Here is a 72,089-nt window from a genome sequence, read left to right on the forward strand (position 1 = left end):
AGCTTACTCTGTTAAGATAAGGCTTCTCCCGGCATCCTTTTCTTATGAAGGCTGTAGAATTTAAAACTCTCTAAAAGTATCATGTGTAGGCATTAAGGCAATTAAAGGATCGGGGTTGGAGGGGGAAGCACTAATAAAAGAATAAAATAGCCAATGCCACTAAACGGTATGGGTAAATTACAGTCAGCAGGTGGAGAGAAGAGTGTGTGTGTGTGTGTGTGTGTGTATGAGAGAGAGAGAGAGAGAGAGAGAGATTTTAGATGTGAAATGTGAGAAGGGGGAGTCCGCTTAGTACGTACGTGGAGTCCCTAGATTGCTTATTTATTTATTTATAGGGGAAGACGTGGTGAGATTGCTAGCCTACCCCTAGCTAGCTTGCTTTTGCGTCCAGGCAATTTTAATTAACAACAAATATAATTGAGAATAAGAACTAACCATCAGTATAAAAGCAAGTCCATGTGTTGCTCCCAAGGCACTTTAATTTGTGGATCATATTATCGATCACTTCATCCATCTTTAAGTTCTCAGCGCAGAGAGAGAGAGAGAGAGAGAGAGTTGGGGTAGTAGTAGTAGTAGTAGAAGATGGAGAGTAGTAAAATAGAGATGATGTATGATAAAGCAAAGCCATTTTTGGGAGTGATATTTCTGCAGTTTGGGTATTCAGGGATGGCCATAATTGGTAAGTTCGCTCTTAATCAGGGAATGAGCCATTACACCTTGGTCGTCTATCGCCATGCTCTTGCCGCTGCTGTCATTGCTCCCTTTGCCTTCTTTCTGGATAGGTCTCTCTCTCTCTCTCTCTCTCTCTCTCTCTCTCTCTCTCTCTCTCTCTCTCTATATATATATATATATATATATATATATGTTAAAGATATGAGTCGTGATGACACAAACTCATGTGACAGCAGCTAACTGAATTTCGCAACCTGGGTAGATACTGTCACGTAAGTCAATATCATCATAGCTTGTGTCGTCCAGATTTTTTTAAAGATAAAATTAATTTTATACTTGAAACTTTTGTTAATAAGCTTAAGTTTTAGGTAGATAAATCCTTGATAATATTTCACATTATGTTCCATCAATATTTAGACATCATATAGTTGATTGAACTTACTTATAATAAATTCTCTTCTAGTGTTAACACACTAACGTAATATAATAACTAAAATGAATAGGGGGAGAAGAGTAGTTAAGTAGCTATTATATTCTTTTTCTTTTTTTCCTGTTCTTACATACGGTAAAGTTTATAATAAAAATAACAGACTCTGATTACTTAAATTACGTGATTGTGCAGGAAAGTGAGACCACCTATGACCATCTCTACCTTCATCAAGATATTGTTGCTCGGCTTATTAGAGTAATTATGTTATTATTTTTTGACATTGCTTATTGGAGTAATTACATATTAACATCTGTGAAATATAACTTTAACAATTTTACAAAATTAATTAATTATTTTTTTGCTTAATTATCAACTAATGGTAGTGTTAAACTTAACCAAGCTACTTGTTTAATAAACTACAACACAAGCACAAACTCTAGTTTGTAAGCTTGTGTGTATGTATACAAATCATATATATACCAATAAACAGGTCATTTGCCTAAATACATGAAACTTCAACTGGATTTAACTAAACTTAAATGACTTTACATACCCTACTACTTATTTTTCTCACACATAAACACAAATAAAATAATATATACAACATGTGTATTAACTCTCAACCATTCATATTATACATATAGAAATCAGAAACCAACCAAGTATTAATTTTCAATCTCCATATGTATAATGCAGGCCGGTTATTGACCAAAATTTGTACTATATGGGGATGAAGAATACAACAGCAACGTTCACAGCTGCAATGTGCAATATTCTTCCCGCTATAACTTTCATAATGGCCTGGATTTGCAGGTATATTATATTAATTGATTCTCTAATATTATACGTATATGTGTATGTACATAACAAAAATTTTAAAAGCATCATATCTTGGATGTGCTCCGATTAGGCCTAATATATATGTATATATATATATATATATATATATATATATATATATATATATATATATATATATATATACATATATATTGAAATTATGCGAATGTAAGGTTCACCTTTGTGCGTGTCTATTTGGAACATCGCCCAAAATGCATCTTCCAAGAACGAAGGGTTAATTTTGTAATAAGAGATGGGATGGGAATAATAATTGCAGACTGGAGAAGGTGAATCTTAGGAAGCTGCACAGTCAGGCAAAGGTGGTGGGAACCATAGCGACGGTGGGGGGAGCTATGTTCATGACGCTGATGAGAGGACCTGTCCTTGACTTGCCATGGACTAGCTCTTCCCACCACCATCAATCTTCCTCAGCTAATTCCACAGTTCATGATCAGCAAAATCCCATCAAGGGTGCTCTTATGATATCCACTGGCTGCATCTGCTGGGCCTGTTTCTTCATTCTCCAGGTAAATCTCATCATTTGTATTAATAAAATGTATTACATATTCGTTTTGAGAGGAATTTTAGCAACAGTACTAATTAACAGTTCAGCCCGCTCGCAATTCCATTCCAACCTCAACTTCTTTCAACAGATTGATTGAAAGGGCACTGAATCGAATTCTAAGTATGGTAAATTTTTTTCAATATATAGGCAATTACGCTGAAGGCATATCCGGCGCAGCTGTCCCTCTCGGCCTGGATATGTTCAGCAGGCATGGTGGAGGGCGCGATACTCGCCCTTGTCATGGAGAGGGGCAATGCTTCCATCTGGGTCTTAAAATGGGATGCCACACTACTAGCTGTTCTTTACGGAGTAAAGTTTCCTTCTCCATTTCTCTTACTCCAAACAAACTATTTGGATCTAAAATAAAAGTCTCAAGCTCAAACTATCAGAGTACTTCTCCCTAGAAACAAATTGTTGTATCTGCTACAATTGCTTTACTTACGGAAATTATGACGGTGTTTGGACGCAGGGAATAATCAATTCCGGGGTTGGTTATTTTATTCAAGGAGCGGTGATGAAGGAAAGGGGCCCTGTTTTTGTGACATCTTTCAATCCTTTGTGCATGGTCATTGTTGCGATTATGGGCTCCTTCATTTTATCTGAGCAGATGTACTTAGGAAGGTAAAAGACATCAGGAGAATTCAATTTTTTAACTAATTGTAACGTTGAGGAAAGAGATTTTGAAGTGTAAGAACTAGGTAGCTAGAAGTATTTGTTACAGCTAGCGTGTTGTGGATTTACTAATTAACAGTGGTGGTGAATTTAATTCTCGTATAGGATTATAGGAGCAATCATCATAGTTTCGGGGCTGTATCTAGTGGTTTGGGGCAAGAGCAAGGATCAATCCCCACCTAAATCCAACGGGGATCAGAGGTTGCCGGATCAGCAACCGATGGCTGTCAAGAACAACAGTACAGGGAATACTAGTCCTGGTTTCGTCGCAGTCGAAATTGCGAAAGAAATGCCCAGCAATGAACCCATTTGAAGGCACTTAAGGGAAGGAAGAAATGCCGCAGATTAAGCAAATATTTCTACTGTTTGGAAGCTCCAGTTTTGTATTGCGTATGGACTAATTTCAAGTAGAATTTGAAATGGAATTCTCATTAATATGTTCTGTTTGTTTGTTTGTTTGTTTGTTTGTTTGTTTGTTAAGAAGTCATAGGGGCAGCACTTACATAGTGCCTTGTGAGTCAAGTTAGCATAAGGCAGTAGTGGTTGAGCACTAATTAATCTGTGTTTTTGCAGACGTCAATGTGGGACGCTCATTCCCCTTTCCATGTGCTAGTTTCTTCCAAAAAGAATTATAACCAAATTACATTTCCATGTGTTTCTTCCGTAACAAAAAAATTGTAGGCAGATTGGCATTTGACTTGGTTCATACCCCCCACCGCGCAAAAAAAAAAAAAGAGTAATGGCTCTGAAGTCATATTATTCCTACCTGAGATGTTTTTTTAAGAAGCAGGACATGCATATGCTTGTGCCCTATTGGATTTGGGCGGTCTTATCTTGCATATAAGAGTACGAAATTTAAATCATAAATTTATATTTATGTAGGTTTAGAATAATCCTATGTTTGGAGAGGTATTGGATTAGAATTTGTATTGAATTTGGATAAAATATAATACAAAATTATATAGAAATTAGTTTAAATCTACTCAAATTCAAATCTAAAGTCCGAAATACATGCTACTAAATACAGTATAAATATAATCTAAAATTATACTAAATTTAATGCAAATTCAAATTTGAAATCTTAATACATACTCTCAAACACTTAACTCTATATGGTTCGTATATTTATTTATAGAAAATACTCTAGGGTCTACAGCATCAAATGATTAGCCTACCACATACAAGCAATAATCACTCTTGATTTTATATGAATCACAACCGTAACATAGTATTGGGTGTGAAAATTTTGGCCTAATAAGTCAGCAAATATAATATTATTTATTTACTTTTTACTGTAAATTCATCAGCTATTTTAAAGATAGAGTAAGATAATTTCTTACCATGAATATCTACTTAAATAAAAAATTTAATTTTTATAAGTAAAGATTGGCAACTTGTCTCAAAAGTCAGCATATCTTTTTTCTACTTTTTGCTATAAGGTAATTATGTGAAGGCTTAGTCACTCATTAATGAAAAAGACAAAGGGCAAATCTGCCATCTGCCACCGTAAAATATAGTGATTAGCATCATAATGGAGAAACACATCACAATGATGATTTAATTGATTCTAAAAAGTTCATAATTAAGATGCCAAAAAAGAGACGCCCACGAACATACATTAAGACGATGTGTTAAAAACCCACCACAGCTACCATCCTCATGATGGACGTTCCATGCCTTTCATGAGACAAATTAATTATAACCCATTTTTAAGGCATTGAGAAGGAGCCCAAAAACCTTTAGCACCAGGAAGATGCTTTAGTGATGAAATAACAAATGTTGTGGGTGTAGGTAGGCAGCAACCAAAACCTATTGAAGAATTGTGGAACCCTATTACGAGATCAGTCAAGCCATCGCGAGTCTAGCTTGTTGAGAGCATTATGTTTGCCTGTGACCACTTGTTTCGTGCGTGAGTGATGAGTTTTCATTATGTAAATATTAGTGTAGGTTTATTTTCTACTAATAGTTTCCATGTATGCCAAATAAGACAGTATGACTCCTTGGTTACTTTGATGTTTCCTAGTATTAGGATGAGAATTGCATGTAAAGCTCTTTAGGGGAGGGTGAGTATTCATCAATCTTGTAAAACTCACTAACTATTCTCAACTTGTTTAGGCTACTTGCCTCCCTTACTAAACACACAATGTCAACGGAGGTGTTGTTAATGAATTGTGTGGCTTCAATGTTTACTGCTTGCTTGTCATTGCTTTCATAATTGCTTATACTTCTGATGTTATTTGATTGAATGCTAATGAAAATGTTTCATGGATGAAATGTGGTAAAAGATTGGTTGGCTAGTTACGCAAGATTGTTTTAGCTAGTGTCGTACAATCCTTTCACAAATGTGTGAAAATAGTCGGCCCGTAACACCTTGTATCAAAGCTCAGTGAATTGCTATATGAATTCAATTGCCTTCATTGTAGGATTGGGAAAGCTTTGGTAAGTGATCATGGCACCAACCAATGCTGAGAGAATCAGCGTGCTGGAAGCACAGGCTGAGACAACAACCAACAATGTGGCTACAAAGGTGGCCCAACTGAGGGAACTTGTTGATGAAGTGATGGGATCACTAAAGCATCAAACAAGTTTAATAGGTGAAATGTCAGAGGACTTTCACCATACAGTGGAAACTTTGCAATCGCGAATAGTTGATCTGGATGCAAGTGGGTATAAAGGAAGAAGGAAGTTGTAACATAATCTCATTTTCATAAATCTGTCATATCATATCTCTATATAAAACTATTATTTCATAACTCAGCGCAAAGCCGTCTAAACTCGGCATAAAGTCGTCTAAACTCGGCAGACAGTCATCTGAATTATCATTTCATTATTCCACATTATTCATAACATTTTCTAAAATCAGTATGAAATCATAATTGTTATGCATCATCATAGAATATTCTAACATGCTTATTTATACCATAAAAATAACCTTACTCATGCCACATAATTTGAGTGATAATTTATATATATATATATATATATATATATATATATATATATTGCTAAGAATTAAACTTATCATCATCTTCTAGGATTTACTTAACTCAAAATACCCAATTTTCCAAAAACATACATATAATAATTGTAACGACCCGAAGAATAATGGTATTTAAATAAGGGGAAATGGGAACAGGAAATAGAAGGAGGCAGTCGACTTCATCGACAACGTTGCATTTTGGGAAGGATAAACCCGAGAAATTTTTTGAACTCCTCGTCAACGAATACAGGGGACTCGTTGACGAGGGTATAATAGGAAATCGTCGACAGGGATAGGATTTGTCGACGAAAATTCTATAGGACTCGTTGACGAGGTGACGTGCCTCGTCAACGAGGAAATGCCGAGAGGGGTTGTGGGGCAGTCTGAATTTTGTCGACAAGGAGTGGGTTTCTTTGACGAAATTATTGAAGGACTCGTCAACGAGATGACGTGGCTCGTCAACGAATCCAGCCCTATAAATAGTGAAAAACTCAGATTTTTTTATGGAAAATCAACGCATAAACCCTCTCTCTCTTTCTCTCTCTCTCTCTCTCTCATCCTTCGGTCCTTTCTCCTTCTTTCTCCTATTTTGGGTCGGATTCTGCCGGTTAGACGATCTGAAGCCACCAGGACACTCCTGGGAAAGTTTTCTGCAAGTTTGTCGGAGCGGATCATCGGTGGGGCTGAGTTGGAAACCATCCCAAATCCAGGGTAAGACTTTCTACTCAGTATTTGGTTAATTAACAGTTGTAGGAAGTGATATACATGTAAAAATACTGAACTTTAGTTTTGAGAAATTCTATTTTCAAGGTGTTTAACAGGGAACCCTACGGGTGCGGGACAGATTTTCTTAGGGGCTTTTCAAGAATCAGGTAAGGGGATAAACTAAGCTAGTTCCTTTTAAGAAAATGTATGTATATATATAGCATTTGATTTCAGGAAAGTAAATATGTCCATTTATATGATTTATATTTGAGAAAACACTGTTGAAAATGATGGTATGTTGAATATATGAAAAACCTGTTCAGTGTGGCATGAGTAGAAATTGTTATGAAATACTGTTTTCTGGAAATGTGATTAATATATAGATTTTTATAATGGAAAATCGGCGTACAGACCGAGATTTTTATATATAAGTTTGCCGGCGTACGGGTCGAGCTATGTGTATGATTTTCCAGCGTACGGGTTGTGCCATGGATATGATTTGTCAGCGTACGAGTTGTGCTATGTGTATGATTTTCCAATGTACGGGCCGAGCTAAGGAAATGATTTGCCAGCGTACGGGCTATGCTATGATATGATTTGCTGGCGTACGGGCCGAGCTATGATAAAATGTGTAATACTGGCGTATGGGCCGATGATTTTCATGATATACGTATATATGCAAAATGATATAATTGATTTGATAATTAATGATATGAAATATTCATGTATCACAGTTTTAGTATATGTTATATGATATCAGAACTTGATTGGCTTGGTCTAGACTAGCACTTGTACGGTACCGTTACTATGTGTTCATGGTCTTCGTGATCATGATATTTGTGTTAACGCCGCTGTACAGAGTGGTGTGAGATTGGATGGTCGATATGGTTTTAAGAAGTGTGTGAGCGCCCCTAATGTACGGACCAAGTTAGGCAGACCCATCAGACTTACAGACTATACTTTTGACTTGGTAGTGATCGGCCAACTGTTGGCCTAATAAGGCTTACAATTCTTATTTTGATGATAACAAATCAAATGATATATTTAATATGTTTCAAGTAAAAGTGTTCAGGAAAATAACAGAGCTCAAGTGTATAAGAAAGTTCATGGATTACAAAGAGCATGAAGAATGAAGTCATATTGTGAAAACCTCAAAGAAAAGAATGCAACTACAAAGATGGTGGAAGTACAAGTTTTGAAGACTAGATTATACTTTTAAGGATATTCTTAAATGTAAGTACTTCAAAGTAAATCTTAAGTATAAAGAAATTTGAAGCTCATAAAAATTCAAAAATATGTTTTTATATATATACTCTAAAGAATATTTCTTAAATCCATAAAAAGGAAGGGTTTAAGAAAAGAAATTTTTTTGAAATAATGAAGTTTTTAAACATATTTATTTCAAAATATTTGAAAAATCAAAAATATTTTTTTAAACACATATACTCTAAAAAGTATTTTTTTTAATAAATAAAAAGGGCTTAAAAAGAGAAGATTTTTAAAACCATGTTTTTAAACATATTTATTTCAAAATATTTGGAAATGAATTTTAGGAATCTTTGGGAGTAATGGATGATTTCAAAAAACTCTATAAATAGTTCTAATCTCAAACATTTTAAATTAGAGAAAAGAAAGTACAAAGAAAGAGAGAAAGAACTTTGATGAAATATTCAAAAGAATTTTGAAATTGAGAAATCCTCTAAAGTTTCCAGATCAAGTGCTTTTCAACAACTTTTCTGATCTAGAGATATTCAAAGGCTTTTAGATCAAAGTAAGTTTTTTTTTTAAAGGTTTTAGATCAACTAATCTTCAAGTTTTCAAAATTTTGTTTTCAAAGGATCTGAAATTCTTTTAAGATAAACTCTCTAATTTGAAATCGATTTACATTCTGAAATTAAGTTTTCCAACGATTAATTTTTATGTTCTTTGGAAAATTATTTGACAATCCATACCAAGTAATTGAGCTTGAAATTTCTTATATTTAAATTACTTTGAGGTATAAAGTGAGCTGATTGGTATATTAATTCACTCTATTGTGAGAGTTCTCTTTTGTACACATATTCCTTCGTTATCTTTCTTAAACGATTCTGAGTTGTTGAATCGTTGAACCAAATAAGGGGTTGTTATTTGGAGAGGCGGGCTCTAGCCTAATTGAAGGAGTGCATTGTAAGTTGGTATTGTTCCACCAGGTAAAGGAACTGAGATAGTGAAATCCTTTGGTGTTTTTGCTAAAGGCGAGGACGTAGGCTGTGTTGAAGCCGAACCTCGTAAAAACTCTTGTCTCCTTCTCTCTACTTTAATTTACATACTTTATTCGCTTTTGTTATAAAATTTATGAGTGCAGGTTGCAGGATTTAAATTAAGTTCTTGATCAATAGAAAGTACGTTTTGATTAATCTTTTGCGGAAACCCAAAAGGGGAGTACGTTGATTAATTTGCGGAAATCTTAATCAAGTAAAGTGAATAATCAAAGGCTATAGAGAAAGCAACGGAAGCCTAAATGTTATTGATTGATTGATTACATTGATTGAATTATTATTTTAAATTCCAGTTTTCTTAATTGTTGTTATATATTGTATTTTGCTGGGTTATTAAAATTAGAAAACTTAAAAATCAAATTAAATTAAAATATTTCCAATTCACCCCCCCCCCTATTGGGAAGCTATTCTTCATTTCACCAACCATTGTCAGGTCTCGCCTTCGGACCATACAACCCAGTCATGTGGGGGTAATACATAACAACAGCCAGCTAACCTACCAAGAATGTTTTTTGTATTATTATTATATGAGATGAAATATGTTTATGAAAATGCAATATGTTCTGCCATGTTTTGATGATATATATGTTTTCCCATATTTGACAAAACAGTTACTGAATATGTTCTGTATAGTATATGTATAACACGGAATACTCATGTTGTCACACACTGGTATTAGTTTATTTCCCTTACTGAGAGGTGTTTCACCCCAAAATTTTATAAATATTTCAAGAGCCCCTAATAGGAGAGCGGGAAAGCCCCGCTGATCTAGTACGGTAGATCTGCCCTTCCAGAAGAGTAAGTATTTTGATAGGGTCGGTTGTATTTTGTGGAAATGACCTTAAGACATCTTTTTGGTTTGAGTGTTGTGTATATATACATAGTGATTGTAGTAACTCTGGTATTGTGATGTATGGTATAATGAGATGTATATGATTGTATGTTTCCTGCTGCTTAGGCTTCTACTATATGTTCTGATACATCCCTAGTACCCACGGGTCCAGGTGGGCTATGATCTGCCAAGCTTTGTGATTTTGTATTTATTGTAAAAAAAAATATATGGAAATTAAGCAAGTCGTCACAATAATAATTATTCTCATGCCTAATTATTTTGAAAAACCATACATATAATACTTCGGTAATCATTTACTTCTTTTTAATCGGTTGAATTTCTAAAAATACTTAACATAATCTATTCCCCTTACCTTATTCCTGGAGTGGTGCCTAGGATGCCTAAACAGCAACTCCACTCCGGTTGAACTACAGAGGATCAAAATTGGGATCCTGAAATGGTGTTTATCTACTAATTTGAATGAAGATTTGAGAGAAATTGAGGAGAGAGAGAGTGAGTGAGTGAGTGTCACAGCCCTAGAGACAGAGAGAGAGAGGGAGAGAGAGAGAGGAGAGAGAGAGAGAGAGAGAGAGAGAGAGAGTTTCTTAAAAAAATGACTTAAAACCTATTTACAAGTTGGTAACCCTGGCCAGAATCGTTGACGGTTTTCCTAAAACCTTCAATGATTTGGTGTTTAATCAAACCGTTTTACTACATATTTACCTTTAATGACCCTCGGTAAATCAAAACTATCAACGGTTTTCCTAAGCTTGCTAAAATCGTCGATGATTTTCCTGAGACTCTCTCAAACCGTCGACAATTTGGTCTTGCACCAAACCAAATTTCTCTTTTTATTACTATTTTTTATTATTACTATTTTTTGGGTCTTTACAATACATGTCCAAGTCGCTTACAAATAAGTTGTATCTTAAGTAAAAGCTTTATTGGCTTAAGATGGTGGAGGGTTCGGACGTAACTCAGCACATCAACACTTTCAATCAAATCATTAGTGATCTGAAGCGCATTGATGTGAAGTTCAAGGAAGAGGATAAAACATTGATGCTACTGAATTCCCTACCAACATCTCCTACATACGAAAACCTAGTTACGACGCTGACTTAAGGAAAAGAAACCCTGGAGTTGGGGTTCCACCAAAGGAAGAAGGCCAGCAATGAGGGTTCACATGTTGAAGGGCTCGTGACGAAGCTGAATCAAGATCGTGGGAGGAGTGATATTTGGGGTGGATCAAGCAGCCATAAGGCTCAGTCCAACTCCAGGAAGAAGAAGGACGTGCGGTGTTTTTAAATGTGGGAAAATAGGGCGCATAAAATCCAAGTGTTTAGAGAGGAGGAAGGGAGTTGCTGAAAGCAAAGAAGGTTCATCAACAACAGTGAATATAGTTGAAGAAGGAGACTTTGGGAGTAGTGACAGTGATAAGCTCTCGGTTTCATCGGGGTTGGATGAGTTCGCAGATTCTTGGATTTTGGACTCGGCATGTTCATATCATATGGCGCCCAATAAGGATTGGTTCACTACGTACATATTAGTTAGTTCTTGTTCCATTCTGATGAGGCGTTGTTGCATGCAAAGTGATCGGGATAAGGAATATCATAATTAGAATGTACGATGGTATGGTGAGGACATTGTGTGATGTTAGGCACATACCAAAGTTAAGGAAGAATCTGATTTCGTTAGGCACCTTGGATTGTAACAGGTTCAATTACAAGTACGAAGGTGGGGTAATGAAGGTGAGTAAGAAAGTTCTGACCTTGATGAAGGGGAAGAGAGTGTCGAGTAATATATATATACACTGTTAGGTACCACAGTTATAGGTGGAGCTACAGCTGAACTGTGATGCCCCGATTTTCGTACAATCTTTTTTTTTTTTCATAAACAATAATACGTAAATAATTTACACGTCATCAATAACATTTACAAATTGGCCACGTCAACAACCTTACTAACATTCGCACGACCCAACCAGCATTGGGTATCGGGTAAAAAGTCATTTATTTCATTATTACAACCTAGTAGCGGAAGACAATGTATTTATATCATTCAGAATACAATATCCAAAGTATCCACATACACACATATACATCATTATCACAAATCCAAAAACTACTCAACTCTAGAGGAAATTACACCCCCCCTAATCCAAAAACTCACCCTGTGTGTCAGGATCCCAGGTCCCTATGATCACGGAGCTCTACCTCCTAGTCTATCCCCGCTCCCTAAAAAATTTAGATAATTTGGGTGAGACACATCTCAGTAAGACGGAATAAATTATTTACAGTGTGCGGCCATATGAGTTCAGTTGTAATACACTTTACTTTTTAAACCATCGTCTCATCTGAGAAAATACACTGATATATACATTTTTATAATCATATAGATATACAACACAAGCTTTTATAAGCTTTAAAATTATTTTTTAAATTCAATAATTTTCAACACATATTTACCACGAAGTTCCTGAGAATAGGGAAGGTCGCCCATACATGTGACGACCTGCTTAATTTCCATATTTTTTTTTTATGAAATTAATATCACAAATCCCAGCTCAGTAGATCATAATACATTTGGACCCGTGGGTACCAGGGATAAATCAAAACACAACACAGAAACCTAAGCAGCAGGAAACATATAATCACAATATTGTAATTACAAAACATCCATCACATTACTACAAATACCAGAGTCACTACGTCCACTGTATTTCAGTATATACATCCCAAAAGAAACAAAATCTAGGGACACTTCCCTCAAAAATCCACTGTCCCTACTAAAACTTACCCTTAAAAAAGGGCAGACAACAGCTCTAGTTCAACAAGGCTTTTTCCGCTCTCCTATCTGGGGCTCTTGATTTTATGAATTTCAGTATTATGGTTATACGAACTTCAATATCATGATCTTACGGATTTCAGTACCATGATTTTATGATATTTTAGTACCATGATTTTATGAATCTCAGTACCATGATTATACAAATTCTAGTATTACGAATATGCAGTTTCATGTTATGATTATTCAGATTTCAGTATGTTATGCAGCATCATGGTTATTTCAATACTTCAGAATCATGGTAAATCAGTTAGTTATGTATAGAAATATATTATATGATATCAGACCCTGTTGGACTTGCAGTTACAGAGCACGGTACCGTTGCTATAGATACTATGTTACTTTACGAGTGCAACCACCTATTCAGATATACGTGGTAAAGTCGACCACCTAGGCCCTTGAAGAGGTTAGGCTCCCCATCCAGATATGGGTTGAGGTGGGTAGGTCAACTGACGGAGTTTAGTGATTTATTCTTACTTGACCAGTTAGGGTAAATCCAGCCTATGGGCAGCACAACCTCGTCATGAGGGGCATATCATGACACAGATAGTCACAGGGAACAGTTTCAGTTATTATTACTTACGTATTGATTTACAGAAACGGGGATCCTACTATATACACTAGAAGTATTTTGAATTATAACCATAATACTGATATGTCAAGCAATAGGGAAAAAAGGGTGGTGTACTTTATTATTTGTGATGTACTTTTGTACTCAGTTATTCATGTTTATATGAAACAGATTTCATGATATATATAGTAACTCATTTGCCACACACTAGTAATAGCATATTTCTTCTTACTGAGCGTTGGCTCATCCCAATGTTGAAATATTTTTTAGGTGATCCAGGTAGGCGAGCAGATCAGGCTCACAAATAGAGAGGCGTCTGTAGTGCCCTGTCAAAGAGTGAGTATCATTTTTGGGAGCATTTTTGTATATCCCAGTATAGTTGAGGGAATTATTGAAAAACAGTTATATGTGTATATTTTGGGAAACACAGTAGTACTCTGGTATTGATTTTGAATTATATATAATGGTTATGTTTGTATGATTTTGCTTCCTGCTGTTTAGGTTAATATCATGGTATCAGAGTATGTTATTTGCTATTAGGGAAAAAAAATCAATTTAATAAGCAGGTCGTTACAATAACTGTTTTGTCAAATCTGGGAAAACATATATATATATATATATATATATATATCAAATCATGGTAGAACATATTGCATTTTCATAAACATATCTCATCTCATATAATAATAATAACATAAAAACATACCTGGTAGGTTAGCTGGCTGTTGTCATGTAGTACCTCCACATGACTGGGTTGTGTGGCCCAAAGGCGGGACCTGACAATGGTTGGCCGACCACTACCAAGTCAAAAGTACAGTCTGTAAGTATGATGGGTCTACCTGACCTAGTCTGTACACTAAGGGCGATCACACACTTCTTAAAAACCACATCGACCATCCAATCTTACACCACTTCGTGCAACGGCGTTAACACAAATATCATGATCACGAAGATCATGAACACATAGCAAGGGTACCATACAAGTGCTAGCCTAGACCAAGCCAACCAAGTTCTGATACCATATAACATATATTGAAACTATGATACATGGATATTTCATATCATTAATTTTCACATCAATCATATCATTTTGCATATATACGTATATTATGAAAATCATCGGCCCGTACGCCGGTATTACACATTTTATCATAGCTCGGCCCATACGCCGGCAAATCATAGCACAGCTCATACACTGGCAAATCACATCATAGCACGACCCGTACGCCAACAAACATATCATAGCACAGCCCGTACGCTGGCAAATCACATCATAGCACGACCTGTACGCCGGCAAACATATCATACCACAGCCTGTACGCTGGCAAATCACATCATAACACAGCTCATACACTGGCAAATCACATCATAGCATGACTCATACGTCGGCAAACATATATAAAAATCTCAGCCCGTACGCCGGTTTTCCCATTATAAAAAACCATATCATAATCCCATTCCAGAAAACAGTATTTCATAACATTTTATACTCATGCAACACTAACAGATTTTTCGCATATTCATCATACCATCATTTTAACAGTATTTTTCCAAATATAAATCATATATATATATATATATATATATATATATATATATATAAACATACTTACTTTCTAGAAATCAAATGCTATATATATACATACATTTTCTTAAAAAGAACTAACTTAATTTATCCTCTTACCTGGCTACTGAGAAAACCCCCAAAATATTTTAGTCTAACACCCGTAGGATTTCCTGACCAATACCCTGAAAATGAAAACTCCCAGTATTAAACTTCAGTATTTTCACTTGTATATCATTTCCTATAACTATTGTAAGACAAAATTTGGCTTTAAAAGTCTTACCTCAACTCAGGAATGATTTCCAACTTACTTTCACCAACGATCCGCTCCGGCAGATTTGGAAAGAACTTCTCTAGGAGCGTCGTGGTGGCTTCAAACTGTTGATTCGGTGTAAATTTAGCCCGAAATCGAAGAGAGAGAGAGAGAGAGAGAGAGAGAGAGAGAGAGAGAGAACTGAAGGGGAGAGAGAGAGAGAGGAGAGAGTTAACTTAATAATGAAGATAAAATCCAGATTTTGATATTTATAGAATAGAGGATTCGTCGACGAGCCACGTCATTCGTCGACGAATCCTTTAATAAATTCGTCGATGAAATTCAGTCCTTGTCGATGAAATTTAGTCCTCATCGACGATTCAGTCGGCTCAAACCTCTTCCGGTATTTCTTCGTCAACAAATCCCCTGTATTCATTGACGAATTTTCTTATGCCCTCATCGACGAATCCCCTGTATTCATCAATGAGGGTATAAGAGAATTCGCTGTATTCATCGACGAATTCTTTATTAATCCCCTTGGTTATTCCTTTCAAAGTACAATGTCGTCGATGAACGCGAAGCATACCTCCTCCTTCTGTTACTGTTTTCCATTTCCCTTCCTCTTTATTATTTAAATTCCATTTTATTCGGGTCGTTACAATACATGTAGCTTCCCTCTGCCCTAACACGTTATGCGGTCAGGAATGGCTACATCTGATACCTATCAGGGCACTCACCTTACTCAGTAAGCCCTCAGGCGGAGAGTTTCACTTCGCCTCAATTATTTATTTTATAAAACACACACTCTTTCATTTCTCATAATCATTTCCCATTTTAACTCATTACATATATATGTATACATAAATTCAGATTTATGTACTTTACATAATACATTAGATCACATAATTCTCATTTTCAACATAGTCACGGTTTCCATACTCAGCATACCTCCCCAACGACATCAGTAGGAATCTCACACATACACACAGTCTCCATACTGAGCATACCTCCCCAACGGCATCAGTAGGGACTTCACATACACACATAGTCTCCATACTGAGCATACCTCCCCAACAGCATCAGTAGGGACTTCACACACAATTTTCATACTGAGCATACCTCCCCAACGGCATTAGTAAGAACTTCACACACAATTTCCATACTGAACATACCTCCCCAACGGCATCAGTAGGAACTTCATAACACAATTTCCATACTAAGCATACCTCCCCAACGGCATCAGTAGGAACTTCATAACACAATGAACTTCATAACACAATTTCCATACTGAGCATACCTCCCCAACGGCATCAGTAGGAACTTCATACACACAATTTCCCTACTGAGCATACCTCCCCAACGGCATCAGTAGGAAAGGAATACCACCCACCCACGATTATTGTGTGGTATTGACATATCATCAATCATATTTCAAGTATATTTCAATTCAGTACATTGTAAATATTCTCATCATTTTCTATGCACTTTTATTATCTCATAATAATATATATCATATTTCACATATTTCCACATTTCTCAAAATACTCATATCAGTAATTTGTACAAACTCATTTTTCATGCAAATAATTTCCACTCGCGTATAAATATCACATCAATCATTCTCGTTTCAATATTTTCTCAGAAAATAGACATCATTATATTCCACATTTTATAATATAAGTCACATACCACACAGTTTTCATTTAATATTTTAACAATTTAATATTACTCACATGCCACACAATTTATCTAATATTTATATCTTAATCATATTTAGGGAAAATGTCATATGCTCATTTTCACATATTAATTTAAACAGTAATTCTAAAAATACTGTTATAATTTATTCCCCTTACCTGGCTTACTGAGAGTCTCATTAACACCCAGATCCTACGCCCTTGGCGCCTGATATTTAACTCCTACAATTTGCATTTTCTCCAAATTAATTAATCTATTTCTCCAAAATAATACTCATCTAAACTTCCTTAGGCTCCATATACCTCAAATTAATATTTAAACTTACATTTAACAACCCCACTTAATTTTCTAAATTTTACCTGCGAGTCCCAAAATTACACCCGCGGCGCTCGCCCGGGCACTAAATTTCAGAAATCCTACTTTAACCCCAGATGCTCAATATTTTAGAATTTATAAATTAATACTAATTAATTAAAAATAAACCCCTTAATAACCCCTCGTACCCCAAATTTGGGGTTTTGCCCACGTCGACCCCACGAGAATTCTGTCCTGTTAGACCTGTAAAGAATCATCCCTAAATTCTCGTGGTAGTGTTCGTTCATCGATTGAACTTATATTTTGTAAGAAATTAAAGAAAAAGGAGAAACTGGCTTACCCCAGGAGATACGTCTACGCCGCTCCTACCACTGATCCGCTCCAGTAGAATTGACGACAGCGGAGAATGGAGTCCAGCGGTATCTTCCGATTTTCGATCGGACGAAAATCGGCCACTAAATCGAGGAGAGAGAGAGAGAGAGAGAGAGAGAGAGAGAGAGAGAGAGAGAGAGAGTGTGTGTGTGTGTGTGTGTGTGTATGTGTCTGTGCGTGCAGGAAGAAGAAAATAAAAGAAGAAGAAGAAGAAGAAGAATGAATGAATGAAATCTTGAAGCTAGAAGCTTCAGGATATGATATAATAATAATAATAATAATAATAATAATAATAATAATAATATATTTAATTAATAATAATATATTTAATTAATAAAAATAAAAATAAATTTTAATTAATTTTTTTTCTTTTCTTTTTTTTAAAATCTGATTAATTAATTAATTAATTTATTATTATTATTATTATTATTATTATTTTGGAATCACTCCACTAATCTTCTATATCCCTTTTTGGGGTTATTACACGAAGAGTCTGAGTCTAACAGTACTTTTTTATGGCATATGCATCTAGGGCATACGGGTGAGTGTGGGATGAAGGAACTTCACAAGAGGAATCTTCTGGAGGGGGTAAAATCATGTAAGCTAGAGTTCTACAAGTACTACATGCTTAGGAAGCAGAACCGGGTTCACTTCATGGCAGTCATGCACAAGACAGAGGGAGTACTAGACTACATTCATTCGGACATTTGGGGACCGGTGAAAGTGACATCACGAGGGGTACATGTGTGTTTTATGAATTTTATCAACGACTACTCATGAAAGGTCTGGGTTTACTTCATGCGTCACAAGTCAGAGATGTTTGCCAAGTTTAAATTGTGAAAAGATGATGTGGAAAACCAGTCTGCGAGAAAGACCAAATTCCTCAAGATAGACAATGGGACTAAGTACACAAACTTGGGATTCAAAGAGTTCTGCGAGCAATAGGGCATAAGGAGACATTTTAGTGTACGCCAGACACCACAGCAAAATGGTGCGGCGGAGATGATGAACCGAACCTTGGCTGAAAAGGCTCGGTGCCTCAAGTTGTAGGTTAGGCTCGCCATGAATTTCTGGGCCGAGGCGATTAGTATGGTGTGTTTCTCGGTAAAGAGATCTTCAAGGGCATCACAAAATGGGAATATTTCTGAGGTGTGGATAGGAGAAAATATAGACTACTTTGGACTTTGAGTATTTGGGTTTCCGGCCTATGCGCACATCCCTGGTGAGGAGAGATCTAAGCTTGAGGCGAAGTTTAGATGGTGCATCTTTCTAGGTAATCAAAAAGGCGTGAAAGGGTTCAAGCTATGAGATCTAGTGGCAAATAAGGTGGTAATCAGTAGGGACGTGGTTTTCGATGAGAAAGTCATGTTGTGGCGTACTTAGGAAGAAATAGAGAAATAGATACCAAAAAATCGCAGTAGCAACGAGCATGTGATTCAGGTGGAGTTGGAGACTCAGAGTAGACATGCAAGGAGTCTTAGGTGAAGAGATTAGCCAACAGTGTAGGTGGAGTCAGAAACTCAGGGTGGAAATGACACAGGGAGTTCTAGCTCAAATTACTAATAGCTGCATCGTGGCATAGCTATAAACAAACCCAAACGCGTCGTTAAGCCACCCCCCCCCCCAAATTACTATTTTGACGATCTGGTGTCTTATGCGCTTATCACCAGGAGCAAGGATCCCACTACCTTTCAGTAGGTCGTTCACAGCCAGGAGAAGGGTAGTTGGATAAGTGCTATGGTGAAGGAGATGGAGTCGTTGCATAAGAACCAGACGTGGGACTTAGTGGAACTTCCAGCTAGGAAGCAAGCACTTGGATGCAAGTGGGTATAAAGGAAGAAGGAAGTAGTTTCAAAAATGAAAAGAAAGAAGTACAAGACTCGCTTGGTAGATAAGGATACTCATAAAGGAAGGGAGTAGATTAAGATGAAATTTTCTTCCCTATGGTCATACACACTTCCATAAGAGTAGTGTTGGGACTGGTGGCGCAACATGATATGCATCTCAAGCAAATGGACATAAAGACGGCGTTTCTCTATGCTGATCTGAATGAGCTGATTTATATGACACATCTAGAAGGGTTTAGCTAATCTAGATAGAAGCACTTAGTCTACAAACTAAAGAAATCATTATAAGGGCTAAAGCAGTCTCCGAGGCAATGGTACAAAAGGTTTGACGCCTATATGACCCATATTGGCTACAGAAGGTGTTAGTACGATTGCTGCGTATGTGTGAGAAAACTTGTGGATAGGTCTCTCATATTTCTTTTGTATGTTGACGATATGTTGATTGCTACTAAAAACATGACCGAGGTGAATCAGTTAAAGACTCTGTTGGGAAAAGAGTTTGACATGAAATTCTTAGGTGCAACCAAGAGGGTATTTGGCATGGAGATTCGTAGGGACAGAGCTGCAAGGAAACTGTTATCTTAGGGGGTGCTATGTGAAGAAGGTGCTGGAGAGGTTTAGCATGGCTGATGCTAAGATGGTGAGCACAACTTTGGTGATTCTTTTTAGGTTGTCTACAGCCCAATGCCCAATGACATACAAGGAGGTTCGTGATATGTCGACGGTCCCTTTGTGCTAGCACAGTGGGGTGTCTGATGTATGTCATGGTGTGTATGAGACCGAACCTGACACATGTTGTCAGCATGATGAGCAAATTCTTCTTGAATCTGGGTCAACAGCACTAGGATGCTGTGAAATGGATTCTCAGGTACTTATAGGGTACGACTGGATATGACATAGTGTTCAGTGCACAACAGAGTGATCTGTCGATAGTAGGGTACGTGGATGTTGACTATGCAGGAGACCTGAATCACAAGAGGTCTACCACAGGGTACGTATTTACGCTTGTGGGGAGACCTATTTATTAGAGGTTTATGGTATAGTCATTTGTAGCTTTGTCTACTACTGAGTTGGAGTAAATGGCAGTGGCTAAGGCTACCAAGGAAGCGTTGTGGCTTATGGGGTTGGTCGGAGAGCTGGGTGTCCAGTAAGGTGGAGTTCGACTACAGTGTGATAATCAAAGTGTCATTTACTTGGTGAAGAATCAAGTGTACCATGCGAGGACGAAGCACATTGATCTGCGGTATCACAGGGTCAAGGAACTAATTGCTTCCAGGGAACATCTTCTTGAGAAGGTTCATACGTTTGACAATGCGGCTGATATACGTTTGACGAAGCCGATCAGAATGGACAAGTTCAAGCATTGCTTGGACTTGATCAATGTCTCCAAGTTCTAGACGGGAGACAAACCCAATCTACTGTCCCGGGTGGTGCAGCAGTTATGCTTTTGAATTTCCTAAGTGGTGAATATTTGCTAAGGTGGAGATTGATAGGGATATGGCTCATATTTTGAGCGGAAGCACATGCGCCGAGGAAAGCTATGTGAAGTGAGGAGCAAGAGCATAAGAGGAGGCTGCAGGTAGAGGGATCATCGTCAAGGGTTTGGGCTCTAACCGTCAACGGTTTCATACAAAATGCAGAGGTGTTTCTTATTACTGAATGTTTGTTTCTTGAGTATATTTCATCATCAAGTGATTGCATTAGTGGTTGTTGATTCTTTTGTGTGTGATTGTGTGCTTCCGCTGTGTATCCCTGACAAAGAACAACACAGTACTATCCAAATTCTGGGAAAGTGTCTCACTGGACTTCATCACCAACCTACCTAGAGTTGGAGATGCAAGGTTGTGGTTATAGATAGGTTTTCAGAGTATGGTACGTTCATAGCCGTACCAAAATACTGTTCGAAAGAGGAGACAACACAATTGTTCTTTAAGAAAATTGTGAAATATTGGGGTGTTCCCAAGACACTGTTAGTGACCGAGACTCAAGATTCACCGGCAAATTCTAGAAAATACTTTTCAGAATCCTCAGTTCACAATGTGAATTCTCTTCAAGTTTCCATTGACAGACAGACAGACGGAGAGATTCAATAGGCTACTAGAAGAGTACTTGCATCATTTCGTCAATGACAACCAGAAGAATTGGGTGCAACTACTTGATCTGGCTTAGTTCTATTTCAATGCCCAAAGGAGCTCAATAACCAATAAAAGCCCTTTTGAGCTTGTTACTGGCCAACAGTCGCTATTACCCCACATAGTGGATGAGCCGTATAGAGGAAAGAGTCTCAAGGCGTACATCTTCACCATAGAATGGAGACATGATGCAGAGATTGCTCGAGCCTATCAGGAGAAAGCTTCTAAGCAGATAAAGAAGTAGGTAGATCAAGGGGGAAGACCGCAGCACTTCAACTGGATGAAAGTGCATCATATGTTTCACGTCAACTGCCTTAAGTCGTTCAACGCCAACACCAACGATTCGAGCAAAAGTCAGTAAAACAGAGCAGAGTTCAAGACAGTGCAACCTAACAGACGTGAAGTTGAAGATATCATTGCAGACAGAGTTTATATCCTCAAGGAAGAAGCGGCAAGAGTTCTTCGTGAAGTGTAAAGGCCTTCGTGATGAAGAAATTGACTGGATTTCTATGGAATATATGCAATCGTTCGTGGAAAAAGTTGAAGTGTACCTAGCATCAAATTCTACGAGGACGTCAACCGCATAAGTGGGGGAAGCGTCACGAGCCTAACTTGTTCAAGGCATTATGCTTGCCTGTGACCGCTTGTCTCGTGCGTGGGGGATGGGTTTCCATTATGTAAATACTAGTGTAGGTTTATTTCCTACTAGTAGTTTCTATGTATGCCAAATAAGGCAACATGACTCATCGGTTACTTTAATGTTTCCTAGTACCAAGATGAGAATTGCATGTAAAGCTTTTTAGGGGAGGATGAGTGCTCAACAATCTTGTCAAACTCACTAGCTATTGTCAAAGTGTTTAGTCTACTTGCCTCCCTCACTAAATACACAATGTCAACGGAGGTGTTATTAATGAATTGCGTTGCTTCAATGTTTACTATTTGCTTGCCACTACTTTCATAATTGTCTACTGCTTCCGATGTTATTTGATTGAATGTTAATGAAAGTGTTTCTTGGATGAATTGTGGTAAACAATCGGTTGGCTAGTTAAGAAAGAGTGTTTTAACTAACGTCACACGGTCCTTTCACAAAAATGTGAAAATAGTCAACCCGTAACACTAAGCATGGAGGATTCTAGACACCCATTTTTTGTTTTGTTATATTCTATTTTATATTATTTGGATTTTGGTAGAAAGTTATGCTTCAAGTTCAACCTTTTCATTACTAATTTAAACAATGTTTCTCTTGTGGATTTAATCCTTAAAGGGGATATTGCAAGGGATAATAGGTGATCAGTGTAGTTGGTGCATTATCTACTTCAACTCAAGACTCAAATGGGCCTATTCGAGTTCAAGCTACCTCCCGACTCAAGTTCCTTTTTTTTTTTTTTGACATGCTAGCTTAGGAGTTAACAATTTTATATTTATGAGTAATATGTTATATTGTACATAATATGTATATACGTTATAAACAGTTCCCCTGTGATTGGTTTGCCGAGTTTGAATTCAAAGAAATCAACAGCACAAAAAAAGGGATAAGGTTGTCTACGCTCCGACAACCCTCTCCAAACTCGCGCAATATAATAAATCCATGGTTGCCATGGAAAATTGCTTCTTATTCTTCCTTCATGTTGAGCCCCGCAGCTAGACCTAACTCTAGCTCCAAATATATGAGTTTATATCTTTTGAAGCTCGTTTGATGTGTTACTAGACCAACAAGACGTCAGCCTGTGGTGGGAATCAGAGCTCGAGAAATTGGAGCTAGCAAACATCCTCCCAAACAACCATTCCACGTACAACTCCCCTAGCACCGATGAATACATTGGGTCGGCAGCTATGAAAGAACAGAGAAGGGTGCGGAATGACAAATAAATAGAGGGAAGTGGTCTTGGCCCCTTTTTCATCATGAGCCAGTGGATGCCGAGGCTTCTTTTTCTAAAACTCAAAGAATGAGTGCCAACGCACTTTTTGCAATACCATCCTAAAAAATAAAAACATACCTTCCTAAAAAATGAGTCCACAAAAAATGATTTACCCAAACACGTTTCCCATGTGTTTCTCACATATTGCGTCTTCTAAAGTAGAGAAACTCTCCCAAATGCTAATATTTATTCTTTTTTTTTCCTTTTTCTTTTTCTTTTTCTTTTTTTTATATTCAAGCAACAAGCAATGCAACTGGGGCCAATGCCTGTTCCTCGGTCAGGCTTAGCACCACTCAACCAAGTCAGCGGGTTAGCCATTTTCTGTCTCCCACTCCAAACTAAGCAACAAACACCCTCGTCCGCTCGCTCACTCTTTATTTTCTGATGAGTAGAGGTGATCTCAAACCTCAATGGCTGGGGAGTAGGAATTCAAACCAACGACAGTTTCCTTTTCCCTCCTCCCTCCACTCTCTGTTGCGTTCTCTATAAAGGCTGTCTCAATCCTTTTCTGGACAGCAGCAAAGGAAGAATGAAAAAAATATAAAGGTAATAATAATAATAACAAAAGCTCCAGTGTGAAACGAAGGTACACCACGGCAGTTTGCTTTATCTTCAGCCCAGGTCGCCTTAATTAAGTTCCACGCGAGATACAACGTTGCCCAGCTTGGGAGTTCTGCCATTTCATGGAGCGCTGGTTCTCTCTCCTCAATTTGCCATACCCACTAAATTTTTTAATGCTCAGAAAGGCCTCTCTTGAGGCTGTCCTTTGAAATCTTTTAGTTTGTCGTTTGTTTTTCATGGCTTATGATGCAACAGTGAGCCTTTTATTTCCTTAGTAAAAGGGAAAAAAAAAGAGAAAACTCATAGCACAGAAACTATACAGGCCTCAGATAAAATCTTAATATTCCATTAGTGCAGCATCCCCAAGGGGATGAACAATCAAAAGCTGTGATGAAACAGTCTGGTCTCTCTGCAGGCACACACCAGCCCCGGCATACTGCCTCACCACTCAAAGAAGGCGGCACCTTAACCTTCTTCAACCCAAAAATTAGGATTTTTGCACACACAAGTCATGTACTTCTAAAAATTCCAAAAACCTGAAGTACATTTCAGATCTCATGTGAAAAAAAACATTAAAATTGAAAGCACTACAATAACCATAAGCATCTGTTTGTTTGACCATTCAACCTAGAATTCCAAACTGGGTGCTTAATTTACCAATAATAACTTTTTTATGCTATGCACATGTCAGGCACTACTAACCTACCCCCACACATTTGGAGGAGGCAGACTTCTTATTTCAGGATGGCATGACCACTTCATCTTTTCCATAGATACGCTGAAGTTCGCGGGTTGCAGCTTGATACGACGCTGAGACAACAGGAGATAAAAAAAAAAAAAACACTAAGAACTAAGATATTAAATTTATATTAGACTGACCGTACACAGATAGCAATGTCATTCTCGTTTATATCTTAAATCATATCTGTAAGCCAACTGAAAAAAAAATCTCAATTACCTTTCCATACACGGAAATTCTTCTGATTGATGGGTGATCCCGTTACACTTTGAATTGCTTCAAACAGCATTTCCTGAGGAGTGCTCTTCAACTCTTGGACTACAGCATATATGGTCTTACCATTCTCAAAATAAATGTGATTATTCGGGTGTTTGGTCTTGCATCCAGCATGACGCTCAAACTCATAAGCATTGAGAGACTGCACAAGGAATTTAAATCATTGGTTATATCATGAAATTCAGCGCAAAAATTCCTTACTAAAGCTCTGTGTGTGTGTGTGTGTGCACGCGTATATGTAGTAAAGTAAGTCCCTAACCTTGGAAAGATTGCACTCCGTGCAACCACACAAATACCCAGTCCCCTTTATAATTCCTCGAAGATTTTTCTGCCACAACATACAGCATAAGAACAAGGAAAAACAGTTGTCCAGAGAAATCTGCAAAGGCATTCCCATTAGTAAGATAATTAAAACCAAAGTAAGACTTACCTCCCGTGACCAGGAAACATATTTTACAGAAACTCCATCAAGCATACCAGTTGATAGCAAGCTTTTGACATTAGAAGGGAAATTGTTTGGGGGAACCTTCTTAGGTGTCTTTGGCTCCTTATGCTTGGTAGCACTGTCAGCTCTGGGCACAGCTACTGGAGCCTTGCTAACAATTGGATCAGCATTTGACTGAACCATATCTTGCTGGCTCAGTCCTTCTGAAGCTTGACCTGAGGACTGACTGACGACTAAATCATAGTGAGTGATGGCCTTGCCAGAGGGATTTGTTTCAGGTTCATCCTGAAAGCCTCCAAAAGATATGGTATGGCCCTCGCCCTTATTGTAATTCTGACCCATGGACAGAATGTTGGGATCTCCCTTGTCATATGCAGAACCAATTGAAACAACATTGCTCTCTCCCTTGCCATATGCTGGACCCATTGATATGATATTATTATCCATCTTAGTATAGGTTGAACCCATTGAAATGAAATTTTCATTATTTTTGTGAAAGGTGGGGCCAATGGAAATAAAATTCTCATGTCCTTTGTCATAAGCATGACCCATTGATATCATATTTCCATCACCCTTTTCATATGGTTGACTCATTGATATAAAATTGCCATCTCCCTTGTCAAAGGGCTGAGCCATTGATAGGATATTCTCCGCTCCCTTGTTAAAAGTATGACCAATTGATATGAAATTACCATCTCCCTTAAAGGTATGACCCATAGAAATGAAATTGTCATCCGCCTTGCTGAAGCTGGGGGCCATTGAAATGCCATTATCATCCCCATTATTATAAGTCGGGCCCAACGCAATTGTGTTATTATCCCTCTTATCATAAGAGGTTCCCATGGAAATTCCACTGCTATCTCCCCTATTATATGCATGTCCCATCGATACAGACATGCCACTGTCAGAATCCCTCACTTGATTGACCTTAACTTTCCTGAATCCACCATAGTTGAGACAATTAACAGGATCCTCAACAGCATGAGACATAGATAAAGCAACTGAAGAATCATTCCCAAATTGATTCTCATAACCCTTTCTTCCCATATTCATGTTTCCAGCAGATGGAATGCTCTGATCTAGAATACTGAAAGTCCTCCCGGTCTCAGATCCAAACAAGCGATCAGTGAAAGGCCCTGAGGGTGACTGAAAACTAGGAGTGTGTTCCCAAAGAGAGGCATTCATATTTGATATCCCTGAAATTGGCCGGCTGTTAATGGCTTCTAATGCTTGCTTCTTGTTGCAAAAAAGTTCTGGTTCATTAGCACTCATAAGCCACTGATGACCACGCTTTGGTTCAATTCTAGATGGATTATCATAGCCCATCTCTCCATCAGTCAAACACCCAGCATCCCTTGGCATCCAAATGCTTTTATTCTGAAAAGACTGCCAAAAGCAATTACTTTAACAAATATCCTGATTGGGTAGCAGATATCACAACATTAGATAACACGGGTTGCAGATGCCCCAAATGATGCAAATATCCCCACTTGTGTACGCATATATACAAAATGACACACACAGACATGCGGGAGAGTATACAATGATGATTGCAAGGCAGAAAGATCAATCACCACACAAATGACAAATGCACGTCAAACGCAATTTTACATATATATATAAATATATATATATACACACACATATGTATCTGAAAAAAATCTAATTGGCACTCCAGAGATTCAATCATAAAGGAAAATCGGAAAAGGAGATCTCGCCTCAAATCCAAAAATAAAAACAACCTGTTTCATGATTCCTCAAAGCCTTCAAACTTTCAGAGAAGCTCACACCAGCTGACTAACAAGAGCTATCACCAAGAAACAACACGTAAACCTAATTGATCGTGCATCAGATTCACAAAGACTCCACACTGTCCCACCAGAGGTTCTCTTCAAACAACCATACACGACAATGTTCCAGTGTTTTTAGACCATGACTAAATATAAACTTTGGAAAGAGAACAATTGAGAATATCTTTGGCTAAAGTTGGTATTGAGAGGGCCAGCTCCTTGCCTCGGTCTCATAGTAAATAGCAATGATGCTGTAATTATTACATTCCGTCTAATGTCAGCATCTCTGCCTAAATCAGTAAGGTCGTACCCTGAGCATAAATTCTCAAACTAGCTTTTAGATATTTACCAATCCAATGCACAAATGACCTGACAGAACTTCATTTTATAAGGAACAGATAATGAACTTTCCTGTCCTGGCTGCCAAACCATTGAGGTCAAATTCAAATCACTACAAAAGTTTCTACAAAATGTTCATGAAAACTGAAATACCTCCACTTTCCCTGTATGCATAATTGCTGGATTAAAATAATTCAATAGTTAATATCAGAATGAATTGACAATAACCATCAAGTTTTTGGTCTAAAATCTAAGCCAAACAAATTCGTTACTTCAGAATAGAATCACACACGTGCCTGGAGTAAAAAAAAAAATATTCCCAGAATAACCTACCAAGCACATTTCCATCAATCATACAAGTCCCTCAATTGACCCCACATGCTAAAAAATATAATTCCATTAAATTGAAGATCCACTAGAAAGATGCCCAGTTGGTACAGATATATGTGTGGGCACTAGGAGTACAATGCAATTTGTCAATAATTTCTTCTGTGCTGAATAACAGTAAAAAGCACAAAAAAGGTTTGCATGTCCAAGCTTTAGCTGTAGTACTGGAAGAGTATGCATAGCTTTGGGACTAACAAATCGAAGAGAAAAGCTACATATGTATCCCTTTAAAAATCCCCAGCACCAAAGAAAAGAAAGTGTAATTCATATGAGATATTCCTAAAGCTATTCAAAGGTCCTCCCTTGAAATTTAGTAAATACAGCAAACCACAATGCGCACTGTCTAAATTCCAGATTCACTTTGTGATTAGCTAAGGTGTGCCTACAACATATTTTTAAAAGAGATCCCCAATTTGATCTCCAATTCCAGCAGCGCTCGCAACAGGTTTCTTGTCGTTAATAACATTGCCATGTTTCTTATGATTATCCACTGAGCTGATCATTGGGACTATATCCCAAATAATTCACCTTGGTTATAATATGCTTACAAATGTATCATACTGAATCACCCTAGAATTCTAATGCCATTACATCATCACTAAAAAACTTTTGAAAACTAACTGATATATTAAAACTGCCATCATTTATAGATATAGTAATTGACAGCAATGCTTATAATTTAGTTCCTGAATTTCTTATTTACATTTTAAAAGTGCATCATAAATTCAAATTCAACTATAGAAATATTGAGGCTTGCTATTTGCACAGGAATACATCATTTTAAACATCAAAAATAGATTTTACTAGAAAATATGTCCATACACAAAGATGTCTTCTCTTAAACTGGAAAGAAGTAAAAGCACCAACCTTCATATGCTAGTTACAAGCAATCAATGCATTATTTCATTCTCACTACTATTCTCAATTAAAATCCTATTTAATTTGATTCAACCACATCAATCCACAGCAGCTATTTAAGGAGTAAGTGACATAAGGATGGCAACAGGAGAAAACCGGGGGGGTTTTACCTCTACACCCACCCCCCCCCCCCCCCAAAAAAAAAAAAAAAAAATCCCTATGAAGGAAAATTATCCGCATCCTAACCCATTTCCACATGGGGAAAATGACCCCATTCTCCTCAAATATAATCTATAAGGTCAAAAAAATAGGAGTATATTACACCAATAGTCCCCAAGGCCCAAACTATACCCATGTTTCATACTCATCTCCAAACTTCAAATTGTCTTCCATCAGTCCCAAACTTCAAAGATGGTTTCGATTTTGTCCCACCAATAGTACAAATTTTGGGTTTTCGATGGAATTCGATGCAAACAGTCACCGCATCCAACTAAATTCTACACATAATCCCCAAGACTAGGTTTCATGCTCATCCTAAAACTATTAACTAAGTTTCATTCACTTAAGGGTCAAGTGTGAAAGTCCGTCAATAGTTGGGGGACTTCTAGTGCAATACTTCAGAGTTTCATCCAAAATCCCCTATTGAGACTAATAGTGGAATGAAGCTAAAAAACCGCTTCGAAATTTTGAGCTAATGGTGAGAAAAAATTGTAGTTTGCAAACAAGTATGAAACATGGATCATAATTTGGAGATTATTGGTACAAAATTAATTTTATTTCACTAATGAAGTGACATTGCATGAAGTATATTTTTTACCAATAGAAGCTATATTGAGGCTAATAGATCCAAAAATTACAAGCTTACTTATCAATCAAAAAAATTAACGTATTTAGTATCACACATCATATTTATCGATATATCTAATATATTAATAAAATTCATATATACGAAATAAACTAATAAAAATGAGGTGGGGTGGCATGAAGAGTTTCATCACCATAAACACCCCACCCCATTCACAATTATTCCCTAAAGATTGCCCCACTAAGGGATGAGCCATGTGAGCATTTAGGAAACTATGGCACATGGCCATTCCCACCCACATATATACTAGAGTTTTGCTATGTATTTACATCATACGACAAATTATAAACTACATTTAACATATAAGTACAAACATACCCTTGCTACTTAGCAGTGTTTTCCTTCTTTTTTTTCCATTAATATTTGTTCAAACTATAACCAAAAGCAATGACGCAGAGGCAAATATGGAATCAACGGCCAAAAAGAATTTTCAAAAAGATGCACCAACACCCAGATGACAGCTCAGAGATAGTGTTTGAGTTTCAATGTTGATCACATTACTATGTTCCACAATAACTCTGAATTGACAATTCAATTTGGCATCAGCTGACACATAGTACCAAATAATAATGCTCAATAAACCAGACAATTGTCATGAAATCAGTAATCAAACATGAAAGAGGAAATTGTTTTTTATATATTAAAATAAATTTATTAAGATGACGAATTTACAAGGGGAATTTGTGTAAAACAGATTTATCACCTTTCCTTCTATCACCATTTTTTTTCCTTTACTTCTTGTTCTTTTTGGGAGGGGGGCGCTGTTAGGTCAAATATTCATTCCTCTAAAAAAAAATTCATATAGTAAGTTTCGGTCCTTTATTTTTTTTCCTGAATCCTGACAATCTTATCATCGATTTTTCTTTTCATGTTATGAGAGAAACCAACTCTAATCTCGCAACGGACAAAAACAATTTAAAGCATTAATTACAATGCAATGAATTGGCAAATGGATAGCCCAAATATAGCAACTAGTGAGAGAGAATTGAGTCCAGCATCAAATAAGAATGCCAAAAGACAAATTCATTTATGCAAATGAAAGCTGACTGATCTTGAGATAAAAGAAGTCTCAATTCCATATTAGTAAATGATATCTAAGGCTGAAAATTTTGACTGGAGATTTTCAAAATAAGCAAGATTTGAATGGCAATGACAGCCTACCAAAATCTTAAACAAACACTCAGTCATGTGTCTTGAGATCATTTTAGCTTCCCTACCAATGGGCAAGCTCAATCTGCGGGGGCATGCTCAATTTTTTTTTATGCAAACAAACATTAGGTTTTCACTTTGTCTAAATGAATAACATGAGTCTTCTAGAGTCATCATAAACCTCAAAATAAGGATAACAAATCATTCAAGATATGTCCATTTAGAACAGGCCCATTATACATGCCCAGTTGATTCTTGAGCATTTAGTCTAAACAGCAATTTTCTACTTGTTTTTGTTGTTGGAAATGATAATGTTCCTATTTTAGCAAAACAGTCGTGAAAACTGTGAGCAACTCAACCCCAGCTTGTTTAATTCCACAAGCTCATTATATAAACAAAACAAATCAATTGAGATGTCAAACTAGAACCATGCACAAGTATAAATATTTCAATTGAAACCAAAAGGTTGCAAGGCAATCAAAAAACAGCATTCCCTTTGCAACTAAGCCTTTTGATGACTGATTAGATTGGACATGAAATGGACCATGGAAGAAGGTGTGTCCAATGAATGAATGATTCAATCCACTCCCACTCGCTCAGGTTTTTCTATTGAAGAAGTTTCCCTCCATGCGGACATGAAATGTGCCATGGAAGAAAATGTTTCCAATGAATGAATGATTCAATCCACTCCCACTCACTCAGGTTTTTCTTGAAGAAGTTCCCCTCCACACGCACACACACATGCAAACACCCCTTCAAGTGGATGTTGAGCACAAATTTGCTCAACAACCAGCAGAAACTCAAAAGTCCACTACCCAGTTTGACTTGCCCAAGCATGAGTGTATCCAAGTATCTTTGCCCCAAAATAAATGTTGGTTTCCTTAACTTCAACATTTAAATTTTTCCTTGCCACTTCCCAATATGCACGACCCCACTATCAACCATTATTAACTCCCAAGTCCCACAGTAAAAAGCAACTCAGCAGATCAACCATTGGTTAAAAATAGATATTCACAGTACTAAAACTATCTTAAAGCATATTGCATGGTTATTGGACCCACATCATCTCTCTTACAGCTATCCATAAAAGTATGAATAACGACAAGTTCTAGCACGGATTGGCTTAATAACCCAAAGAAAACAAAAAGGCTTCAGATTACCTTGAAACACATCGACATTCTCAACCAGCAAGAAGTTTTGACTGTGGATTTAAGACCGTTTCACCTCAAAATTACCAAAAATTGTTAGCATCCAAACAGTGGGACCCAATCTAGATAAATTATGGTCTAACATGCTAAATAAATTGTCCATGGTATTTCCTTTTCCTTCCTTTTTTGATTGACTGTAACAAGCATTCAACGTTTCTCTATTTTGAACTTGACACAGCTCTTTCCAATAAATATAAGGTTACAAAACTACCCAACCCCCAGGCTTATGAGGAGCAGAGTAAAAAAATTTTATCTAACAGTTGTCCAATTTAGAGCCATAAAGAAATGTATATTTTATCAAAAAGGGCCGTGAATATAAATCCAAATAGCAAGCATCTCAGATCATATGACGTAGATGGAATGTCCACATTTCATAATCTGACGGGTAGCTTCACAGTGAGCTCCAAATCATCCTTATTTATTTGTTACTTAGATCATACAAGAGTTCCATGGAAACAAGAAAATGTCGGGGCGAAGAAAGGAGCACGAATGACCCTACACAAGTTTAAAGCCAGCAATATTTTATGCAATTCCTCTTGTTTCGCACTACAGCGATTCACTTTTCAAGATATAATGGTTTAGATACTCATAAAATCCCAATGAATTCATGCATCTTGAGCATATTGACAGTTCACATACAACATGGCCATTGGCTCAAGCCAAATTACTCTATCTAAACTAAGATTAGTATAATAAAACTGAATGTAGCTTATAATTGTCATTTTCCCATTCAAAATAAAGTTTACGCTTTATTCAAGTAGGCCCCAATGACCCGATAGAAAAATACCTTAATTGAATGCAAAAGAAATTCAGGTGGGTGACAATACACAAAGCCCAGTGCAATGACAATCCTCATCAAGCCCACAGATATGATCCACGAATGGCCTCTATCTTGAAGAAGTTTTAGGTAAGCCTGGTCAAATAATTAAGTCGAGTCCAAAAATTGCCCAACTCATTTATTAGATAACCCACCCCAGCCAGCTGAGTTAAGCACACATTTAAAAAACAAAAAATTGAAAAAACACAGACTAAGTTATAAAGTATTAGTACTGCATGAGATGAGATGATTCAAGATCAAGATGCTTTCTAAGGTCAAAGCTAAGTTCCAAACTGTCTTACTTGTATACCGCATTGACTTCATTTGAATTAAAGCGAACATTTCGACTTGTTCAAAATAAATTTTTCACATTTAAAGATGAAAACCACACGTAAAGGTTTCACTTTAAAGACAGGAGAAGAGGGTTAAAAAACCAAAAAAACAGCAGTACGACAGTATAAGTGCACAAAACTTTTTACCAAAAAAGAGAATAATTTGTTTACTCAATCAACAATTTCAAGACCATTTTTGTCTCTTAATAACCCTAGCAAATTTTGACAAGTGCAACAAAAGAGCTCATACAAGCATGCTCTGCCTCCCTTTCCCATTTAAATGTTAGGAATCCAGCAGTAGCACTCCCCTAATCCTCTGCCACTGTTCCAGAGATGAACCACAGTTCCTTCATCCTCATCCCCACACATCTAGAGTTCTATTAACCTTTATCAGAGCTGACGGTACCTTCCAAGATATCTTGTGCCAACATATTCACATGATAAGCTAGTCCTCATAAGGTATAAAGTTCATCAGAAAAAGAACCATAAAATTTTTTTAAAAAAAAAGCACTCTGATCATATTAATATCCTTGTGTATATCTTCCACCACAACCTGAAGACTGAAGCCATGATATCATCCATTATCACATTTGTCTCAAGCAGTCAGTACGAAATCAAACATCCAAAATAAATAAATAAATAAATAAATAAAAATAAGAACAACAAAATCAGCACGAGGAACGCGCTTCAGTGCTGTTTTCCCTTTTTAAGAACTGAAATGAGCGCAATTTCTGTTTTTTTTTTTTTTTTTAAATCAGGAGAAGTGTTTCAGGAGTGCTAAATTAAAACAAAAAAACAAAAACATCAACAACATTTGCATGGAGAAGCAAAAATTTTAGTTCTGAGCTCTACCATTTTCGGCTACTACTACACTTCAGGGAAGACCCACTGAATCAGCTCACTCAGTGACGATCAAAATCGTCTCCGCACGATCTCCGACCTCTTTCAACACTCAGAAAACCACAGTAACCTTTCCTACACAATTCAACCCACGCAATCCATCGATGAAGATCGAGTATACCACATCCAAGAGCACAACGCCGAGCTCAAACCGCTGCAAATAACAAGAAAACCTAGGTCGTCAAATCAACATCTCAACAATCAACACGATCGAACTCTGGTCACACCCGGCATGCATTGAAGGATCTGACAGATACATAAGAACAGTATCAGAGAGAGAGAGAGAGAGAGAGAGAGAGAGATACGAAGCTCAGACGATCGATCCAAAACGAAACCTGAAACCAACGAAAGCGAGGAGGACAAAAACGGGGACCAAACCCTAAAAATCGAGACGAATGAGAGGGTTTCGAAAAGTGTACCTTCGCCGCCGGTTAACCAGATAAACGCCGGTGAGATATTCCGGTGCGCGCGTGCCGGAGAGGAAGGGAGGCGCAGCTTTTTGTTGAACCAAAAAGGCAGAAAGGGACTGGTGGGAGGGAGGATCCCTTTGATGTGTGAAACTTTGGGTTGCTTTTTCCCAGTGTGGCGAGAGCTATAAGGTACAACTCGGTACTCTTACCATATATGGTATCCACATCTGGATAGTACGCGTGGCGCAGGAATTGATCTGAGCTCTTGGTTAGATCAATGCTGGGGACAATCCCTGATGCTGGATTTCAGGGCGGCGAATCTCGGCCGTCGAAAAGGATTACAGACCGGGAAGGTTCTTAAATGCGATAATGCAAAAGGTCAAAATATCGTATACATGGCAAATGTGCCACGTGTCCAATTTTGACGGGGTTGGGGGCAGCGCTTGTGTCTTCCTGAGGCGCAACCAACAAAAGTGATCCACTGGTTGCGTTTCTCAGAACGGAACCTGCAACCCTGACGTGGCAGTCATCTATTGTTCATCTCTGGTTGAGCGCGTGACGTGGACCAATGAATTGCGGGGTTCACGGAGCGTCCCCAGCACCCGAACGCCAAATTAAGATGCCAGCGAAGGCCATATTAATAAAACTCAGAGCGGGGAATGGATTAACGGAGGTGTGATCCGGGGCGTGCATCTTGTGATTAGGGAGGGATTTGATCTGTGGATGCCTCATCTACGGTTGATACAGGAGCAAGCGTGAGAAGTATAATGGAGCGGCAGTTCAGAGGATTTAAACCAAGAAAATAGGAATGTGAAAGGTGTACATCAGTGACTAAGAAAATTAAGCATATCATAGTCATAAATGCGTAGGCACTGACATTGGGTGTGGTATGTCTAATGGCTAAGCAGGGAGGAGAAGAGTGAAGCGCCCGGCTAACTCTTCCCATGCAAGAGCTGGCCTTTCATATTCAATTATTCCCTTTTATTTGAGTATTAAAATACAGGCTTAATTTTCAAAATATTTTATAAATTTTTCTAAAAATTTGGGCTCCGTTTTTATAGTTATTGTTAATTTTGAAAAATATTTTTAGTTTTAATTTTTTTTTAAATTGTAGAAATTTTACTTTATTTTTTACTTTTTTCCAAGCTAACATTAAAAGGGGAGAAAATAAAAAGTTTATTTGAATGTATAAAAAATATATTTTATTTTTGTTTCTAAATTTTCAAACAATTAGAAAGATGACAACTTGCTTTTCAATTTTTCGAAATTTATGTAAGGTAATATAATAATGAATTTTTGGGTTTGAATTTGAAATTATGTGAATTTAGAAGAAATTTTATATATAATCCGCGCTAATTAAAGTCTAACATCCAAATCTCATGCTCTCTTTTGCAAAGTAAAAGTTAGACATCTAGAAAAATAAGAGAAAAATTTCAATTTTTTTATATAAAAATTTAAAATATTCAAAAGGTTAGGTAATAATTTCGTAATTATTTAAAAAATTAAAAATAAAAATGAAACTATTTTCACAAGAAAATATTATCGAAACTACTTTTTATTGTTCATTTATTTCACAAAAATGTTATAAAAATGAAATTTTGGTTATTTTTTTAAAAAAAAAATAAAAAAAAAATATTTTTGAAAAGTATAGTATCACTTTAAATCTGAGATATTTATACTTATTTTTGTAATTTACTATCAATTAGTTAATTACAACATCAAAAAATTGGGTGTCTTATCATTTTCTTACCCTTAACACTAGTAAAATAGCATTTTTATTGGCCATGAGATCAATCCGGAAGATGAAGTTTGTACCTTTTTTGAGAAAATTATTCGGTTTTTTATACTCAAAAAGAAATTCATTTATGATGATTGAGTTTGCATTTTTTTTTTTTTTTTGAGTGATTTGCATAGTTTTTGAATATTCAAACAATATATATGTGTTATTTAGTCTTAAGAATGGCAATTTTTAAAAAAATTATTTGATTGCTTGAAAAAGGTTAGTGTATTTTATCTTTAAAATAAGGTTTAATTTTAAAAAATTTAGCAGATTGAACTTTTCACTTTAATTAATGGTAAAAATACATTTAAATTCAAATTTTGACAATTTCAAAAAGTAATAAATCCATTCAATTGTTTTAAAATTTTATCCTGCTGAAGTTTATGCACTCTTGTCTTACCAAAAATAAATAAAGAAAGAAAGAAAGAACTTTATTATACACTCCACATAAATCAATATATGGGTGTGTGCGCGTTGTGTTGCTAATTTATGTTGATGTTGTATTTTCGCAAATAAATACCAGGTTGGTTCATAGCTATATATCATTACGATCAATTGTTGTTTGTATGTGTCAGATTAATTTATTAATATAATTGCTTAATATATGCGTATTTTAATAGTAAGGCTAAAACATATTAACACTCTTAATTTTTCTAAAAATAACAATTCACCTCTTCTATTTTTGAAACCTACTAAAAAAATCCTTGAAACGGTTTGAAAATAAAACTTGTCGTCAAAGTGGACAATTATGTCTAATACATAAACGACATTATTTTTGCAAGAGCCTTATTTAAGTGTTTCAATAAAATTTTTTAGAAAAAAAAAAATTAGTTAATGTGAGTAAAAAATCACCTGGTGCTTCACAATAACTCCAACTTATTTAACAAGAGATATTGATCGGGTTCTTTTACTGATATAACCTCTCTAGTTACCTCCCATAAGGATATAGAAAATGTTGAACACTTTCATTGATATGGACATGTCCTATATATAGGACTTGTACAAGATTTAGTCGTTACAGATTCAAACGTATTTAAATACCAAATCAAGAATATCATAAACTATCAAATGCAAACAAATATTCAAGTACTACAACTAAATAATCCAATGTTATCATAGACTATCAGATATCAACTAATCTTCAACTGTAAGGATTCTTGGCAATTCAGCAACCGGCAGAATCGTCGACAATTTTCTCTTAGAAAACTTTTTGTCTGAAACCGTCGAAGCAACTGTCGAAGACTATATAGAAACCGTCGAAGGTTAGTTGGAAAATTATACAATTTCCTTTATATAGGGCACATAACCACATATTGGTGTAACGCCCCGACTAGCCACGTGGAGCCTGGGATGCTACTTTAGTAATATATGTATTCCTAATACCATATTCATCACATAAAAGTAGCGGAAACAAATTAAAAATCAGCCAAAACATTACCAGAGTTCTAATCTACGATTATACATAGAAATCTCCAAATACTCATATTACAAACTCAAAATAGAAGACAAAAACTAACTTCGTCCATACAAACCATGTACATAAACTAGACAACTAAGCTCAACCCCTTTACCCTACTAAGCACGATCCCTGAGATTTACTATGAAAGTAAATGACATGGGTGGCCGAGACCTTTCAGTAAGACGATTAAGTTAAATCAGGGTGTGTAGCTTGTGACCAACATGAGTTTTAGTAGCAGTAGAAAACATACATTTCTCCATTTAACCAAAAATAGCATTTGTAAATTGTACTCACACCTATACAATTGAAAATACACATTTATTCCCATAGTATAAACCAGTTCAATGAATAGATAACCTCATTTACATAAATTCACGTATATACGTAGAAAACACCCCTTGGGACAAACGACATGATTAACCCCCATGACGGGTTGTGCGGCCCGAAAGTTGGACTTAACCTGAGTGATCAACCTAAATAAAGTCAAAGTAACCATATGCAAGTACATCTGCAGGCATCTGCCAACCCAGCTGCAAGTCCGATTGTCTTACCACTTCCTGGTCCGGACCCCAGGGAAGGTACAACAACACTTCGCAGGCCAACCGGCTGAAACCACCTACACTTCCACTACAGTGTGGTTGCTCCTGGCCAAATAACTCACTAGCAACGGTATTGTACTCACAATACAACCGGTCCTCAGGGTTCTTAAACCATATTATGCAATTTGAAATAATAAAAACTTAGTAGATTCTTTTTCAGCACTAAATACAAAACCCTGTCATATCACAAACTGACATTTAGTCCGTCAAAAAACACTGGCTCTTAGCCGTCATGTAAAACATGGCATACAGTCGTCTATCAACACCCATATTTCACTATCAGTAGGTTCAAAATTTCACGAATATATCTCACAATCATCATTCAGGTTCAGTTATGAAATAAACCATGATAGTAGATTATTCTCATGGACACACGATGTTAGTATTAAACATAATCAGAAAAACAACCAAGAAAAAATGCCTATAATATAATTATCTAGTTTGTATGGGAAAGCCAGGGTATGATCACCTCCACGTTCTAGTTATATAAAACATGCTTATATACATATATACATATAGGTTTTTACATAAAAATATGAAGATGATCATCCCTCACCCTTTGACTCTTTCCCAAAACACGGATACGACTATAAAACCAAGCTTTCCACCGTATGATATACCTAATATTTATAAAGTCCATTTTTGAACAGCTAGATTTCGAAACACCAACTGAAATAATGAATATACATACATATAACGTAGTTTAATTGGTTTAGTTTCAATAAAAACTTGACATAACTTAATTCCCTTACTTGTTTCTGAAAATAAGCCGATTACATTCTGAAAACGAAAACCCTAACTTTCCGAACTCACACGCCAAAAGTGACTTGGCAAGCCAAGAGAGGAGAGAAAAATGATTGGAGACCGATGATGGACTCCGAGTGATCTTAGAGAGAGAGAGCCACGTGAGAGAGTGAAAGTAGAGAGAGAGAGTCTTAAAAACCTAATTTAGAGAGAGAGAGAAATGTTGAATTATGAAAAATATACCTTGCTTACTACTTAAGTAAGCCTACCTAGAGGAAAATTGTCGATGGTTTTCTTAGGGTTTCTGAAATCATCGACGATTTGGGGTCTTGTCAAACCGATTTTCTCTTTTTCCTTTCTTTTCCTTTATTTCTCTCTTCTTTTATTTATTTTTTTCTTTTGGGTTCGGGTGTTCGGGTCCCTATAATTGGCATTAAACCTTTATGCGGTGATAAAGCTGTTAACGTCTATAAATAGGTAAAAGGTACTTCTTTAGGAATCTCTAATACATTCCATCCTGCAACTGTGTATGGTTTGTATCAAATAAAGTTGCTCGAGGCCACCGAGGATCCTAAAATTCCTTTGTTCCCTTGGGTTTGCAGGTTACAAACTAGTGTGGAAGCAATAATGAGGAGACAAAAATTGTGCCAATATTAACAAAAAAAATTAAAGTAAAATAAGTAAACCAAAGGAAATGGTGTATTAGTTTTTTTCCATCTTAATTGAATATGCAAATGATTAAGTGAATAAATTTCAATAGCTTGGTGACATATGATTCTGTGTTAGAATACGAAATCAAAGTAATATTAATGAACGATTGAAATGGCAATTGATTAATGACATAGGTTATTTATTAATGTTGAGACAAGTATGACACACTGGCTAATATTATTTTTTCCTCTTAGCAACATTATTAAAGAAACCGCATTTAATTGTGATTTATTTTAAATATAGGGGGGGTCGAAAAATGTAATTTTCTAAAGAAAAAAAAGGATTTAGGGTATTAATAACTTTTAGTATTTTACCAAAAATTAATATTAAAGCATTGTTAGACTGTTATCATGGAAAAGCGGAGATCTATCTTAAATTCATTCACCGATTCATGATTTTTTTTGAATCTTGAATTATCAAATCTATTTCAAAACTAATCTTTCTCATTTTTTCTACTACATTCATATGAATTAATCAATCCCCATATATTAATTGACAAGTTATAAATGAACTGAAATAGACGTATTACCATTTTCATTATGTGACAATCCCACATAATTCAAACATAAAAATTCTCTATATGTTTTAAATGTAACTTTCAGACGAAGGTATTGCTTTTTTTCATAAATCTTTCGCCTTCCTTTCTATTCTGAAAAAATTGAATTTCTAATTGAAAACAAAATTTGTATTTAACTTAAATGGATTCATATTTTTACCTTGAAGATCTTTCATTTACTATTTGTTTTAGATCTTGAGATTTCATAATACTCAAAAAACTATTGAAACCTCATTTTCCCATAGGCATAGAGTATAAATTTTTTCCTTAAATGATTGAAGAAAAAGTGTCATGTCATAAGGAAAACAAGTGTTTTTAGCAAACATAAGCCACAATATAATGAATAGCAATTCAGGTGAAGATACACTTAACTTGGAAGCAAGGTTCTGAAACATAATGCCACATAGAGGGAATCAAAAAACATTCCTTTGGCTAAAAAAAAAAACAATTAAACACTGAATAAGCACCATATATCCAGGAGGAAGCAAAGTTTACATTACATTTACTTGCCTTTTTTAGAATAAATAATAAATAAATGTGTTGACTCAAGAAGCAATACTATGCATTTTAGGGTTAAGGGCTTCTAAAACGTCATTGGATAATTAATCTTGTTGGGATTAGGATAAACACAAATGTGTTCAATTTTTGTTTCAATATTTAGCCATTGATTTTATTTCTACTTCTTATTATTTTTTGGAATTTTTATTTTTACCTATACTAGTGGAGGGCCCTTTAAGTTATTAGTCTTATTTATTGCTCAAGTCAGTTTGGCTTTCGTGTATTTTATTATTTAGCTAAAACTATGGCATCCTATTAAACGCGAAGTGCAAATAAGTTGGTTTAGGTTCGTCTTGTTGTGACATTAAATAAGCTTTTAAAAACTTAATTGATAAGAGGGAGTTGATAATTGATAATATGAAGGTTTACATTATAGCTATTGGTCTTAAATAAGCGTACATATTTTAGAGAGAAATTGATTTGAGTGTTGGGTATAAAAAAACAAATGGCTAAAAATTTAAAATGGCAAAAAAAAAAAAAAAGTTAATTTCGAACAATGTTGAGCTTTGAAATGAAAAAGAGATTGCCACACTCTAGAGGTATTAAGTTGAGGGTTGCGTGAGAAATCCATCTCACTTTGATATGTGAAAATTGGATGAGTTCTGTGAGACCGTCACACAATGACTTCCGAGATATCTCTCCGAGTCAAAGTTAGTCAACATTATCAGATTTAAAGTGTATAGAAGATAGAGAGAGAGAGAGAGGAGAGAGAGAGAGTAGATCTATCCTCTTTCGTGAATTAACCCCTTTTTGCTTTGATTCCTTTTCATATCATCTTGGAGAAGTGGGTACCCCCCTCTTCAAAAATAGATTCACTCCCTCATTCCCACCATGGGAACTTATAGTTTCTTCATAAGAGTGGATCCGTTATGATTACCAGTGTGAATTACGGTGGATCCCCTTCTGAGAGATAGAATAGTTAAAGTAAAGTAATTGATGAATTCAACAAATAAGATCAGCCAAAAAGCTCAATTAAGGGTAGGTCACCATTTTGGCCAAGTCCATTTTGGCCAAATCAATTTTAAAAGCTCCTGAGTAGGTCCGGTTTTTGGAGCTCTAGATTAGGTTTTGAGAAAGGAAAGTGAGTCCCTTAGGAGCAACTTGGACCCTTTGGGGACAATTCACGCTCTTTTAGTTGTGACCTACAAAGGACCCCACCTCTATCAATAAGCACATTCTATTCTAATCTTTACCAAAAGTTAGACCACTTAGACTTCCTGTACAACACCTAAAGCCTTCACAACTTATCTACCTACCGATTACTATATATATATATATATATATATTAATATATATGTATGTATGTATAACTTCCTACACCCACCCAAATAGAAAAAAAACTTATGTCCCATCAAAGATGTTGTTATAGGAAAATGGGACAACCCCCACTCAATTAAAATCCTAAGTATTTAGAAAGAAAGTTCGGTGACAATAGGAGAATTGACATAGATTTGGAGAAACCACACCGGATTGGGATTGTATTGAATTTAGATAAATACAATATAAAATGGTATTTAAAAATTTATTCCAAATTCACTCGAATTCAATTTTTCAAGTTTATTTAAAAAATTCATATCTCCACATTGGGATTTAGCTGAATGTGTTGAATTTTCATTACATAAATATTTATAACTGTAGGGTGAAAGATTGAACCATCTAATTAAAGTATGATTTGATCCAACCTCATGTGTACCTTTTACGAAAAAATTGTCAGGTAGTGGTTATTACCCTAAATCCTTTACATATAATTGAATATTTGAATCTAGACTCATTACTTTTGATACCATAGCTACCATAACATTGTCATATATCATATGATTAATTGAGTTTCACTATGATACCCTAGTGAAGAAAGATTTATTTAAAAGGATAGAGTTACACCTATATCACACACGGTGCACCTTTCCTTTCGGAAGTCTTTCCTAAGAACCTCAATAGTAAGGGTTGACCTTTTGGGAAATTTCTCAAAAAGTGTGGTAATGAAGATTAAAAAAACCCCCCCCAGTACACCCCAAAGGACACGTGTTGGTTTTGTGGGACCAATCATTAGTCGATAAGGCCCAGTCCCCTATTGTCTGAGTCCTAGGTGCCGCCAGAGGAGAGAAGCACCCGCGAGCAGACGCAGTGTCCCTGTAAACCTAGGTTTTTGTGACGTCCTAACCCCACCCACCCCAATGGTCCATTCACGAGTCGAGTACCCAGCTAGAAGTGGATTGAACTCCATGGCTAAGGCTTTGCTTGGCTTGGAATATCTTAGGATGGGTGATTTTTTGGGAAGTTTTCTCAGGAAAGTGTGAGAGTGAAGACAAAACACATTGAAAAGGACATGTGTTGGTTGGTGGGGCCAGTCATATAGTCCGATATAAGGCCATCCCACTGTTGTCTGGCCCACTTGGTTGGAGAAGGAGCTTTTTGCAAGGAAGAAGAGAAGAGACGCGCGGTGCCGCCCTGGCAGACCAGGCAGGGCGTACAAATGATACCGGCCCTGAGTTTGGAAATGGGATTCACAACGAGAACGTGGTTTTCTATAAGTGGGGGAGAATGTGATACCCTGTGAAAGAATGTTTTTAAAGGACTAGCTGTTCACTACCCATATCAATAAGGTGTTACCTTTATTTTCGGGAGCCTTTCAAGAACTCCAGGTTAAGAGTTGCTTGGCTGGACCCTTAGAATCTCTGGGATGAGCCGCGACATTTTGGGAGTTTTCTCAGGAAGTGTGGTGAGTGAGGACAAAACCACTGTGAAAAAAGACACCGTGTTGGTCTGTGGGTCGGTCATAGTTCGATAAGGACGTACCCTACTTCTTATTTTTTTTTATGTTTTACTGGTTCAGGGGAGACAGGGAGAGATGACAAGTACTCCCGCGATAGACCCAAGGTCGGGAGCGTTACCTTAATTAGGTGTTGAACCCAATCTAACAATTATCTTGATTTGGGTGAAGTCTTTGAAGGGCACGCTGTCACATTATCAATATTTTAATCTCATGTCAAGTATGTATTTTAAATTCAAATTTTAGAGGGGTGTAGTAAGAGAATAATATAGGAAATGGACTTTGGCCCGACACCCCTATATTTGGAATATAAACAGGTGCAAATGAAGGCCTGAGAAAATTTTAGAAACAAATGTTTTTTTTTGATTTATCTTTTTTTTTTCTTTATGTTTTCTGTTTGTTTTTATGTCCATGATCCAAACCACGCACACAAAGGTCGTGTTTTTTTTTTCACTTTAAAATTGGGGGCAGCTATCACAATACACCACAGACTAGGGGTGAGGCAAATTAGGAGAAACTCGAAATTATAACCGAATTTCACCGGAACTGCGGTTTTTGCTTCACCCCTACCACAGACATAATAAGCATATTTAAAGCTTATCCATACATGGGCAAGTTAACTTATCGATTCATTATTTATTAGTACCATTTGTACGTGTCTGGTCCACAACTTTTAATTTATTAAATTTAAGAAATAGGTTCGAGAGTTGGGGGTAAATATTAAGCAATATTGGAATTTAATTTTAAATTTAAACGTGCACAAAAAGAAAGGTTTTTAGGAGCAATAAAAAAAATGCAAATGAAAATTACCTCTCCTTTTTAGTGGTAGTAGAAATATAATTTCAACTCTTCTTTTAGCCTTTAACAAAAATATTTTTTTCTTGTATGACAAATATTTTTCTTAATCGCACTGCTCTTCCCTATTTGCTCTCGCCCTCCATGTTTCTCCTGCAGCTCCCCTGTCCATTTCCTTACCCCTGATTTTTTCCTTCAAAAATAGCATTTGATAATTGTACTCCAACCTAATACAACTGAAATACCCATTTCTTCCCATAGTATAAACCAGTTCATGATAGAATCACTCATACATAAATTCACCGTATATACTAGAAACAACCCCTTGGGACAAACGACAGATTACAACCCCCATGACGTGTTGTGGCGGCCCCGAAAGTTGGACTTAACCTAGTTATCAACCTAATAAAGTCCAGTAACCATATGCAATGTACATCTGGCAGCATCTGCCAACGCCAATCGTCAAGTCCGATTGTACTTAACCACACTTCCGGGTCCGTACCCCAGGGAAGTACAACAACACTTCGCAGCCAACCGCTGAACACCACCTACACTTCCACTACAGTGTGGTTGCTCCTGGCCAAATAACTCACTAGCAACGGTATTGTACTCACAATACAACCGGTCCTCAGGGTTCTTAAACCATATTATGCAATTTAAATAATAAAAACTTTAGTATGAATCTCTTTTTCATCACTAAATACAAAACCTGTCATATCACAACCTGACATTTAGTCGTCATATAAAACCTGGCTCTTAGCCGTCATGTAAAACCTTGGCATACAGTCGTCATATCAACCCCATATTTTCCACATATCAGTATGGTTCACAATTTCACGATATATTCTCACAATCATATTCAGGTTCAGTTATGAAATAAACCATATAGATTATTCTCATGACACACGATTTTAGTATTAAAACATAATCAGAAAAACAACCAAGAAAATGCCTCATAATATATCTAGTTTGTATGGTGAAAGCCAGGGTATGATCACCTCCACGTTCTAGTTATATAAAACATGCTTATATACATATATACATATAGGTTTTTACATAAAAATATGAAGATGATCATCCCTCACCGCTTGACTCTGTCCGCAAAACACGGATACGACTATAAACCAGCTTTCCTGCCACCGTATGATATTACCTAATATTTTATACAGTTCCATTTTTGAACACTAGATTTCGACACACCACCAACTGAAATAATGAATATACATACAATACGTATTTAACTGGTTTATTTTCAATAAAACTTGACATTAACTTAATTCCTTACTTGTTTCTTTCTGAAAATAAGCCGATTCATTCTGAAAACGAAAACCCTAACTTTCCGACTACACGCCAAAAGTGGTACTTGGCAAGCCAAGGAGGAGAGAAAAATGATTGTAGTACCGATGATGGAACTCCGAGTGATCTTATAGAGAGATAGCCACGTTAGAGAGTGACAGTAGAGAGGAGAGTGCTTAAAAACCTAATTTACGGAGAGAGGAAATGTTTGACTTATGAAAAATATACCTTGCTTACTAAGCTTAATAATCTACCTAGGAGGAACTTGTCGATGGTTTTCTTAGGGTTTCTGAAATCATCGACGATTTGGGGTCTTGTCAAACCGATTTTCTCTTTTTCCTTTCTTTTCCTTTATTTCTCTCTTCTTTTATTTATTTTCTTTTCTTTTTGGGTTCGGGTTCGGGTCCCTATAATTGGCATTTAAACCTTTATTGCGGTGATAAAGCTTTTAACGTCTATAAATAGGATAAAAGGTACTCTTTAGGACTCTCTAATTACTTCCATCCTGACTTTGTCTTGTGTATCAAATAAAGTTGCTCGAGGCCACCGAGGATCTCTAAAATTCCTTTGTTCCCTTGGGTTTGCAGGTTATCAATAACTACTTGTGGAAGCAATAATGAGGAGACAAAAATTTGTGCCAATATTAACAAAAAAAATAAAGTAAAATAAGTAAACCAAAGGAAATGGGTGTTTATTCGTTTTTCCATCTTAATTGAGATATGCAAATGATTAAGTGAATAATATTTTCAATAAGTTGGTGAATAATGATTATCGTGTTAGAATACGAATCAAAGTAATATAATGAACGATTGAAATGGCAATTTTATTAATGACATAGGTTATTTATTTAATGTTGAGACAAGTATTGACACACTGGCTAATATTATTTTTTCCTCTTAGCAACATTATTAAAGAAACGCATTTAATTGTGATTTATATAAATATAGAGGGTCGAAAATGTAATTTTCTAAAAGAAAAAAGGATTTTAGGGTATTAATAACTTTTAGTATTTTACCCAAAAATTAATATTAAAGCATTGTTAGACTGTATCATGGAAAAGGGAGATCTATCTTAAATTCAATTCACCGATTCATGAATTTTTTTGAATCTTGAATTATCAAATATATTTCAAAACTAATTCTTTCTCATTTTTTCTACTACATTTCATATGAATTAATCAATCCCCATATATTAATTGACAAGCTTATAAATGAATAAATAGACGTATTACCATTGTCATTATGTAACAATCACATAATTCTAAACATAAAAATTCTCTATATAGTTTCTAAATGTAACTTTCAGACGAAGGTATTTCTTTTAATAAATCTTTCGCCTTTTCTATTCATGAAAACTTGAATTTTCTAATTGAAACAAAATTTTTGTATTTTAACTTAAATGGATTCATATTTTTACTTGAATATCTTCATTACTATTTTTTATATCTTTGTAGATTTCATAATACTCAAACTATTTGAAACTCATTTTCCCATAGGCATAGAGATAAATTTTTTCCCTTAAATTGATTGAAAGAAAAGTTGTCATGTCATAAGTAAACAAGTGTTTTTAGCAAACATAAGCCACAATAATAATGAATTAGCAATTCAGGTGAAGATACACTTAACTTGGAAGCAAGGTTTCTGAAAATTAATGCCACATAGAGGGAATCAAAAAACATTTCCTTTGGACTAAAAAAAAAAACAATTAAACACTGAATAAGGCACCATATATCCAGGAAGCAAAAGTTTCCTATTAAATTTACTTGCTTTTTTAAGAAATAAATAAATAAATGTGTGACTCAAGAAGCAATACTATGCACTTTTAGGGTTTAATGGCTTATAAACTCATTGGGATAATTAATCATTGTTTGGGATTAGGATAAAACAAATGTGTTCAATTTTTGTTTCAATATTTAGCCATTGATTTTTATTTCTAATTTTTATTATTTTTTGAATTTTTAACTATACTATGGAGGGCCCTAAGTTATTAGTCTTATTTATTGCTCAAGTTCAGTTTTGCTTTCTTGTATTTTTATATTTAGCTAACTATGGCATCCTATTAAAAGCGAAGTGCAAATAAGTTGGTTTAGGTTAGTCTTTTTGTGACATTAAAATAAGCTTTTAAAAAATAATTGATAAGAGGGAGTTGATAATTGATAATATGAAGTTTACTATTATAGCTATTTGGTCTTAAAATAAGGTACATATTTTAGAGAGAAATTTGATTTTGAGTGTTGGGTATAAAAAACAAATGGCTAAAATATTTAAAATGGCAAAAAAAAAAAAAAAGTAATTCGACAATGTTGATGCTTGAAAATAGATTGCCACTCTAGAAGTTAGTTAAGTTGAGGGTTGGTGAGAAATCCATCTCACTTTTGATATGTGAAATTGGGATGAGTTCTTGAGAAGTCCCAATGACTTCCGAGATATCTCTCCGATGTCAAAGTTAGTCAATCATTCTCAGATTAAAGTGTAAGAGAGAGAGAGAGAGAGAGAGAGAGAGAGAGAGTAGATCTATCCCTCTTTCGTGAACTTAACCCCTTTTTGCCTTTTGATTCCTTTTTTCATAATCATCTTGGAGAAGTGGGTACCCCCTCTTCAAACATAGCTCACTCCCTCCTTCCACCATGGGAACTATAGTTTCTTCATAAGAGTGGATGGTTATGAATTACCAGTGTGAATACGTGGATCCCCTTCTGAGAGATAGATAGTTAAAGTAATTGATGAATTCAACAAATAAGATCAGCCAAAAAGCTCAATAAGGGTAGGTCAATTTTGGCCAAGTCAATTTTGGCCAAATCAATTTTAAAAGCTCCTTGAGTAGGTCGGTTTTTGGAGCTCTAGATTAGGTTTTGAGAAGGAAGTTAGTCCCTTAGGAGCAACTTGACCCTTTGGGGCAATTCAGTCTTTTAGTTGTGACCCTACAAAGGATATATCAATAACACATTTCTATTATAATCTCTTACCAAAAGTTAGCTTTTAGATTATAAAAGCTTCAAATATATATATATATACATATATATATATATATATATATATATATATATGTATGTATGTATAAATTCTAAAAACTAGAAAAAAAAAATTATCAAAGATGTTGTTATAGGAAAATGGGACAAACTCAATTAAAATCCTAAGTATAGAAAGAAAGTTGGTGACAATAAGAGAATTGACATAGATTTGGAGAAACCTTGGATTTGGATTTGTATTGAATTTAGATAAAATACAATATAAAATGGTATTTAAATTTATTCAAATTCACTCGAATTCAATTTTAAAGTTTAAAATTCATACTCTCAAATATAGCATGAATGTGTTTGAAATTTTCATTACATAAATATTTATAAATGTTATGTGAAAGATTTCAACCATATAATTAAGTATGATTTTGATCTCAACCTCATGTGTACCTTTTATCGAAAAAATTGTCAGGCTAGTGGATTACTATAAATAATACCTTTACCTAAATTGAATATTTGAATCGATGCCATTACTTTTGATACCATAGCTACCCTAACATTGTCATATATATATGATTAATTAGGTTTCACTATGATACCCTGTGAAAGAAAGATTTAAAAGGATTAGATGTTACTACCTATATCAACAAGGTGCACCTTTCTTTTCGGAAGTCTTTCCATAAGAACTCAATAGTTAATGGGTGACCTTTTGGGAAATTTTCTCAAAAAGTGTGTAAATGAAGATAAAACAAACTCAAAATGACACGTGTTGGTTTGTGGGACCAATCATTAGTCCGATAAGGCCCGTCCCCTATTGTCTGGTCCAGGTGGAGGAGGAGAGACGCAGTGCTCCCTAGTAAACCTAGGTTGTGACGTTACAAAATGGTATCAGAGTCGATTACCCAGCTAGAAGTGTGATGAACTCCATGGCTAAGGCTGCTTGGCTTGGAATAATCTTAGGATGGGTGATTTTTTGGGAAGTTTTCTCAGAAAGTGTGAGAGTGAAGACAAAACACATTGAAAAGGACATGTGTTGGTTTGTGGGGCCAGTCATTAGTCCGATAAGGTCCATCCCCCTGTTGTCTGGCCCAGGTGGAGAAGGAGAGACGCGGTGCTCCCTGGCAGACCCAGGTCAGGGCGTTACAAATGATATCAGAGCCCTGAGTTTGGAAATGTGGATTCACAACGAGAACGTTGTGTTCTATAAGTGGGGGAGAATGTGATACCCTGTGAAAGAAATGTTTAAAAGGATTAGATGTTACTACCCATATCAATAAGGTGTACCTTTATTTTCGGGAGCCTTCTCATAAGAACTCCATGGTTAAGCGTGCTTGGCTTGGAGTAATCTTGGGATGAGTGACTTTTTGGGAAGTTTTCTCAGGAAGTGTGTGAGTGAGGACAAAACACACTGAAAAAGACACGTGTTGGTCTGTGGGGTCGGTCATTAGTTCGATAAGGCACGCCCCCTATTGTCTGGTTCAGGTGGAGAAGGAGAGATGCAGTACTCCCGGACAGACCCAGGTCGGGGCGTTACATTCATACTTAGGTGTGAACCAATCTAACAATTATATTTGGGTAAGTCTTTGAAGGGCTATCTCAATTATCAATATTTTAAATCTCTATGTTCAAGTATTTAAATTCAAATTTTAAGAGGGGTGAGAAGAGACATAATATAGGAAATGGACCTTTGGACCCAAACTATATTTGGCCTATATAAGGTCAAATGAAGGCCTGAGAAATATTTTATGAAACAAAATTATTATGTCCATGATCCAAAATAAAAAGTATCTTATTTAAATTGGGGTCAGACTATCACACCATACACCACAGACTAGGGGTGAGCATAATTCGGAGAAACTCGAATTAACCGAATTTCACCGAACTGGCCGTTTGCTCACCCCTACCACAGACATAACTAAGCATATTTAAAGCTTATCCATACATGGCAAGTTAACTTTATCGATTCATTTATTTATTAGTACCATTGTACGTGTCTGGTCCACAACTTTTAATTTATTAATTTAAGAAATATGTTCGAGAGTTGTGGGTAAATATTTAAGCAATATTGAATTTAATTTAAATTTAAACTTGCACAAAAAGAAAGGTTTTTTAGGAGCAATAAAAAAATAAAAATGAAAAATTACCTCTCCTTTTTTTAGTGAGTAGTAGAAATACTAATTTCAATCTCTTCATTTTATCCTTTAACCAAATATTTTTTTCTGTATGACAAATATTTTTATTAATAGCAATGATAATTAAATATTTGATAGACCTCAATGTTTATTAAATTGCTAGTATTTTAACTGTAAAATTGTAATTAAAAATGATTTTTTAAATTAGCATAGGAATTGAATTGAAGTTATGGATAAAACTTAGGTTCAAATTTTAACTGTTTTATTTTACCTTCTTTAAAAAATTTTATATTTAAAATATATACATTGAAATTTATAAAATACTTTCTACATTGTTCATACTTTGATATAGAATATATTATTATTATTATTATTATTATTCATATATTTGTTTAGACCAGCGAACATAGCAGCTAAAACTTGCCTTATAAAAAAAAAATTTCAATGCCTTATTTGGGCCAGGCCCAGCACCAGGAGGACTGGGGTTGACTTCACTGCGTCCAGCCCAAGGTTTTTTCTTACTTATGGGCCATGGGCAACAAACCAAGAAGCACCTTAATACTAAAGCCCATTTATGGATTGACACTGTATATATATGAGGCAAAATGAAAAATGCCTACCAATTAGCCTTGAAGCAACTCAATTATTATTTTTTATTTTCACTTTTGATACATGAGATCTTTCTACATTCATGAAAATATATGTAAGACTAATAATATTTCATTCTCATAATACTAATAATATTTCATTCTCATGTCTATATATAATTTTTTAAAGAATTCTATAACGCAAACTAAATAAAAATATTTTCATGATGTAAGTATTTTATTCTTAAAAACAAAGTTCTTAGCATGTATCGTATTAAATTTTGTAAATTCAACGATCAAATTTTATTTTATTTATTTTTTAATTTTAATTGAAGCAGGAAGTGAAGTGGGTTATCGAAGTTAATAATTTTCAAAAAAATAAATTAATTAAAAAAACGCACTTTGTGTTAAGAGTCAAATGATAAAATCATTTTTTTTTTTTTTTGTTTTCTTCGAAGGAGATCATGAATATTTATGGAGAGAGAGAGAGAGAGAATGGTCTATAGAAGTAAAAGGGTTTGTTCTAGAATGATTGAAAGTGGAAAAATTTTCCAAGTTCAATTTCTAATTATAGACCAAGATGTTAATTGAACAAGAATCCAATTTAGTAAATCATATAGGGAGGGGGGGGGGGGAGGGGTATGCTATATATCCAAATAGAACATTCTAATTCAATGATGTCATGACGATAACTAGCAATTGACTCATCAACTTACCAAAAAGGTGAGCTATAGATTGTGGTAAGATTTTACTTGTATTATATATATATATATATTAAGGCAATCAAGGGTTTGGACTTTGAAAAATCTGTCAGCCCAACCTTAGGCTTAGCCCAAGTTTATTTAGCCTTTTTAGGCTGTTGAAATTAACTTGGCTATTCGTAATTCTTAATTCTTGCGTGAGGACTACCCTTCATATTGGACAGGAACAACAACCAAACCAAAAAAAACAAAATGGCAAAGGCAGAACACAAATGGCTGAAATTGCAAAGTGTGTACCAATGTCTTATTGGGATTATAAAAAATAAAAATGCTGCTTTTTATGTATTAATTGAAAATTAGGGAGTCATTTGATTCGCATAATTAAAAAATATTCTTACTAAATGATACTTTTAAGATTTTTATTCTTGAAAATAGAGGGTCTACCTTATGAAATATATTTTTTTGAAAATGTACTCAAGATTTGCATGTCAATGTTTGGTTTCACATGCGAATGTTGATAAGTATTTAAATAAAATGACCATTATACCCTTGACGGGTGTGTAATAAATATATAAAAAAATTCTTACATTCTCAAAAGCATTAGATTCCTATGCTCAAATAAACATGAAAATGAGATGTCATCAAAATTACATTCTTACGAACATTCTCATATGCCTAAAAAATAAACGCCCCCTAACTTTTATTTTAAAAGTGTCAAAGGAAGGTAATAGTCATTTGAATAATGTGGAAATTTAAATTAGAGGTAAAATCTCCATTTTTTTTTTATTACATAAGAACTTCAACCACCAACGAGCCCTTCGGATCCCCTAGTGCGGCACCAAACCTACGGATCAGCGTCCTCTGCTCCAAGTCTCCCTGATCAGGGTAAAGTTCGAATGCGGACATGGCTTCTGTGCATTAGTTAGACGTTCGGCCAACCTGACTCCCGGGACACATCTACATTACCATTCATGGTTCCTGTTGGTTCACAGAGAACTTTCACCATCGACAGTCCCCACTGGCTCACAGAATAAACTCTCACCATCCACAAGTACCGCTGGTTCCGTGAGTGTAAAATCTTCATTTAATATATAAAAATAAATGTAAAATATTAATATTCTATGTTTAGATAGGTCTTACATCTCAATTTCTTTTGGATTTAGACATAATGTAATGTAAAACTATATTAAAATTTATCTAAATATACTTAAATTCAAATCTGATGTTCAAAATGATGTCTCCAAAGCAACAATAGTAGAATTGTCAACAGCATCTCCCTATATTTATACAACCTTTACAAGACCTCCCGTGGTAAAATTTTGAGAATTTTATGTGGCAAATCTCAAATTTAAATTTGAAGACTGATGAGAGGAAAGGTATGATACGAGAGGATAGTTACCAAACTCACATCGTGCTGCCAAACTCAATATGAGCCTTTGGACCCTAAATACATACGCAGAGAAGAGATTATGTATTTTTTTTTGTATACATATTATTTGACCAGTAAGATACTGTAACATAGAATATATATATATATATATATATATATATATATATATATATAAAGTAATACATATTTTTTGTAATTAGAACAATAACAATAAATCAAGCCTTAAGTCCCACTAGGTGAGGTCAATTATATGAATATTTTTCCGTCAATTTATGTGATCATGTACCATTTCTTTTGATTTATCCGGCACATAAATTAATATGTGACAACTAATTCACAGCTAAAATTTTTAGTATTTATATTTCAATATTCTAAAATATTACAATAAGTTTTGAATTAAAATAAAAAAAATTATTAAATCATATTTCATCTAACAACGTATAGAAATTCATATTGTAGTAGACCATTGCAGTGGATATATAGGAGTTCCAAAACATAACTAAATCACTCCTTCGGGTATTTGAACATAATAATTTATTATATAAAATATATATTTTTTTGTTGTTTTTCGATATTAAAACTTAAAATCTCAAATACAAATGTTCTAAACTCTCCTCGTATAGACATTCTCCCCTAGAATTCAACACTTATTTTATAACATTATCAATCATCATGTTTGAACTTGAAATCTTAAAAATAAAAGCTGTAATTTCTAGTCTTACTATCATTAGTCTATTGAGTTACACACTTGTTTTATAACATTATCAAACACCACGCTTAACTTTCAAAGCTTACAACTAAGAAACTTAAAAAATTAAATTCTATTTATTAAGTTTAGCATTTTTAAAATTAAGTACTTATATTAATAATTGACAATATTGCATTTTCAGATAGTTTATAAAAATAGCTTATATAACTTATGATTCAAATAATTAAATTTTTTTATATAATAATTTAAAGTCTTAAAATGTATTTTTAGGTAGTTTATAAAAATAAATTATATAAATTTTGATTCAAATAATTAAATTTTTTTCTATATAATAATTCTAACAAAAAAACTAACTTATTTAAGTAAAAAAAAAAAAATCACTTTTATAATATTTTAAATGCCCTTCCATGCATCTTGTAAATGATTTCAATTTACAACACATAACATATATTTTATACACTTAGTAAGATGCGAGTTTACCTTATAATTCCATGAATTAAAGATTACGCAGTTTAAGGCTTAAAATAATGTGAATAAAGTACTTTACGTAACTTAAGACTTATGTACTAATTTTTATGACTTATACATATTTTTCTTTACCGAGCTTATTAATTTAATATATATATATATATATATATATATATATATTGAATAAAGTTTATTGTGTAATACAAGGCGCATATCATATGAAGACTAAAGAGTAATAGAAGTCACATGCATAGCCTTAAGAAGCCTACTTTACCACCTTTATTTTAAATGATTAATTTTGACAATTTGATGCAAGATTATATCATGAAAATGAAATTAAATAGCGACAAAAAAGGATACTAGAAATGAGGTTGAGACTACACGTTATATATACTTTACTTTTACAACTAGACATCGAAGCTAAATTTTAAAATTAGACTATACAATTTTAAAATAAATATTTTAAAATTTTCTTGGTCTTGGAAATTATTGTTATCTTAAAAAATAGAAATTCAACACATCAATCCCCAAGTATTTTTTTTGTTTTTGTCGATTCATAATTTAAAGCTCGTTTACTTGTGAAAGATAGTTTTTATTTTCTAATTTAAGCCTTCCAAAAAATTATAAAAATGCTAGTTTATTTTTTTCAGTTTTTCAAACTTCATATTAAATAGATAAAAAATAAACTATTCCTTTTGCTAGAAAAAAAAAATTTTCATTTTAAATTACTAGAATTTTAAAAAATCAAATATTATTTTTTATATTTCAAAAATTATATATAAAAATATAGAAAAAAAAAATGTTCTCCAACCTTCTTATATAAAACTTAGAAAATTAAAACCAAATGTATTTCTTTGTAATTATTTGAAAAAAATGGAAATGTAACATAAAAACATTCTCCACAAGTAAATGGTGCCCAAATTTTTAATTATTTTCCAATTTTTTTTATACAAATACTACAAAATTGAAAATAAGATGGATTATTTTTGGTACGAGCCAATATATATATATATATACACACATACATGTACATATAATATGTAAGTATTTTTCGTTATAGTAATTAGAGATCGGGCAAGCATGATGGTTGTGCAATATATTTTTATATAATAAATTAATTAAAATTTTTATTTTATTTATGCTTACCTTAACAGGTTAAATCAAATTTATTTTATATATTTGTTATGCACTTTCACAATACAGATAATCATAATTTGTTAGACAAATTTTGATTGAAATTTCAAGTTTATATGAATAATTTAAAATGTTGAAAATTTAAATGGATCAATATACTAAAAAGGAATTGTGGTTATGTATCAATTAATTGTTATTAGTCATTTCATATTTATGTCCAGCTTTGTTCTAACTTCTATGCAATAGTAAGTTTTTCTTATATTATCTTCATCATTGTTTTATCTAATATTTTTTTTAAAAAAAATAAAATAGAGACCGTAGTGAAAAAGAATATCTTATTATATATGTGTAATAATAATAATGGTGAAGATCCTACGAGAAGAATGATAAGAGTGAAAACCCATGTTAATTTGCATCATCATTACGTAATAAATTAAAATCACGTGCTCCTTCGGATCACCCCCATGATTTGTAACTAACACGTATTTCTACCTACAACCATGCAATTGACATCAATCTAATTATTAACCCAAATATATTTATATATGACGCCAACTATCATTTATCACCAACAAATTCTTATCACTCTATGAACAAATAAACAAATGATGGTGGCCAACCACATGATCCGGCCGTAAAGCAGATCATTTTTTTTTTTTCTTTTTTAAACACATCATGGGTTCGACGCTCAGCCTACACCCTCATACGTGATACAACCTAAGAAGTAAGAACCAAAATTCAAAAAAAAATTAAAAATTCAATAAAAAAAACTAAACTAAGTTTGGAGAATGGAGACTGTACTCGATCGATCATGCTTATCACAAGAAGCAATGAACCGCCCCATCACCCCAAAGTCCACATCATTCTCCAAAGGCGTCAGGTTCAAATCCCAGCACAGCACCCTCCTGCTGTTCGATCTCTTCACCACCGGCACTCGCGGCGGCGGAGATGCCTCCTCAAACCCTTTAACGGGCAGCGGTGGATGCCGGTTGGTTTCGCCGCTCAAGGCGGCTCTGTGGCGCCTCATGTGGCCCCCCAGCGCCTGCCCGATCGAGAACTCCACCCCGCATATGGAGCACTCGTGCGTCTTGGGCTTCGAGGGGACGGGCATGCCCAAGTCGCCAGCCGGGTTCTGCAGGCCCATGAGTCTGGGTTTCTTGTGGCTGGCCCGGTGGCCTCCCAGCGCCTGGAACGATGGGAACTGCCGATTGCAGGTCTTGCACTCGAAGACTCGGATGGGCGAGTCGCGGCAGGGGGACACGAATGAGTCGCCACCGCGGGAGAGCAGCATGAGGCAAGTGGCCATGGTGGCGATGCTGTCGAACTCGGCGGCGTCGCCGCCATCTTCTCTGCTTCTCTTCATGGGCTGGTCTGGTATGGTGTGAAAAAAGTTAGCGTTGTTTGAAGGAAAGGGCTATAAGGGTTGGCGCTAGCGTTTAATATTTATAGGTTTATGAGGTGGAAACTTGGAATGGTGTTAGATGGAGTGAGACTTCGGATGGGTTTGAGTTTGACATTTTTGGATTGACTGGAATGCCCTTTATTACTTAGCGGACACGGAAATGGAGGAGTTTGTTTCGGTAATTGGTATTACGGGAGTGTAGGTGGGAGTAAAGCCGTCAGTGGGAACACGTAAGCGTGACCGCGCGGCTGAGCCAATGGGCAGACGCGAGTCGCGAGTCGTTACTGGCCAGCCCGACTGCGTTTTCCTCGAAGCTTCCGGCTTCTCGAAGCTTCTCCGCCTTCTCTGTTTTTTTTTTTTTTTTTTAAAAAAAATTATGCAAAATCATATTCATATTTTATATGAATCAGCAATACCAAAAAAAAGAAGTAAAATGCTAGGAGAGCTATCACGGTTGTACTTGATTTTCCCAAATACATTAAATGTAATTTTAGGTCATAGAAAGACTGTTAAGGAATTGTACTTCAAATTAAAGTGATATATTAATATGTATATATAGTTGATAAATGTATTATTTTTTATATTATTAATTAAATAAATTTAAAACAATTCTTAATTATTATTTTAACTATTTTCCAAAAAAAAAAAACTCTTAATACTCGACTCACACTTTCATAAAATAATTAATATACAAAAATAAGGATAAATATATAATTATATTCTGTAAATTTATCTTACTCTTTAAATAAATAATCTTCTTTATTTTTAGGTAAGGTAGTTTCTAAGATATCATATATTTAATATTTCTTTTCTCTTTTGAGAATATAAAATTGATAAATTACTTTTGAATTTGAATTTCTAAAATATTTTCACATATATACATGGAGTGTGTGTGAAAAACTCTTAGTACACACACATATTTGTGTATATATGTGTGTGTGTCTATATATATATATATATATAAATAAATTTAAAATAAGTTTATCAATCACCTTGTTTTTCATTAATCACAGTGCTTTTTTTTTTTTTAAAATCATTCAATTCTAAATTTAATTTCAAATAATAGAATAATTTCGAATTTGAATTTCTAAGACATTTTCAAAATTCTTCATCCCCTCTTAGAAATTAATATTAGTTTTGAATCCCTAATATATCTCCATAATATCTTTAACTTTTACAAATAATAGGGTATTTGAGGCTCCTTAAAATACTGCTATTGTACAAAATAAATATCTAAGCTATCCAAGTCTTGTTTTTGGAGGATTTTTAGGCCTTAATTTGGGAGACTTGTCAAAATGATTGGTATGACTTCAAATAATTATTTACTTTAATAATTTGAAAAAAAAAAATTATTTACATGGACTATGAGTATAGTAAGTCAATATATAAGTCATTTAAATTTTCAAATAAACTTTAATAAAGTGAAAAACTTAATTACTCGATCACATTATTCAAAAGTTAATCAACATGCATATTGAATAATGTTACAATTGCACGTGGTAAATAGTACATACGATTAAATACTTGATTTTATCAACTTGAAAAAAAGAAAAGTAATGAAAACATATAAATTAATCAATTAATTTCAATTAAGCATGTTGCATACATGTGCATCCACATGCGTGTGACGGTACAAAATTACTATATATGTTGAATTCTTATTTTCTACAAATTATCTTTTGTTTGAAATTTGAAGTTTAATTTGAATTGTGATTTGCTTTTGATTGATTACGAACATTTTAAAATTAAACTTAGTATTAATTTTTTACAAAATTATACAAATTTATATCCAAATTAGGTTGAAGTTTCGGATCACTAAAAATATAAAAATGGTTTCGCATTAATTGAGATTTTTATTTAAATGTTCCTTGAATCTACTACTTGGAAACATAAATTTTTAATCTTAGATTTGTATTTAAATAATTTTAATAAATTTAAATATAATTTTATATAATATTTTATTTAAATTCAAAATCTCTCCAAACATATAAAAAAAGTTTTAGGATGTTTTTAAGCATACCGAAAGAACTCTTGTCATTGTTGTTATTACAATAGATTAAAAAAAATTATATACATATATATATGTATATATATATATATATATATATGGATGTATATGTACGTGTATATGGGACGCGTTTGGGGACTGGTTGGACAGGTGAGAAAGGGATAACTTTATTTTGCATATTTTCACACTAGTGGATGGGCCGAGTAAGGAGTGGGGATTAATACAAAGTCATGGGGAAGGCGTGTGAAGAGAGAGAGAGAGAGAGAGAGAGAGAGAGAGAGAGAGAGAGAGAGAGAGCGTGTAACGTGCACGGGAAATTGAGTGACGTGTCAACCAGTCAGCTGACTCTGTGTCTGTGTACCATTCATCCATAAATGCTTATGTCGACTCACCAAGTCACCATGAATGTCCACATCATCAGTATTACGCTCGCCCTTCAATTTAATTTCTACCTTAATATACTTCTAGATATTTGATTTATTATGAAGATATAATTTATACAAATTTATATTTAAGTTGTAAAATTCTAAATTCTAAATACCAGATAAATTTTTTTAAAACTCTTTTAAATAATCTAAATTTGAAATGTTGAAAATAAAAATGTTAAAGTTTAATTATTTAAAAATATTTTTACAATTAAAACCTCGATTGGGCTTCTTTTATTCTCATTAATTTTTGAGTAATCTAATTGTAGTGGCTGAATAGAAATAAATAAATAAATAATATATGTGTGTGGGGTGGTTTAGGATCCGTTAAGTTTTTAAAAATATTTGTCCCTTTTAAAATTTTAATTTTTTAAAAAATCATAAAAATTTTAATTTATTTTAAAATTTTAAAATTTCATATTAAGACGATAAAAATTGAAGAATTTGTTTCTATATAAATTTGAAAAATTAAAAAATATGACATTTTTATAACTATTTAAAAATTTAAAAATAGAAAAGAAAACTATTTGCATATATTCGAGAGCCAGTATTGCAAAGTAGTTGAATTAATTAGTTAACTAATAAGTATCAAAGTAATGTGACTAAATTAAATATTTGCTTGGATGACAAAGTGCAATATTACAATATAATTAAGGGGATCAAACAAAAAATTAAGCATTTTTTTATTTTTTGAAATTACAGTATCTCAATTTACTATTATTTATATAAACAAAAAAAATAGATTGAGCGATTAAAATTTAAGCATATATTTTTTATGATAATATTCTCTAACACTGTGTTTGAATATATGAATTTTAAATCTTGAATTTAGATTTGAGTAGATTTGGACAAATTTTAGTACAATTTTATATTATGATTTATCAAAATTCAATATAAATCTGAATTCAAACTTTCTCCAATCATAAGAAAACCGTAAATAAATATCAAATAATGGAATCAATATTCCATATTTACAAAAGCTCAAGTCATCTTAAAGAATAATATATATATTATTTGTGGTGGGAGACATGTTTCCTTTTTCTCTTTCTTCCCATCTAGTATTTCAATTCTTACTCAATTAATTAATTTTGTTAGTGTGGAAATTCAAAACATAAATTTAAATTTTTATAAATTTAAATAAATTATAATATAAAATGATATTGGGTTTCTTTGAAAGTCATGTCCTATAACTCATACTTTCAAGTACCATCTCACTTAATTTTAATATGTCTGAAAAGGATTTAAGTAGTCTATATATAACATTAAGAATGACAAAATTTTCAAACAAACATTAAAAAATAATATGACTTCTCTAAGTACATTAATTTATATATATATATATATATATATATAGGCACACATATAATTATGTTCATTATCTTTTTATTACATAATTGATCGTGTCTATACACATAAAGTCCTTATGCATATAAAAGTTAATTGATGCGTTAGAGCACTAAGTGTGACGACTCGAAAAATAATGGTATTTAAATAATAAAGAGTGAGAGAAATAAAGATAGTAATAGAAGGAGGCAGTCGACTTCGTTGACGAACGCGAATTGCATTTTAGGAGAAATAATTGAGGCATTTATCAGGTCCTCGTCGACGAACACAGGGAATTCGTCGACGAACACAGGAGTTTGTCGATGAGGGTACAAGAGGGCCTCGTCGACGAAGACAAATTTCATCGACGAGAAGATATCGAGAGAGAATTTTGGGAAGACTGAAATTTGTCGACGAAGGTACAGGTTCTGTAAGAACCCAAACCGTGATATATGTATTTATTATGTAAAAGATGGGTAAAAATGGAATTTCATAGATTTCATCGACGATGCCAAAATTCGTCGACAAAGGTTGAAGGCTTCTCGTCGACGAAATTCATAAGCTCGTCAACGAGTGAATGTCGAGGGTTGCTCGGTTCGTAAATCCAACGATACTGCGAGGATCAGGAAAGGATTCTCTACGTTTCTAGCGGATTGGAATCTCGGTTCGGAGGATTTCGGGTTTCGGGTTAAAATCGAGGTAAGCCTCGGTTTTCATTTCTGATTCAGTATATTTGTAGTAGTACGGATTGTAAGCATGTACTGTACTGTGGTTTGTAGGTTTTGGATTCTCAATTCGTAGTTTTGGGGACCGTAGAGTGCGTAGTTGAAATTCGGGTTAAGGTAAGGGAATTCTGTTTATATCAGTTTATTTTCGAAATCATGATGGGTAAACTTATAAGCTACGATCGTATGTATGTTATGGCTGCTTATTTGGGGAAATCTATCAGGTAAATATACAGGATTTTTGGGTAACACAGTTTTCAGAAAAATTGGGGATTTCGGGTATCATCTCTACTTGGTTTGGAAAATTGTTAGTTTCGTTAAAACTGTATTATTGAGGTGACCGTAATCCATATTTGCATAAACTGTATACTTGAATTTGTAAACGATATGATTTTCCGTAAACCAAATAAGTGTGGTATGTATGGTTGTATGTATTTGTTCCAAGTATTTGTAAAACAACTATGTGACAGCTAATTACCGTACGCTGAAATGTATAGGAAAGTGAGTTCCAAAATGATTCCAGGGATTTGTAAAACAGCCATGTAACGGTTAACTACCGTGGGCGAGAGTGGCCGGCTCTATATCCGGGGTGTGAAATATCACCAGTATGTTCCGGCTGGTCACCGAAGGGTGTGTTCTACACCGTATGTAGCAATGTAATCACTATTGGGCCTGAGTCGTCGCATTGTAGTTGCGTTTGTAGCAATGTAATCGATGTGAGACTAGGTGACCTTGTGTAGTTGCGTATGTAGTAATGTAATCGATGTGAGACTAGGTGACCTTGTGTAGTTGCGTATGAAGCAATGTAATCACTGTGGGCCTCGGTCGTCGCAACGTAGTTGCGTATGTAGCAATGTAATCGCTGTGAGACGAGGTGACCTTGTGTAGTTGCGAATTAGTGTGACGACGCTGACCGTATGTTTTGGGTATCGTATGTACTGGAATGGTTTTTGTGAAAATACTGAAACTTTTTGTATCTATATGAAACTGTATGTAAATGTTTTGAATTATATCATATTTTATAGTGTTATGAAGTATGTAAAATAACACTGGTATGTCACACACTGATATAACCTGCTTTCTTCCTTACTGAGAGGTGTCGCCCCGAATGTACGTACAATGTTTTTCAGGTCCTTCAAGTAGCCGTAATTAGCATCCTAGCATTTGGGAGCAGGGGTGTCATTAGCTACTGCTAGTACCTACTAAGTACGGGTTCTTGTACCCAGGTTGTCGTGATGGTTTTTGTAGACACCTGAGGTATATTTTGTACTATGGGAGTGTATACCCTAACTTGTATAGATTCTGGTATGATACTGTTGTTGTATAAAAGACAGTATTCCGCTGCGTACTTTGAATAAGTATGGATGGTTATGCGTATGTAAATAGGGCATCTGTTCACCCCACGGGGTCGGACCCTCTCTTTGGTATTGTATCATGTATGTTTTAATTGATACAGAAACAGGTTAGGTTACTTTATTCCCACCTGGGACCCACCTGTGATTTCGGGGCGTGACAGGTTCGTCGACAAACTTTCTACCGGACTCGTTAATGAATCCCGCCCTATAAATAGCTGAAAATCGGATTTCAAAGCAGAAAAATAGAAATCACTCCCTCTTTCTCTCTCTCTCCCTACAATTTCTCTCCCTTCTCTCTTCGATTTCCGGCCGGATTTTCGCCGGTTCGAGAATCTGAAGCCATCACGACGCTCTTAGAGATGTTCTCTACATATCTGCAAGAGCGGATCGTTGGTGGAACTTCGTTGAAATTCATCTCTGAGTTGATGTAAGGTTTTTTATACAAAATTTGGTCTTACTGTAGTTATAAGAAATGATGTTCACGTGAAAATACTAAAGTTTAGTATTAGGAGTTTTCATTTTCAAGGTATTGATAAGGAAATCCTACGGGTGTGAGTCCAGGAATACATATGGGCTTTTTAGTTGTCAGGTAAGGAAATAAACTAAAGCAGTAATTTTTCACGTGCATTATTATTATTTATCAATAAATTAATTTTCAGGAAAGCATGCATGATATTTGAATATTATTGAGAAAATGTATGTTATTGGGAAAATACTGCTATTATACGGAAAATGAAATTTTAGAATAAAATGTACGGAATTATTCAATTTTGTGTGGCATGAATGTTATTTTTATGAAAAGTAATGATATGACAAATTTTACGAATTAAGCATGTTTTCAGGAATTATGAAAAGATACAGTATATTATGATGATTTTGACAAGTACATGATAATTGATTATTTTCAGCATGATATTTATGAAATGTTTAGCACGAGACCGTATATATAAAATGCTTTCGACGCGAGGCCGTATTTATGAAATGCTTGGCGCGAGGTCATATTTATGAAATGATTTCGACACGAGGTCGTATTTATGAAATTATGAAAAATGCTATAATATTATGTATTATATGTTATCAGAACTCGGATGTTAGTTTAGTTCAGTTTCAGGAGCTTGGTACCGTAGTTATATACATCAGATAATTATATTCAGACTTGTGCTAACCACCCCATGAGGGGGTGGAAGATGGATAGTCAATGTGACTTTCAGTGTAGAGTTGTAGACGTCCACCTGGCAGTCCGGACCAGGGTGTGGTGGGCCCATCGTACTTACAGACATTTTTGACTCAGCAGTGGTCGGCCAGCCATTGTCGGGTCTCGCCTTCGGGCTGCACAACCCGTTATGGGGGGTAATACATGACACCAACTAGCTATTCATCCTAGGCACGTTTTCAGTGTTATCAGTTATAACAGACGTTTTATGAACGATATGATTTATTAGCAAATATGAAAGTATATGATTATTCAGTATAATATGATGAACGTTTACTGAAATATGAAGTGTACTATATATATATAATTGCATCAAATATTCATGTTGCCACACAATTGTATTTAGTTTATTTTCCCTTACTGAAAAGTGTCTCACCTCAGAATTTAATTAATTTTTTAGTAGACCCTGAGAGACCGGTGGGTCGTGGCCGCTTTTGAGTTTATTGAGTTACCCTACTAGGAGGGTATGATTTTGTACTAGGATCATAATTATTTTGTTGTGAGATCCTAGTTGTATTTGGTATGTTATGGGAGATTAATCATATATGTATGTTATTTTGGTGTAAGTAGACTCTAGTATTATGTTTTATGGTTGGATGGTTGTAATTTTATACTTACTGTTGCTTCAGTTTCCGCTGTTTATGACTGGTCTATCCCCATTGCCCACGGGTTGGGTTGATCATATATTTAAATATGCTTATTATTTGATAGGTTAAGCAGGTCGTTACACTAAGGTCACGTTTGATTTGCGAAATATTTAGTTTTAAAAATATATTAGTTTTAGTAAGTTAGTTACAATTAGGTGTAGATGAAATTATGTTATTATTATAGAATAAATAATAATGTAAAATATTTTATGATTTTATAATAAAAGAATAAATAAGAAATAAGTATTTTCAAGTTTCATTATAGAGACGTCTATTACTTTCTTATTACATGTTGATTGAAATAATTAGAAATATATAAAGAATTACAATTTCCTTGATTCCTAAAATTTAAATTATATTTCATCTTACTCCAATGAATAGTTACTCTCCCAAACCAAATGAGTCATAATAGTTATAGAATTTTTTTATCTTTCTTAAGATCCAGTTTGGAACTCATAAAATATTAGAAAAAGAAAAAAAAAATATTAAAGAATCCTCATTTTTATGTTTAACTATTAAGAAAAATAAAAAATATAACAATTTATTAGCAAAATTTTAATTTTACACATTATTGATATTTAATTTTTTATAATTTTAAGTCATATTATAATTTTTTTTTCGATTTTAGCAATATCTAATAGAGAATATATATATATATATATATATATATATATATATAAACTTTCTCGCAATTTTTCTTTTATTTTCTTTCCGTCTTCTATATAAAATCCTTAATTCAAGTAGATAGTTCATATCTAAATTATGAAGATTTTAGAAGAAAAAATATTTACAATGACAACTCTTACGTTACGTTAGTCTTTTATTGAAAGAATAATTTTTATCAACACCTAAATGCTTAATCCTGAGACTGAGTTCAAATTTGTAGCTCAAATTCACCAATAAATCTAAGAAATTTAGTTTCAGTCAAAGTCTTGTTTTATGCCTAATTTAAATTTAATTTTTTCAGTGACTAATTAAATTAAAAAGTTAATGATGATGATGATGATGATATATATGTGTGTATATATATATATATATATATATATATATATATATTATAATTATAGAATTATATAAAATAAAGTTGCCATCGTTGGTTGGTGATCAGTCTTGGTACACTGAAGACTGCTCCATCTACGGAACCAATCTTCTTGTTTCTTTAATTTAATGTTAGTGTGGCAGTGAAAGTGTCAAAGACTGCAACTACATATATGAATAAATAGAATAAAGACCGCAACTACATATATGAATATGATGCTGATTGCTAATGTATTAACTAATTAAATTACTGACATCCACTTGAATCCCGTTGACTTTGCTTATTAATTGGAAGATTATAACTAATCCAGTTTAATAATTAATTATCGTCATGTCACGGTCACGGCGGCCGTCAGCAGCAGAGCATGCCTCAATATTGCCGGCGTCGTATAAGGTCGGCTGCTAGGATGGTCTATAGCCGCCTCTCATCTGTGGCTTCCACGCCAAGCTTAGCCGCTGCTTAACTTTAAGATTAACCTTAAGCTCGTTAATTAGTTCCACGATGCGGACTTGACTCACGCATATTATATTATTATAGTACTCAACCTGAGGATTTATGTATATATTACTTAAAATTTATATTATTGTTTTATATTACTTATATCTATTTGTTACGAAATTATGTTCTAAATTTATGTGCACGCACACTCAGTAAAATGTAAAAAATAGAAAAAATTAAAAAAAAAAAAAGAAAAGAATAAGAATTTATGTAGTTCAATGTCTGCATTCATGCAGTTTTTGTGCAATTTTAATTGTCATCAAAAGAAAATTGTCTTACGATTTGAAGTCTCGACTATGATATTTATGTAAAGGAAATAAATTTGTAGGGAAGAATTTAGAAAGAAATTAAATAATACGATGTTTAATAATATCTTGAATTTAAATTTGTATAAATTTAATAAATATTCAATATAATTTTATATTCAAAATTTATGTAAATTAAAATTTAAAATTAAAATTTCAAACCATGAAGTGGTAGGTCAGTGTCAATGACTCTGCAAGATTGAAGAAAATTTGAAGAGCTAGTATGTAGGGAACGTGGTGGAATATGGAGGGGAGCATCGAAATTGCCTTCGTAGCTCAGAGTCTTGCATCGTGCAAAGTCATTTGGTCTGTTTGGAATTGATTGCACCAAATAATAGTAGACCGTAGCTGGGATGGTGGTCCTTAAGTAGCCCTTACTCCTCATTTGAACCACCCTACAAGTCAACGCTTAGCTACCCATAATTTTGACCTATGCGAACGAGAAGCAAGCGTTTAATAAAACACCCAAAAACTAAAAACAACACAGACCACTAAATTTAATGAAAAGAAAGGCACTATCCCGAGCATATGGTCGGGTGATAAGGGCGAGCCTTAAAACATGCTGGTAACCCTAGTGGTTCGGGTTCGTTTCCTACTATTTGTGATGCACATCTGTGATTTACTTTCTACGTGTTAGCTGTTGGTACGGTTGACGTAGTAACATATTAGTTTAGGTAAAAAATGTCTAGAATACAATTGTTAATTTGAAAAAAAAAAAAAAGCACTACCCCATTGATTGATAGATGAAGGGGTTTAATTTTATTAACACTTTAAAAAAAAACTATTGGCTTCATATTTTTTGTTTTTCCTAAATATATTATATGATAATTTTAATTTTGAAAGTGGGAAGGAAAGACAAGGACAAATATATTTTTTGTGGTTGGTGGCTGAGAGAGGGAGAGAGAGCGAGCAGGGGTTCCGGCCAACGCAGTCGGCTGTGCGGGGCAATGGGAGCTGCACCCGGAGAGAGGCCCTGAGGCTCCTGTTTTGTTTGAAAGAAAGTGGGGGCGTTTTACTAAGATTAGACATGAGAAATGGGTACAAATAAAAATAATGGAAGGGTATTATAGGAAATGGGTTGACTTCATGCAGTGAAAAACTATTCCAATTCAATTAGGTAGGAATTACAATTCCTTCAAACAATGGAATTAATATTCAGAATTTTGTAAATATGTGACTCCATATTTATCTTGACTTTACAAATTAAATGGAAGATAAGTCCTATGCTTACATAAATATGTGGTGTATTGTCGTAAAAAATAAAAATAAAAATAAAAATAAAAATAAAAATAAAAATAAAAATTATTATACTTCTAACATTTCTAACATTTATTGAATCGTGAAAAAATTTAGAATTCTGTGTGGATACAGTATTAGCCCGCATAATTCAAAGTATTTGGTAGGAACTTTTTTCAATGAGCACAATGCATTGGATTCCCATAATTTTTTACTAAATTTGGATTATGAAAAAATAAAAAATGCAAAAATATCAACATAATATTAAGGTTATTTGCATCTTGAAGATGCGGATTCAGATAGGACCAATTGAAAAAGTAATTGAAAGTCAATTCAATTGACTAGTTTGCTCTTAGTTCCTTTAAGAAGGCTTTTTTTTTTGGGAGAGGTAACAAATATAATTAGAGCAGAAGATGTAGTGGGCTTTGTTTGTTATAATTATTATTTTTATATTCAGCTTATAAATTATTATCGTAATACAATTAATAGATCATATTACGATAGTTAATTTTATTATTATAGGTAGTGATTATATTATTGTATTAAATCAATAAAAATTCATTATTAATATTATCACAATAATATTTTATTATTATATTTTTTTCTTATCGCCTCCAAAATACTGTCATGTTTTGTGAAGAAAAGAAGAAAAAACGAGAGTTGTGTTTTTTTAATTTTTAAATATACACAATTAATGATAAATTACATTTTATTTTATAATTAAAAAATATTTATTACTTTGATAATCTTCTGTTTTCTGTTTCGTATTATCTCTAGACAATTTACTTCTTTAATCTTATTTTCATAAAACTCCTTAAAGTCTCCCAAGTTTTACTGATTTTCTCTTAAAAGAAAAAAAATGAATACATAAAATTGTGTTTTACTAAATCAGCTTCAAAAAACCATCATCATCTTTCAAATTTAAAATTTATCTTGTAAATCTAATCATTTTAAAAAATACATAACTCCCTTTTCTCTTTCTGTGTTAAAACAACACAATTTTTTTGTCGAGTTGTGGTACACACACGACTACTTTTTAGTTAAAGTATTTAAAAATAAGGGCTTATTAGTAATTTAATAAATTATATTTTATTTTAAAAATTTTAAAATCCTTATAACTTCCATAATTTTGTATTCCCTAATTTCTCTAAATAATTTTATTATTTAATTATCTTTAGACAGAACTCCTTCAATTCCCTTTAAATTCTACACATTTTCTCTTAAAAAATTGATACTTAAATTTTTTTTATTGAATAAAATTCAAAAATTCAAAAAAAATTTAATCGTCCAAACTCAAAATTTATCATTGACAAAACATGACCAATTTTTTTTTAAGAGGATGTGGGGAAAAAATATATGATAATAAATATAATAATAAAAGACTACTAATAGTGTTAACTATAATAATATAATTACTACTTAAATAGTAAAATTAATTATCATAATATTTCTCTAAAATTATATTTAAAAAAACACTAATTATAACAAATAAACCCCCTAGCTGTGATTAGACTAGCTGCTTTCTGCTCCTTTTTTTAGTGGTCTCTCTTTAATTTTGAACTACTATTGGGTTTGACGTTTTGGTGGGTTGCTAGCTAGGTCTAGGATTAATTGTGGAGCATGTTTTTTTTTTTTTTTTTAAACGTCTAAATATTTAAATAATTATTTTTTAAAAAATATTCTTTACTTTTTTAAAAAAATTATGTTTTAAAAAGTATAAAATAAAGGATTTATTTAAATATCTAAAGCAATTTTAATTTTTTATTTTGACATTTTAAGGTAATCACAAAAAAAAACTAGTTTTCTTATTTCTTTTAAATTCATATAAAATAATATTTAGGGAAGAGATGCTGCGTGTGGGAGAGTTAAAGAGAGTAAAGGGAAGAAAAGAGTTCAAAGAAGGGGGTGGGTGGCGGGAAAAAAAACATACGTATGCCCCCAAAAGAAACCTATGGTCGGGTCAAATCAAAAAAAATTTTTTTTTCTATTTCTTTTTTCTTCTTTTGGCTTCCCAATGAATATGTCCGATTTTGATCATCTTAGAGTTCGTATCTTTCAAAACTCAAAACATGAAAGTCGTAAATAACTTCCTCAACTTTCCATAACATTTCGAATCGTTTTGATTAGAACTAGGACAAGAAAATTACGCACAAACTACGAAGTAGCATCGGTTTCAACTTCTAATAATTGCCTACAATAAGAAATATCCAAAAATTCATAAAATACTCAATCAAATCCAAATATTATAAATGGGACATAATATTAAAATATTGAAAGTAATTAAGTATTTAATTAAAAATATAAAACTCAATGCATGAATTAAAATACCTAATTACGCAATTTAAGTGCGTAATCATATCTACAAGACAACCCTTAACCTACTCTACCCATTCTCTAAATCCTATACTCTTGTATGTTTACAACATCATGCCTAACCAAATCTACAAGACCTAACAACTTGATTAACTCTGATACCAAGTTGTCACGCCCCGAACTCGAAAATGGATCCCAGGATGTGATTTAGTAACTTAACATGTCCTTTTATTATACAATAGTCCATGATACTATATAATATAAGGGTCTGACCCTGTAAGGTTCACGTATACCTTATCCATCATCACATACACAATATATACGCAACGGGAAATCCAACCTAAAACATCCCTAAAACCATACCAAAGTCTATTTTAAACAAGATCTAGTTCCCCAAAATACATAACATACCCTGGGTGTCTAAATAATCCAAAATGACCACCCGACAAAGGACCAGTACTTACACAAGTATCTCTACACAGCTAACCAACCACCACGCTCCTGAACCACTAGGACGTTAGTGTCGGCTACTCGAAGGACCTGAAAAAAAATTTGTATGATAGGGGTGAGACACCTCCCAGTAAGGAAGAAACAAGTTATATAAGTGTGTGGATACATGAGTGTTATTTCAACAGCAAACATACATTTCACAATACCAGTATTTTCACAAATACAGTTCCATTATACATACAATACAAAGCAATACGATTTAATGTCGTCACACTCTTCGGCCTAAGCCGAACTGTCTGGTGTTATTTTACACCCTTCGGCAAAAGTCAGACTGTCTCGTGGTATTTCACACCCTTTGGCAAAAGTCGATGCCCCCAATAACCCGACATAGCATAAGCCCCCACAGTGTTAAACCGATGCAGATCTGGTGTTCTCAGACCCTTCGATAAAAATCGGTCTGTCTAGTGGTATTGCGCACTCTTCGGCAAAAGCCGGACATCAAAGCTTACGGTCTTATTCCGACTCGGTTCAATATCTCAGCCTATGGCATTTTAATCTGGTCCGCTTTGATATATCCCCTACGGTATTATCGCAACTTGACATTTTCACAAAACCTGGAACATTTTGGAACTCATGTTCCTATATCTCATTTGAATATTTCACAGCCTACGGTAGTTAATCGGCACACTTTTCCACACAAAATAAATCATTCAAATTCATCATCTCATTCCACACTTATTTAGGTAAACAAATAATCACATATCATGTATTCCAAAAATATAATTTAAAATAATCAAAGGTACGGTCATCTCTATATCACAGTTTATACCAACATAAAGTTTTCTAACAAAAACGGAGATGATTCCCAAAACCCCCAATTTTTCCAAAAATTGTAAACTGAAAATCCCGTAAACTATAGTTTTACCGATTCAGATTACAAAAACAACTGATATAAACAGAAATCCCGTATCTTTCCCCAAAAAGCAAAACACGAACTAAATCGGTCCAAAACAACGTCATGAGATCCCCAAAACCTAAAAATCAAAGAATGATACTTCAATATAATTCTATCTACTACATATCTACCGAATCAAAAACGAAATCGGACCCTTACCTCGATTTTGGGATAAAACCCGAAAATCCTTGAAACGAAATTTTGATCCGCTATAAACATAGAGATTCTCCTCCTGATCCACGTGGTAACGTCGGATGGTCGATTCGGGTAATAGATAGCCCGTATCTTAGAGAGGGAGAGAG

At 34.3% G+C, this 72,089-nt stretch overlaps 3 protein-coding genes across 4 annotated transcripts; 1 reads left to right on the plus strand and 2 right to left on the minus strand.

Annotated features, from left to right (window-relative positions):
* The first annotated feature begins 474 nt into the window (after nt 1-474).
* LOC131165564 (WAT1-related protein At2g39510) lies at nt 475-3,830 on the plus strand. The gene is made up of 7 exons (XM_058123487.1): nt 475-782; nt 1,295-1,357; nt 1,799-1,915; nt 2,220-2,469; nt 2,655-2,816; nt 2,977-3,128; nt 3,285-3,830. The coding sequence occupies exons 1-7, from the start codon at nt 583-585 to the stop codon at nt 3,490-3,492; spliced, it is 1,152 nt and encodes a 383-aa protein (XP_057979470.1). The 5' UTR covers nt 475-582; the 3' UTR covers nt 3,493-3,830.
* Nucleotides 3,831-24,358: 20,528 nt separating this feature from the next.
* LOC131165565 (uncharacterized) lies at nt 24,359-34,871 on the minus strand. 2 transcript variants are annotated; one of them, XM_058123489.1, is made up of 6 exons: nt 34,555-34,871; nt 34,088-34,289; nt 25,476-26,876; nt 25,305-25,373; nt 24,989-25,187; nt 24,359-24,840 (listed from the first exon to the last, which is right to left on the minus strand). In XM_058123489.1, exons 2-6 carry the CDS (start codon nt 34,088-34,090, stop codon nt 24,770-24,772), a joined length of 1,743 nt encoding a protein of 580 aa, XP_057979472.1. In that variant the 5' UTR covers nt 34,091-34,289; nt 34,555-34,871; the 3' UTR covers nt 24,359-24,769. The 2 variants fall into 2 exon arrangements, with proteins under 2 accessions (XP_057979472.1, XP_057979471.1); XM_058123488.1 differs by having other exon boundaries at nt 34,088-34,381; nt 34,555-34,763.
* A 21,540-nt stretch (nt 34,872-56,411) lies between these two features.
* LOC131165566 (zinc finger protein ZAT12-like) lies at nt 56,412-57,312 on the minus strand. The gene has a single exon (XM_058123490.1). The coding sequence runs from the start codon at nt 57,254-57,256 to the stop codon at nt 56,669-56,671; it is 588 nt and encodes a 195-aa protein (XP_057979473.1). The 5' UTR covers nt 57,257-57,312; the 3' UTR covers nt 56,412-56,668.
* Nucleotides 57,313-72,089: the final 14,777 nt, after the last annotated feature.

Source organism: Malania oleifera, chromosome 10, assembly GCF_029873635.1.
Source record: "Malania oleifera isolate guangnan ecotype guangnan chromosome 10, ASM2987363v1, whole genome shotgun sequence".
Lineage (NCBI taxonomy): Eukaryota > Viridiplantae > Streptophyta > Magnoliopsida > Santalales > Ximeniaceae > Malania > Malania oleifera.

Bases quoted from the DNA above. Each gene is read 5' to 3' on its own strand.
- LOC131165564 (XM_058123487.1), top strand. From the start codon at position 583: ATGGAGAGTAGTAAAATAGAGATGATGTATGATAAAGCAAAGCCATTT. The intron at 2,470-2,654 runs GTAAATCTCATC...TTCAATATATAG, and splicing joins CCTGTTTCTTCATTCTCCAG to GCAATTACGCTGAAGGCATA. The intron at 2,817-2,976 runs GTAAAGTTTCCT...GTTTGGACGCAG, and splicing joins TACTAGCTGTTCTTTACGGA to GGAATAATCAATTCCGGGGT.
- LOC131165565 (XM_058123489.1), bottom strand. The intron at 25,188-25,304 runs GTTAGGGACTTA...TTCCTTGTGCAG, and splicing joins CGGAGTGCAATCTTTCCAAG to TCTCTCAATGCTTATGAGTT. The intron at 24,841-24,988 runs GTAATTGAGATT...CTGTTGTCTCAG, and splicing joins GAATTTCCGTGTATGGAAAG to CGTCGTATCAAGCTGCAACC.
- LOC131165566 (XM_058123490.1), bottom strand. From the start codon at position 57,256: ATGAAGAGAAGCAGAGAAGATGGCGGCGACGCCGCCGAGTTCGACAGC.